The sequence below is a fragment of the Microcaecilia unicolor genome, chromosome 11 (genome assembly GCF_901765095.1).
Source record: "Microcaecilia unicolor chromosome 11, aMicUni1.1, whole genome shotgun sequence".
In the NCBI taxonomy this organism is placed as follows: Eukaryota; Metazoa; Chordata; class Amphibia; order Gymnophiona; family Siphonopidae; genus Microcaecilia; species Microcaecilia unicolor.
The window spans coordinates 171,724,811-171,796,899 of NC_044041.1; the positions used below are offsets into that span (position 1 = coordinate 171,724,811).

A 72,089-nucleotide genomic window follows, 5' to 3' on the forward strand; every position below is an offset into this window, starting at 1 on the left:
TTGTTGAATGAGTTAGTTTTCAATAATTTACGGAAATTATTTATGTCGTGTGTTGTTTTTATTGATTTAGATAGTTTGTTCCATATTTGCGTACTTATATAGGAGAAACGGGATGCATATGTTAATTTATATTTCACTCCTTTGCAGTTGGGGTAGTGAAGGTTCAGGAACGTGCGTGACATATAACCCGGAACTTCACCGTGTATGATCTTATGAACCAGAGTGCAGACCTTGAACGTAATTTGCTCTCTTAGTGGAAGCCAGTGTAGTTTTTCTTTTAAGGGTCTGGCGTTTTCATATTTCATTTCCATTTAAATGGCCAGGAGCCTCTCCTGGCTGTATAAATTACTTTAAATATCAGGTCCTTCCTACCCTACATGCACATAAACTTATGTGTGTTGTTCCATTACATGCACAAGTTTATGCTTACATAGAGGAGTTGCTCCTCTGTATGGGGTTTGGGATGGAGTTGGCTCTTATGCACATACCTTTGCAATTTCAAATTTATACACATAGATTTACATGGGAAAAGTGGATGCACAAATTGTAAGGGTAAATTTGTGTGTATACTTTTTCTGAGTTGATGTTCAAAGAAAAAAACACTTTTCCTTTGAAATCTGGTTTAAAATTTGCAGATAAGAAGTACCTGCAGACTTTATGCTTCCATGCAACGTCTAAAAAATGCCTGTTATCTGCAAGTAGAAGCCCATAAGCACTTTAGCTGAGCACTGGAAAACAAATCTCAGCCATGCTAGTATACCCAAGCTTTGAAAACAGTTCTCCCCAAGCCTCTAATGTCTTACTATTGCGCCTATTAAACATTGAAATCGTAGCATGGATTGGATACGAAGACCCAGTACTAGCAGCTGCTTAAACAGAGGTTAGAGCATCAACCCTTTCAGCGAGGAATCACACAAAATTGGTATGGGCGTGGAACGTTCCCTAAGCCAGAGCACTGTGGGGTGAGGTCGATTTCATCCTTGCTGATCACGGGCTTCATATCAAAGTTCTGTAGGAGAGTGGTGAAGTAGAGAAAGAGCTCCATCCGGGCCAGGCCTTCTCCAAGGCAGATCCGCTTCCCTAAAAGATGCAAAAGGTGTTTCAAGGACTCAGGAGTGCTATGGCTACAAAAGGATTTTTCATAATTTGTACAGTTAACTGGTTTCTGGAAAGAAGACATTTGGCTATTCTGGTTGCTTTGGGATCTTATACCCAGTCTTCTATATCACTTATTATTATTACTGGATATCAGGACCATTGATATCAAAATGAAAGAAGGCTACTTAGTAGTATTTAATTTCTCAGTATAACTTGAACAACATCTAAAAAGAAAAAAAAACTGGTTGTGTTTCTTAACTGAGATTTTCTCTGGCATTTTCTGCATTGACATTTTAGCCTTGAATGAAAGGAATTAGTTACTCCTTTAGGCGTCAAGCTCAGCTAGAAGCAGGTCTGGGATTTTGCAAGTGCCTAGACAATTTTTCTAGTATTTTATGTCTCCTTCCAACTCATTTAACCCAGTTTCCACAACAAAAGCCTCCCCAATTTGGCCACTAGATGTCACCATTACATGATAGCTATGATTTATTGTCCTAAGGACTGTAAACGCTGCCTCCTCAGCATTCCCAAGCCACAGCTGAACCAGAGAATGAAATGTCTCAAATGTAAATCAAAATCAGGATTCTCCACATGGTAGACCGTAGACCCAATAAGCACTGATTTTCTGCAGAATATTTTTTGCTTTCTTTCCAAAAAGAGCATCAAATTAATTCTTTACTCAGAATATCTACCATTTGAAAATCATAGAACCACTTGTTCCCCTCTATATTTGGTCTGACTTTTATTGAGACCTCACCTGAGGAGAATGGCATGAAGGCATCATTCTTCTTAAAGCAAGTGTTATCCAAGAAGTTGTTAGGGTCAAAGATTTTGGGGTTTTTGTATTGCGTTGGGTCATAGTGTACTGAACTCAATATAGTGATGACATTCGTGCCCTATGGGAATCAAAACAAGAACAGATGACAACATTTAGGCTGATGATTTTTAAATGGGTTCCATGCATAACGTACCCCACTGTGTCAAAAGGTACAGAACCGTGACTGTGCTGCCTCTTGCTTTTTGACTCTTTTGTTCCTTAAGATGTAGAGATACACATGCTCAGCTGATGCATGGATTGCTAACCTCTGACCACTGAAGAGGTTAGCGGTCCATGCTACTTGCCCTAAATGTGGATGATTGTAGGGGTGGATATAGGCATTATTAAGGATACACATTCATTTGTAATAACATGAGTCAAAAAGAGAAAGATAAGAAAAGAGGTGTCAGTGTACCTAGCTTGTTCACCACCCGGGGCAGATCACAGCTGTACCCTCCCTGGCCCATTTATCAAGGTTTTTGTTGATCTTGTGGGCACTGTGGTTAGGTGGGGAAGGAGAGAGAATTGGGTTGGAAAAGTTTGAGGGAGGGTTTTATTTGTGTGGGAAGGGAAAGAGGGAAAATTGGGTTGGGAGGAAGGAGGAAGAATTTTACTTTGTACCATACTTTGAGCTCCTCTGGTGAGGAATGTCATTGAATTATGTACAAGTCATTGAAAGCAGTGCATGCTCGTGTACACTATTTTAAAACAGTGCATATTTTTAATAGTATTGTCCATCAAATGATATAATAATGATAATAATAATGAAAAATCCTGTAAATGACACAGAATTAAACATAACAACATTTTTGAGCATCATACCCCTAGGCATTATAGTACAGCGAAGCTCCTTTTACACATGCTATACTCTTGTCTCCCAAAAACCTCATATTCATCAGTAGGACACAAGACCGATCACGCGGAGCTACAAACCTTGAGTTCCCAATGTTTTATAACAAAACTAGTAAAAAAGCCCCGTTTCTGATGCAAATGAAACGGGGGCTAGCAAGGTTTTCTTCAGAGTGTGCATGTGGGAGTGTGTGTTCCTGCCCTCTGCCCTCTCTCCCTCCCCCTCCCCCCTTGGAGTCTAGTCCTTCAGTGTTAAGTTTCCTGCTGTTCTGTGTTACAGAGAGAGTGAGGGCATCTCTCTCCCCTCCCCCTCTGAGTCCTTCACTGTTACAGAGAGAGGGATTTCGTGCTGTGCTGTTTTCCTTCACTCATGGGGAAACCGGATATCTCTGGTGCTTCACACTTCCGGCTGGAGGCTTCAGAACGTTGGTCTTGCCTTTTATATATATAGATATGCTCATATATACATATATACATTTTTTTGCTTTCTTGATGGTGTGTTTGTAGGTTGTGATAACTTTTAAAGGACCACTGATTTGTTTTCTAAAGGGCCCTTTTACTAAGCTATGGTAAAAAGGGCCCTGTGCTACTGGCGGGGATCGTTTTTGCCACATGCTGTGGCCCTTTTTACTGCATTGGGTAAAAAAGGCTGAAAATAGCTATGGCCATGTGGTAAGATTGCTCTTACCACGTGGCCGTGCGAGGGAGAGCACTTACTGCCAGTGGCATAGTTAAGTGGGGCCAGGGGGGCCTGGGCCCCCCTAGATTTGGCCCTGGCCCCCCCTGCCGATGACCCTCTTGACCCCCTCCCGCCGCCAACCCTCCCCCGCCGTCGCCTACCTTTGCTGGCGGGGGACCCCAATCCCCACCAGCTGAGGAGGTCCTCTTCTTCCCGCGAAGACTTCGTTCTGTTTCTGATGTCCTGCACATTGTACGTGCAGGACGTTAGAAACAGAACGAAGCCTTCGCGGAAAGAAGAGGAGCTCCTCAGCTGGTGGGGATTGGGGTCCCCCCCCCAGCAAAGGTAGCCCATGGTGACGGCGGGGGAGGGTTGGCAGCGGGAGGGGGTCTAGAGGGTCGTTGGCAGCGGTTGTCAAAGTTGGCGGCGGTGGCAGCGGCGGGGGGGGGGGGTCGGCGGCTGCAGGGGGTTGATAATAACTGGAGGGGGGTCAGTGGCGCCGGGGGGGGGGGGCTAAAATGTCCCCCTCACCTCAGGCTCTGGACCCCCCTTCCGCTGAAGTCTGGCTACGCCCCTGCTTACCGCCACCCATTGAGGCAGCAGTAAGAGCTCCCACGCTAACATGGCAGTAACTGGGTAGTGCGTGGCACTGCCCAATTACTGCCGGGTAACTGCCATGCTAGATAATAGTTCCCTATTTTTCCCTAGTGAGAAAAATGGTGTGCTGTAGGGCTGAAACTATCACCAGTGCCCGCGTTGGGCCTGTGGTAGCTCCAAATTGGTGTGCTTCCTGCCGCTTAGTGAAAGGGCCCCTAAGAGCTGACAGTTGGAGCCCAGTTGGGTTTTCATCTTTATGATGAATATTTTGAAGAATTTGACTACCTTACTCAAACTTTATTTTAAATTAAAGTTTGTGACAATTGTTTTTCAAACATTGATGCTTTATTTAGCCACATATTAGCCACGGCAGAAGCAGCACAATGGTTTACAATTTAAAAAGAAGCTCTGAGGGGAGAGAAGAAAAAAATAGGAGAAAAATAATAGAAAAAAGAGAGTGAGAGGTATAGTGCTAGGTAGGGCTAGAGGGAAAACAACTTCTGAGAAAAGATGAGTCTTAAGTATTTTTTGAATGAAGTGAGGGTTGGTTGGTTTCTGATATGGAGCAGCAGCTCATTCTAGAGTTTGGAACCAATATATCTGAAAGCAGGGTTCCTTGAGGTTTTCAGATGCAAAACTGAGGGTGGGGGGATGGTTCTGGTCAGCAGAGCGGAGACAGCAAAGAGGGGTGTAGGGAATCACAAGGGAACTGAGGTAGGAGGGGAAAACTGGAAGACGGGATTTATAAACAAGCAAGAGAAGTTTGTATTTGACATGAGCAGTTATGGGAAGCCAATGTTCATAGCTAAGGAGACGGGTGGCATGATCAAAATGGCTAGCATTCTGTTAAAGTCTAACAGTGGTAGACTAAACAAGTTGAACACGTTTGAAGAGGTAAAGAGGGAGACCCGAGTAAAGTGAATTACAGCAATCTACCTGGGATATGACAAGGGTAAGAATAAGGGGATACAGATTTTAAGAGGAGATAAGCAGGCAGATAGCATGTAGGCAATGAAGGGCAAAGAATGAGGAACAAATAACTGAATCTATTTGTAGTTTGAACGTGAGCTGTGAATCAAAGATGACACCCAGAATTTTGACAGAGGGGCCGATATTCAGATCGCAGAAGGTAGTCAGGCTGCCTCCTGCGGTCAGTGGTCAGCCCAGATATTCAATGCTGGTCTGTTTCCGGTGACTGGCATTGAATATCTGAATGTTCTTTAGCCAGTTTCAACTTAACCAGTCAAGCCAATATTCAACGCTAGCTGATTAAGTTGAAACCGGCCAAAGAAGATGACACCCAGAATTTTGACAGAGGGGCCGATATTCAGATCGCAGAAGGTAGTCAGGCTGCCTCCTGCGGTCAGTGGTTAGCCCAAATATTCAGTGCTGGTCTGTTTCCGGTCACTGGCATTGAATATCTGAATGTTTTTTAGCCAGTTTCAACTTAACCAGTCAAGCCAATATTCAACGCTAGCTGATTAAGTTGAAACCGGCCAAAGACGTGGTAAAATAACCTGTCTCAGTGGTAGCACACATTGATAACTTTCTCTTTAAGAGGATTTAGAGGATTTATGAATGTACCCTTGGAAGTGTGTATCCTCGGAACATGGTGTCTCGTATCACGCAATGCGGTAGGCTCAATGGAATGATATCGGTGAACCGCTGCACTTCATGGATCACGGCATCAGTATATGGCATTCTGTTCCGGTCCTCTATTGCTGGAGAGCGGTTTCGGCCAATGACTTGATCAATTTCCTCATGGACTTTTGCTGTAATGTAAAAGTTGACAGATATAAAACAAGACAGGGAGTTCTTTTTCGAGGAGAAGTCATGTCATGATTCAGAGCAATTGTTGGTAGCTAAGTGGTCCTTTTATTAAACTGTTCTAAGTGCTAATATATATATTTCTCAACAAAAAATGGTCTAATGCGGGACATGCTAAAGTGTCATGCAATAGTTTTGAAACTGCTGCGTGCTAACCTCACGGTAAATATTTTTTTTATAATTATTTTTTTGAGTGTCAGGGGCAGAGAGTAGACATTCCTGTGCTAATCAGTTAGTGCATCTACATTGCCACATGCTAACTGGTTAGCGTATGGATAGAACAAAAAACAAGGGGAAGATCTAGCTTTTGCATAAAATAAATGAAAACAACAACAGCAAAGGTGACAAAAAAAGTACCAAAGCAAATGGTGTGGTGCAGACATTTATTGGTAGGAATCAAAGACTCAACATGAGCCAAGTTTTGACCGTTAGGCCCGCTGATAGGTATCAAAGACTCAAGATGGGCTGTGCATCGGCCGTTAGGCCTTCTGATAGGTATCAAAGACTCAATATGAGCCATGTTTCGGCCTGGTAGGATAACACAGGAGCCCTTACCGCGTACAAAGGAGGGACAACATTAGTGCACAGCTATTAATGAAAAGAATTGGAAAATATGTATTTTTATGGCTATGGTAAAAATAGCATTAACATACAGGAAAGACTCAAGTAAGGGCACGCTAAGGCCATTTCTAACAACAAAACATCCTTACTCAATAAACTTTTATTCCCTTAGACATCGAATGGCAAAGTAAACCTTATGGCACGATATTCAGCTCGCAGCATTCAGTGATTATAAGGCTGCTGACAACCAAGCACAGACTGATCCAGATAGTCAATGCCTACCTGATCTGGACATTGGTATTGACTTTCTGGGTACTGCTTGGCTGCTGGAAGTTGTCTGGGTGTCAGCTAATATTCAGCACAATACATATATAACAATCTAGAAAAAGCTAGACCAGCCATTTTGCTGCCTTAATTTTATTCAATATTTATTACCATGTATTAACTGCCTTTATGAAAAGGTTAACCCAAGGCAGTGTACAGCAGGTACAGTTTAAAATAAAACTTACCCAGCTAATATTCAAAGTGATTCAGCTGACCACTGACCAGTTAAATCACTTGGTCGGGGCTAGCTGCAAATTTTCAGCGGCACTTAAACTGCTATGTACCGCTGAAATTCACGGTTAATGCCTTACTCAAAGCCTGGGTGGCGTTCAGGGGCTGGGGGGCTTTCCGGGGATGTAGTCAAAACTTGGCCCTTAAGTGGCCAGGTTTAGCACATAAATGGTACCACATAAAAGTCTGTCTTATCTTTGGGGTCCTTTTACAAAGGCGTGTAGTGTTTTTAGTGCACGCTAATGATTAGTACACGCTAAACGCTAGAGACACCCATAGGAATATAAGGGCATCTCTAGCATTTTATGCACACTTATTTTTACAAATACCTGGCAAGATCCCAAAAAAGTACAAAACATTCTATACTGCTTATCCCAGAAATAGTGGATTTTTCCCAAGTCCATTTAATAATGGTCTATGGACTTTTCCTTTAGGAAACTGTCCAAACCTTTTTTAAACTCCGCTAAGCTAACTGCCTTTACCACATTCTCTGGCAATGAATTCCATAGTTTAATTACACATTGAGTGAAGAAAACTTTCTCCGATTCATATTAAATTTACTACATTGTAGCTTCATCGCATGCCCCCTAGTCCTAGTATTTTTGGAAAGCGTAAACAGACGCTTCACATCTACCCATTCAACTCCACTCATTATTTTATAGACCTCTGTCATATCTCCTCTCAGCCGCCTTTTCTCCAAGCTGAAGAGCCCTAGCCGCTTTAGCATTTCCTCATAGGGAAGTCGTCCCATCCCCTTTATCATTTTCGTCGCCCTTCTCTGTACCTTTTCTAATTCCACTATATCATTTTTGAGATACGGTGACCAGAATTGAACATAATATTGCTGTGGGAAAAGATTTGTTAAGACCCATGCATTCATTTCATCTACCCAAGCACAAGGCAGTAGCTAAATGAAGCTCATCACACATTGCCAACTTCAAAGTAAACTTCCTGTTGGAAAGAGCGGGATCAGATAGGGCTTGAGTACCAAAAGGCCTTGTACCATGCTGAAAAGCAGCATTAAACCACTGTGCCATGCAAGCACCATGCCACCCCTCAAATTCAGCCTCCCTACATGAATGCCTAGTGGTACAAATAACCTTACATTGTGAGCCCAATAGGGATAGAAAATTACCTGCTAAAATAGTACATGTAAACCACTTTGACTGTATCTACAGAATGGCAGTATATCAAGTGAGGAATAAATATAAACATAAACATTTGAACATAAGAGAACCAGCCAGTCAATGAAGATCAGCAATAGCACAGATCACTAATACCTGGCCCTTTAATACAGGTTACTATAATTTCTGTATGTCAAATCCTTCTGCAGCTCCTTGTGATCTTGGGCAAGTCACTTAACCTTCCATTGCCTCAGGTACAAATCTACAGTCCTACACTGAACTGGCCAAAGATGTAAAACGATTTATGCATTTCCCCCCTTCCAAATTGTTAAATGAATGGTTATGAATGCATCAACAGGGTGGAATTTAATAATTTGAATAAGTGCCCTCCATGTGAGTATTTCAATAGTGTTTCATAGCACAGAGGCAGGAAGCGTTTTCTTGCAACTCAAACTGCCTGTTGTATCATTTCACCTTTTATTTCTGGGTATTTCATGAGAATCAGGAATCCATATCTCAAAGTTGTGCTAACTGTTTCCGTTCCACCGAAGAACAAGTTGTGTGTGGTCATTACCAAGGTCTCAGTATGGAAAGATGTTTCAGGGTTCTGTTCCTCCTGTAAGACATTAACACATATGATAAATACTAGGCACATAGAAAGGACTTGGTACTACCCATCATACCTTGGTCTCTTCTTGGGAGCCACTTATGAACATGTTGTGGTGGTCCATCTCTCCCAAACAGCTTTTTTAGTGTAACTGATTCAATAAGGGCAAATATTCAAACTGTCTGCAATGGTACAAAGTCTGCAGGTACTTTTGCTTTACTCTAGAGATCAACAAGAAAGGTATGCATATACTCTACCTTTTTAAAAATGCCCCAGGTATCAAACTTTTGATGAATGTTGCTCCTGCTTTTGGGTGCAAGTAGAATTTCTATAGAAAATTACATTTCTTGATTAGAAAATATAATCTATACGTGTACGTTTCTGATCCTGCCCAAAATGCATCATCAGAAATGTCCACTCCCAAAGGAAGGTGCAATTAGGCATGTTGTGGACTATTGTATCTTATGGATGTGCATTCTGGTTAGGAAAAAGGATAAAATACAACGAATTAGGGCATTTTTAGTTAAACAAATGGGCCTAACTCTTGAATGAACTTAAAATCAATTAATTTTCAGCACCATTAAAGTATATGGAGACAGTGAAGAAAACAGCACTTGTTTAATCTGTATTCTTGCTAGTATTTGGGATTCTGACAGGTACTTGTGATCTGAATTGGCTGCTGTTGGAAACAAGATACTGGGCTAGATGGACCATTGTTCAGACCCAGTATGGCTACTGTTATGTTCTTATCTTGGCCAGTATGATACTTACTGGGAATCAAACCTATGATTGTTGGCAGTAGAGGCTAGAGATTTACAGCTGAAGATGCAAGAACAACACAGTTAAGCTAGAAGCCAGTGAGGAGTTATCTTCTGGACAGCAGAAAGAAAGTCATGCCTTTGATGGAGCCCACTGGATTAGAATTTGGTCTCTAATTAAAGACATACCCCTTGCTGGCCTAATGGGCTCTTCCAAGGGCATGGCTCGTCTTCTGCTGCCCGGAGGATTACTATTCACTGGTTTCTATCTTGACTCTGCAGTTCCTGCGGCCTCTGTTATAAGTCTCTGCATCTGAAGATATATGTTTGATCCATGGTAAGTCAGAATGGAGCCACTTTAGGAGGGAATAAGGAAGAAAGAGGAATCAGTCAAACAATTCTGTCTTAGCCTCGCTTCTTCAATATTTGATGGCTAATGTTGTTTTATGAATCTGAGACCACAGTAACATTCTGATGTAACATAATAAATGACGGCAGATAAAGACCTTTATGGTCCATCCAGTCTGCCCAACAAGATAAACTCATAGCATAAGGCATGTGATACTTCATATGTATACCAGATCTTGAGTCATCCTTATCATTTTTAGGGCATAGACTATAGAGGTCTGCCTGTCACTGTCCTTGTTCTCCAACTTCTGAAGTTGTTATTGAAGCCCTATTCCAGCTCATCAAAATCTGTCCAGCCACGATCAGGACACAGACCACAGAAGCCTGCCCAGCACTGACTTTGCTTCCCAATTATTGGTGTTGCCATCTAATCATTGTTAAGCTTCTTTGAATTCATTCCTTATAAACAGAATTCCTTTGTGTTTATCCCACACATTTTTGAATTCCGTTACCGTTTTCATCTCCACCACCTCCCATGGGAGGGCATTTCAGGCATCTACCACCCTCTCTGTGAAAAATTTACGTCCTGACATTATTCCTGAGTCGGCCCCCCTGCAGCCTCAATTCATTTTCTCTAGTTCTACCACCTTTCAAATATTTGAAAGTCTGAATCATATCACCCCTGTCTCTCCTTTCCTCCATGATCAGGTCATCAAGTCTCTCCTCATACATCTTGCGTTGCAAAACCCATACCATTTTCATCACTTTTCTCTGAACTGCTTCAAGTCTTTTTACATCCTTAGCAAGATGCGGTCTCCAAAACTGAACACAATACTCCAACCACCATTTCCTAGCAATTTTTGTCTTGGATATCCGAAAGAAGCTTGTGCTAGGAAAGTGTAGACTTCAGAGGGAAAAGGGGCAGGGATGGCCCAGCCACTGGGTGAACTAGATGTAAAGGTGTTGGCCTATAGTGTGGAGGAGTAGCCTAGTGATTAGTGCAGTGCAGATCAGGGGCGTAGCCAGACTTCGGCGGGAGGGGAGTCCAGAGCCCGAGGTGAGGGGGCACATTTTAGCCCCCCCCCGGCGCCACTGACCCCCCCCCCCTTGCCATTGCCGACCCCACCACCAACAACAACTTTGCCCCCCCTGCCAACGACCCTCTCGACCCCCCTCCTGCCGCCAACCCGCCATCGCCTACCTTTGCTGGCGGGGGACCCCAACCCCCACCAGCCGAGGTCCTCTGCTTCCCACAAAAGGCTTCCTTTTGTTTCTGACATCCAGCCCCAGTAGCTTTGTAAAAGAAACCCTAATGATTTGAGGGGGAGACACATTGCGATGATGGTTATGTTTAACTAGTATATTTTTGCAAGAGAAAACCCAAAGCTGTGAAAAGGAGATGGTTTGCTGTGGTGTTCATGTTAAATAAAGCAGTAGCGAATTCAAGCACAGTACAATGCATGTCACTGTTTGATGCTGTTTATATTGAAGGATTGTGATAAGCCTGCACACAAACAGTTTGATCTAATCTACAAAGTAACTCTTTAAAGATTGGGAAGGTTTATTAAGCCAATGATGAAGAACAGAATATTGTGATCATCTTTAGCTCTGTAGATCAGTTGATCTGGAATTCTTTGAGGCTTTTCCTTCCTTTAATGCACAGTCCTGTCATTTATACATATTTCTGAAATTTGAGTGGGGCATTATTTTGATTTTTGGTTGAAATAAAGCAGTTGTACAGCAACTGGACATGTTGATCTTAGTCTATGAGATCCTGCCCAAGTATTCTGAAGTGAAAGTAGACTAAGGAAGCTTGAGGATTAAAGTGTCTCCATGGCCAGAGAGAGAGAGAGAGATGCCAAGGCCAGGGTGGCATGGCACCTCTCGCCTAGTGCCTTGGTGTTCCTGTCAATGATGGTGCTGCTTTACCCCTCTATTGTGCATTGTGGTCTTTATTCCACTGTTTGTGTTGAAGCAGTGGAAAGAAAAGCTACAAAAATGGTATGGGATTTACGTTGCAGGACATATGAGGACAGACTTGCTGACCTGGAGGAAAGGAGAAACAGGGGTGATATGATAAAGACGTTCAAATATTTGAAAGGTATTAATCGGCAAACAAACTTTTCCCAGAAACGAGAAGGCAGTAGAACTAGAGGACATGAATTGAGGTTGAAGGGGGGCAGACTCAGGAATAACGCCAAGAAGAATTTTTTCATGGAGAGGGTGGTAGATACTTGGAATGCCCTCCTGCAAGAGTTGGTAGAGATGAAAACGGTAATGCAATTCAAGAATGTGTGGGATAAACACAAAGGAATCCTGTTTAGAAGGAATGGATCCATAGATGCTTAGTGGAGATTGGGTGGCAACACTGAAAATTGGAAAGCAAAGCCAGTGCTGGGCAGAATTCTACTGTCTGTGCCCTGATTGTGACTGGATAGATGCAGCATTAGTAAACAGAGAACAAGGCAAATGCTGGGCAGACTTGTATGGTCTGTGCCCTGATCGTGGCTGAACAGATCTGGATGGGCTGGAGTGTAGCTTTTCATGGGGCTTCGATGTTAACTTCAGAAATTTTAGAACAGGGACAGTGCTGGGCAGACTTCTGCTGTCTGTGCCCTGGGGGTAGCAGGGACAGATCAGGGTCAGGTAAGCATATGAAGTATCACATACCATGTGTAATGAGTTTATCTTGTTGGGCAGACTGGATGTACCGCACAGGTCTTTATCTGCCGTCATCTACTATGTTATTATGTTGAAGTCTTTATACCAGTGTTAGGGCCCCTTGCTCTTCTTTTGGTGCTGTGGGATCTTTCTTGTCAGTCTTGATGTCTTGTAGTGCTGTTGCCCCTCTGGCAAATCCCTTCCAGTAAGTTTTAAGCAAGTTTCTTTGAAAATGGATGGAAAGCACCGTTGCTAGAGTGCACAGTTATTTTCCCCATTGACTTTAATGGAAACAAATGAAATAAATGAGTCAGGATCCATACTTGTAGGCTGGTTGAGGTAGGGTAATTTTAGTCAAGGCAATTTAGCTGCATAAATGTCTTTGAAAGTACCTTTGAAAGACTTCAAGATAATATGAGGTCTCTTTAGCAAAATCAATCCTAATACCAGGAACCTGTCCTTAATCTTTTAGTTGCTTTTGTTTGACAAACATGGCAATCCCATCTAAAGCTAGTGTGGAGACTGTATATTCTCAATGTAATAAGCAGTTCAGGTATGGAAGGATGAGTCACCTGGCCAGCTATTCATCTTCCAAAGGCAGTTGTATTTCCCTATCCTCGTGTGCATTACAGCCTCAGAGGTGAACTGCAAACATAAATTAGATTTATTCAGCCATTGCTCACCTGTGGTCATTCGTGGCACTCTCCTTTAGCATCACATTACTCTATTAATGAAGGATTTGGTTCCTTTAGGCTGTCTCTAGAGTTCCTGACCCCAGACAATTGTGCCCTTGTCAAAATGTTTTTTCAAATCATACCTGCTTCATCTTGGCCAGGAAACAGTCAATAAAATCCCTGGGACAATTGGCATCAAACAATTCATCATGCATCTTGATCCTTTCTAAAACAAAGAGCTTCAGCTTTTCAAAGTTTGCAAAAATTTTGTTGTGAGGTCCAGGGAGGTGCTTCATGACATTTGGATAAATATTGTACAGCTGTGCATGGAGAAAAAAAAATATAATTATTTTCTGGTTGATATTTAAACAAATATCAGGGATTAGTCTAAATAACACTCTGAAGCTTGTAGAATATCGCTTCGTTCCTGAACCAATCAAAAATATAAGATATCTACCATTGACGTTGTAGTATGATCTTCTATGGAGGAAAAGCCTCAAATAAATGTTGGGAAACTCTGTTGTTAATATGTTAATCAACTTTAGGAAGGCCCAAACATTCATCACCGGCGGAAAAACCTCCTATTTTTACTATCATAAACTCTTCAAAGAAGCTGTTAAATTTAGCATGCATCTCACTTCTAACGTTTGGCGTGAGGACTTATGCCAGCTAAAACCTGTCATAAATCCAGGTATACAATCTGATGGCCAAACTTTTGAAATGCCCTTGACTCACTCATGCTTCTTCCATGGCCATGCCCCCTTTCCAAATGCACACAAGACAATTTAGGTGCACAGTTTTTTAGAATAGTGTGCAGGCAGATCCACACATAAATCATGATTAGTGCCAATTAATATCAATAATTGACATTAATTGGCTCATTGACTAATTATTTTGCATGCAAATCTGGGATCCACGTCTAAATTTGAATGACCATTATAGATTTTTTAAGTACATGGATATCAAAGTTGAGTAGGATTTAACTGAGTAGGAAGGCTCCTACCCATTAAATCCTAATGACTGGCTGCCATTCTGATATTCAATGTCACTTAATCACTGAATATCAGCATAGACCGCTGTGGCACGATTCAGTTGGTACTGAGCTGACCTGGTGCTGAGCAGAGGCAGAGCTGGGAGTTATCCGGGCACTGTCAATATGCAACTGTGAGTTAAATATTATCTGGAATATGGATGCGATCAGGTTGAAAATTTGTCTGAATGCCCAAATAATATCTATAGAACAAAATGGTGGATGGAGGACAGAGCAATGGTAGGCCGAGAAGAAGTTATCTGCATAGCAGTAATATTCAGCCATTAGTTTGTTAATTGATCAATTTCTACTACTACTACTTATTTCTAAAGTGCTACTACACATATGCAGCACTGTTCTCTAAACATGTAAGGGACAGTCCCTGCTCGACAGAACTTACAATCTAATCAAGACAGACAAACAGGACAAATAAGGGATTAGGGAATTACTTATGGTGGGAATGATAAAACAAATATGGATGCTGAACATGTGACTAGGAGTTAAGAGTTAAAAGCAGCCTCAAAAAGGTGAGCTTTTAGCCTTGATTAGAATATGGCCAGAGATGGAGCTTGACATCCCAACTCAGGAAGTATATTCCAGGCATACAGTGCAGCAAGATGAAAGGAGCGGAGTCTGGAGTTGGTAGTGGAGGAGAAAGGTACAGATAAGAGAGATTTATCTGACGAACAGAGTTCCAGGGAAGGAGTGTAGGGAAATATAAGAGTGGAGAGATACTGAGGGGCTGCTGAATGAATGCACTTTTAAGTCAATAAGAAGAGTTTGAACTGTATACGGAAATGGATAGGGAGCCAATGAAATGAATTGAGGAGAGGGCTTATATGAGTGTAGCAACACTGGCAGGATGCAAGTTGTGCAGCAGAATTTTGAATGCATTGAAGAGGACATAGCTTAGCAGAATCCTGTGAAAATCAAGTTGCGTTAGTCTAAGTGTGAGGTGTAGTGTGCTCAGAAAGAAAGGGACAGATTTTTCCACAGTTCTATATTTACTTTAGTTCTGCTGTATAGTGTTGGCATTATGACTGTACTATTCAGATGGTCAGTGCTGCTCCTCATACATATGGTGGTGGTGGTGGGGGCGGGGGGGAGTAATTTTATAAGCTAGTGCTTCCTTTTAGATGCCTCAGTGCTGCATGGTGAAAGCTCATTCTATAACAGCATCTGAGCTCTGATTCCTCTATAGAATACTAGTGTAACCTTGCATTATTTCACCTAGGAGTCTTTTCACTAAGCTGCGGTAAAAAGTGGCCTGTGGCAGTGCAGGCGCATGGATTAGGTGCGCATCGGGCCAGTTTTTACCACGTCTGCAAAAAGGGGCTTTTTAAAAATGGGATGGAAAAAGGGCATGTGGTAAAACTGAAATCAGTGTGTGCCTAAAACCGGCCTGAGCCCTTAATGCCATCCATTGATCTAGTGGTAAGGGATCACACGCTACACGCACGGTGACTGGTCAGCAAGCGCCAACTGCTGATTACTGCCTTGAATGGCGTGTGTGGGATGAAATAAAGAAATCATCCAGGCATTATGGCATGTGCCAAATCTGAAATTACTGCCTGGGGGGCATGGTAGCCTGGTGATAGTCTCATTTGGGCATGCACTGTACGCAAGTAGCAACTAACGCGACTTTGTAAAAGGACCCCTTAATATTTACACATCTACAGTTACATCAGCCATAGATCAGATGTAACTGTTGCTGAGTAAGTGCGGCAAGGGCTTGTGCCTATATGGGAGACACACCTATGTCTCACCCATGATCCACCCATGTGTAAGTGTACACCTGACCTTGAAAGTGATAGTATGATCTACAATCATGCATGCAAAAGCATGTGCCCAATTACAGAATTGCTCATATGCACCCTAATTCTCAAAAATGCCCCCGAGACGCCTGCGTATCTTCATTGAATAATAAGCCAATTAGTGCGAATAATTTGCTTAACTGGCTATACTGTGCAACCTATCCAATTAGATGCCGATATTCAGCGCCTAATCGAATAAGTTTAGCGGTCAAATAGGACCACATAAATAGCTGTCCTATCTTTAACCACTAAAAAGTTAACTGGTTAGTGGCGGCTCCTGGCTGGTTAAATAGTGTTTTGGTGCCTAACCACAAATATTCAGCAGGAGATAACTGGTTATCTACCGATGACTATCTGTGCTTAGCGGCTAGCCACTAACCAGCTATATCACGTGGCACAGCCAGTTAGGTATGGATAGTTAGCGCCAAACCGGCTGTGTTTAGTGGTTAGAATAGGCCGCATAAATAGAAGGCCTATCTTTAACCGCTAAGGGCTTTATTCTACAAAGGTTATGCTCCTAAATTTATGCCCCTAAATTATGAGCATACTCTATGCTCCCAAATAGATTTTGCTAGTAATTTAGGAGCATAAATTTAAGAGTGTAAATTATGCTCATAAATTAGGAGCATAAATTTTAGGAGCATAACCTTTATAGAATAAGGCCCTTTTCTGTAAAGGTTATGCTCCTAAATTTATGAGCATAATTTATGCTCCTAAAATTATGAGCATTATTTATGCTTCAAAATTTAAGAGCATACTCTATGCTCCAAAATAGATTATGCTCCTAATTTAGGAGCATAAATTTAGGAGCATAACCTTTACAGAATAAGGCCCTAAGCACTGAATATCTGTTTAATTGGTTACATTGCCGAGTCTAAAATGAAACCAGGTATTCAATGCCGGTTGTTGGAAACGGCCTGGCATTGAAAATCCAGGTTGAACATTGGCAGGCAGTCAAAGCACTGCTCATTGCCAGCTAAATATCAGGGGAAGTGAGTTTTGGAAAAGTGCTCTTCAATTATGAAAACCTTTAGGATGGAATGGAAACCATTTACATTGTTACAGTACTGACTAGTCAAAAGTAGAATATTCATATCACAGTTAATCTTGACAGCCTTTAAATATGGTTAGCTAAAAGTCACTAACCAATGACAAGGCATATTTAGAGATGGCTAAAAATATGAAAATAGTAATGCAATGCACTTGGATAGATGAAAAACATTTGCATGAAACCCTACAGCAAATGTTTTCACAAAAATTGATGAAGCAGAAGCTGAAAATCTGGTTGGTGCATCTCCTTGGTACTCACCGTTCCCCAAATACTGCTCATGAGCTGGAAGTTTTCATTGATCAGGCCTAGCAAGGTCAGAAAGTTTTTATCATAGTAATCGAAGCGGTTCCCAAAGACAACAGAACAGATAACATTGGAGACAGCTTTACTCATGACAAAGGTTGGATCAAAGGGTTCTCCTGGAAACACAGAAATAGAAACATAGAATATGTTTATGGTTATTCATCCACTACATATATTCTCCCTGATATTCAGCTGGCAGCAGGCAGTGCGGTTAGCTTTTGCTGCCGGCGCTGACACTGGATAGTCAATGCCGGGCTGTATCTGGCAACCAGCATTGAATATCCAGTTTCAGTTTTGGTCAGGGCAACTTAACTGGCTAAAATGGGGCTCTTTTACAAAGGCACACCAAAAGGTGACCTGCGGTAGTGTGAGCGCGTGTATTGGATACGCGCTGGACTATTTCTCCACTGCGTCTTAAAAAAAAAGGGGGTTTTACTTTTGGGCCAGGAAATGGACAAGTGGCAAAATGAAAACCAGTACGCATCTATTTATGGCCTGAACCATTAATGCCACCCATTGACTTAGTAGTAAGGGCTCACACGTTACTCACACGGTAACTGTCCAGCGTGCACCAACTGCCAATTACCGCTGGGAATGTCCATGCAGTAGAAAATAGAAAACGATTTTCTACTGTGGGTTTTCGGCACGCACCAAATTCAGGATTACCACCAGGTGCATGTGCTAGCTGGGTGATAATGTAGATTTGATGAGAACTTCAAGAGCGTAGGCCCTTATGCACCTTTGTAAAAGGGCCCATCATATTCAGAATTAGCTGGTTAATAGTGGTTAAAGATAGGCCTGCTGTTTAATCAGATCACACGCCTAAATTTACACACTTACATGTTAATTGCTTTCAATTAATACAAATAATGACTTGTTAAAAATGGGCAGCTTTTGGAGTGGTTGAATCCAGAAATGGTCTGTAGTTTGCCGCTGGTGCTGATTCAGCTTGCGCCAGTCCAGAAGAGATTCAGCCTGCAACCATCATGGCGAGGTCTGGGGGCTGTGTCTCCTTGGACCAGTTCAGGATGTAGTGCTAGCTTACCCAAACAGCTGTACTGGATGGATCTGCCAGATCCACTTTTCAACTAGGCGGCCTGCTTGGATGAGCCTGCCAGGCCGGTGTAACCATGCGGCAAGAGCAGGTGACAGGTATGCATAAGTGACACAAAGCCTCCTACGGTTGGGACTTGCTCGATGCCCTAGCCTCAATTTTGTTGGGCCTTGTAGGTTGGGGATAGGCTGGCGCTTAAGGGACAGTTAGCCGTGATACAGTTACATGTTTTACGGGCTTTATTTAACGATGGGCAATCATATGGGTTCCAATTTCGCCCAGGTTGCTCAATCTAGTGAACGGGACACCAGTGACCAGCCTTAGAGGGCACATATGCACCGGATTCCCTATCCTGATAAAGGGGCATCTGGGCAGAGCCTTATAGTTCTATATCACAGGGATCGTGTGGAAAGTTAATTGAAAATGCCTGTGGAGGTATGGGTCTAGTTCAAAGGGGGGGGGGGGGGGGGGTTCCCTGCTAGCTTGCCAGTTTTCCTAACTAGACTGTTTTCTGCTGAGTCCTGCTTCAGTTAAAAGATGAGATACACCATTACAGGTTGGTGTAGCTACATAAGCTGAACTTCTGGTGACACCATTACACAAGCTTTTACAGCACAATACAGCACATGAATTTAACAATAGGTTCATCACCAATTACCCTGTCCTTAAATTCTCTTTAGTCTTTCTCTGATGACAGCCAACACATCACCCCTATCTGGATGCCGAAGCAGCAGGCCGCAAGTGTGAGAGAAGGCATGCTCAGTTGGACTGTCTTTACAGTTAGTGTGTTTTATGGGCTTTATGGCCTTATACTTGATATATGCTTTTGCAATGTCTTTTACCAATTAAGGGGTCCTTTTACTAAGCTGCAGTAAAAAGTGGCCTGCGGTAGTGTAGGCACATGTATTGGGCATGTGCCAGGCCAGTTTTTTATGACATATACAAAAAAATGGCTTTTTTTTAATGGGCTGAGAAAAGGTCCTGTAGTAAAAATGAAACCAGCGCACACCCAGAACTGTCCTGAGCCCTTAACGCCACCCATTGGGCATGTGCTGCACATGCGTAGAGCCTACCGCGGCTTAGTAAAAGGGCCCCTTAGGTTAATATGCTTTACTTATGTTATGTAGCATGTAAGTACATTTTGTTACACTATTTTGAAGCCTCCGACGCAGCCTTCTGGGGTAAAACACTGGCCAAGTCTGGCATAGTTTTTGCCCCTACATGTCTTGACTGTTGATCGGACTGCTTCTCATACTTTGCTGGTCAAGCCGCTGTGGACCATCTACCTCTCAGCTTGTTTTAATATTCTTGGGATTATTTAAATTTCACCTGCCATTTGGATGCCCAGTGTACTACAATTTCCTAAGGTCTTACTGCATGTTCACAATCCTTTTAAAGGGTGGAGCACTCACAGGAGCAGGAAATTGGTGACACAGGTACAAGCCGATCCAGAGTTCTTAATCTGGGTCTGGGATTTTCTTGCTTTATTTCTTGCTACTTGTTAAGGTTCACAGCACTTTAGTTTGTTCCCTGCTTCCTTCTGCTTTATTTACAATTTTAACTGTACTGGTACTTCTGGTCGATCGGTCCAGACATGATCATGACCAAGGTATTGTTATATGTGTTATCTTCCAGCTTAGTGAATGCCTATTCTCAATAAAGCAAGGGATGTCTGTACATGGGGGCTTGTGTAGTAGGGGCTATACAAACCCTATATATTATTCTGCAAACACATGGAGTAGGGCTTTTGTATTTAGATAGTTTCCCGAAAGGGGACCTCATATGCCAGTATTGGGATGACCTGTGGACTGTCCCAGGGTAGGACCCATATGTCATTATGTTCGCCTATGATTTGGTTATCCCTTTATGATTTTCCATCTTATATGCTTCGTAGATAGATAACGATATATGCTTTTCATAGTAGACTTGCTTAATACTTACTTGAGGAAGTTTGAACTTGAAAGGGATGGCCATTTATCTCGTGTTCTATGCAGAATGGATGGTGCACTACAAAGTTTCAGCTGGTTTCTCACCAAATTCCCCCCCACCCCATCCTTCTGTCTTAAGTTAATGGTATCTGATTCCTAACTCAACATAGTAGATGACGGCAGAAAAAGACCTGCATGGTCCATCCAGTCTGCCCAACAAGATAAATTCATATGTGTATACCTTACCTTGATTTGTACCTGTCTTTTTCAGGGCACAGACCGTATAAGTCTGCCCAGCAGGATTCCCCGCCTCCCAACCACCAGTCCCGCCTCCCATCACCGGCTCTGGCACAGACCGTATAACTCTGCCCTCCACTATCCTCGCCTCCCAACCATCAACCCCTCTTCCCCCCACCTGCTCTGCCACCTAATTTCGGCTAAGCTTCTGAGGATCCATTCCTTCTGCACAGGACTCCTTTATGTATATCCCACGCATGTTTGAATTCCGTTACCGTATTCATCTCCACCACCTCCCGCGGGAGGGCATTCCAAGCATCCACCACCCTCTCTGTGAAAAAATACTTCCTGACATCTTTCTTGAGTCTGCCCCCCCTTCAATCTCATTTCATGTCCTCTCGTTCTACCGCCTTCCCATCTCTGGAAAAGAGTTGTTTGCGGATTAATACCTTTCTAATATTTGAACGTCTGTATCATATCACCCCTGTTCCTCCTTTCCTCCAGGGTATACATGTTCAGGTCAGCAAGTCTTTGCTCATACGTCTTGGAACGCAAATCCCATACCATTCTCGTAGCTTTTCTTTGCACCGCTTCCATTTTTTTAACATCCTTCGCAAGGTACGGCCCTCCAAAACTGAACACAATACTCCAGGTGGGGCCTCACCAACGACTTGTACAGGGGCATCAACACTTCCTTTCTTCTGCTGATCACACCTCTCTCTATATAGCCTAGCAACCTTCTCGCTATGGCCACCGCCTTGTCACACTGTTTCGTCGCCTTCAGATCCTCTGATACTTTCACCCCAAGATCCCTCTCCCCCTCAGTACCTATCAGATTCTCACCTAACACATAAGTCTCTCGTGGGTTTCTACTCCCTAAGTGCATCACTTTGCATTTCTTCGCATTGAATTTTAATTGCCAAAGCTTAGACCATTCTTCTAGCTTCCTCAGATCCTTTCTCATATTTTCCATTCCCTCCCGGGTGTCCACTCTGTTGCAAATCTTAGTATCATCCGCAAATAGGCAAACTTTACCTTCTAACCCTTCGGCAATGTCACTCACAAATAACATAACATAAATCTCACTTATCCCTTCACACATGTATTTACTTTCGTTCTGGTTCACCTATAGCTTCTGTTAAGTTCATCCCTTTATTCTCTATCCAACTCCTGCTACTCTATCTTATCTGTCTATATGTTACACCTTGACTGCCACATCAAGCTACGTATCTACAGTATTCCAAAGTTTACATGTCTTATGCTGTGGTTGTCTGTTCTATTGCCCACTAAACGGTAGGCTTAATAACAGTGACTACCCTTCTGAAGGTTTGCTCTTTTCTGGTACACTTCACACTATTAGTGCTTGTCCCTAATGACACACCCAATGCTGTTGCAGATAGATAAGGAGCAATGCCTTTATGCATCTAGATATGGCATTAGAATACCAGTCTCATCCGCATCACTTGCCTTTTGCAGCAGATACAGGCTATTCATAGCATTGAATAATCCTAGCATTGAGGGTTTGGTTACCTACTGATTGGATGAAATGGATTTGGTTACCTATTTACTGAATGTAATGACTACTTTGTTCATGCTAGTACACATTGCTTTAATTTGGTTATCTTATTGCAGCACAGCAGAACTGCAGGTGTTATCCAACAATCATTTCTGATATTCATGAAAGGAATACACAGCATGATGTTTTAGAGGGGCATAATCAAACGCGGCTGGCCATCTCTAAGGTTGGCCATCTCAGAAGACGGTGCCGCGATGGGACAGGGCAAACCGTATTATCGAACGAGATGGGTGGCCATCTTTCGTTTCGATTATACAGTTGGGGCCGGCCAAATGTCAGAGATGGCCGGGTTTGAGATGGCCGGCATCGATTTTCAGTGATAATGGAAACCGAAACCGGTCATCTCAGACCCGGCCAAATCCAAGGCATTTGATCATGGGAGGAGCCAGGATTTGTAGTGCACTGGTCCCCCTCTCATGCCAGGAGACCAACCGCGCACCCTAGGGGGCACTGCAGTGGACTTCACAAATTGCTCCCAGGTACATAACTCCCTTTCCTTGGGTGCTGAGCCCCCCAACCCCCCCCAAACCCACTGCCCACAACTGTACATCACTACCATAGCACTAAGGGGTGAAAGGGGGCACCTACATGTGGGTACAGTGGGTTTCGGGTGGGTTTGGGAGGGCTCACATTTACCACCACAAGTGTAACAGGTAGGGGGGTATGTGCCTGGGTCCACCTGTCTGAAGTGCACTGCACCCACTAAAAACTGCTTCAGGGACCTGCATACTGCTGTCATGGAGCTGGGTATGACATTTGAGGCTGGCATAGAGGCTGGCAAAAAAAATGTTTTAAAGTTTTTTTTTAGGGTGGGAGGGGGTTGGTAACCACTGGGGGAATAAGGGGAGGTCATCCCCGATTCCCTGCGGTGGTCATCTGGTCAGTTGGGGTACCTTTTTGAGGCTTGGTCGTGAATAAAAAGGGACCAAGTGAAGCCGGCGAAATGCTCGTCATCACCGGTTTTGTTTTTTCCATTATCGGGCGAAGCTGGCCATCTCTTAAACATGTCCATGTCCCGCCTTCGGTACACTGCCGACATGCCCTCTTGAACTGTTGCCGGCTCCGCGATGGAAAGCAGTTGAACCCGGCCAAAATCGGCTTTCAATTATACCGATTTGGCTGGTTCTGATTTGTGTCGGAAGATGGTCAGCCTTCTCTTTTGAAAATGAGCTGGTTAGTCACACAGAAATCAGGACTGTGGGTGTCAGCCTTCATTCTTTCTGGAACACCCTGAAGGAAGACAATGCGTAGTTGTCTTTGAAGAAAGACCCTGCTTAGTTGTCTATTGGCATTGCTTCCGGACATTAATTTGTAGAACATACTGGTGAATTATTACACAAATATACATGGTTACAAATCAAAACTGCATAGTGCATTTGCCTCCATTTTAATCTACAGATTTAAGAAGCTTCAGGGCATTCAACTAATCCACAAAGTTTGATAATTGGGGTCGGACGTTGCTGCATTTATATATCCAGACGACATTCCCGAAGTTGATGTATTTTTATATCCAACCGGCATTCCCCTACTGGTTAGTAGCTTAACCTGTTTTGCAGTTAGGTATTTAGTTGTTATTTATTTATTATTTTATTTATTGCATTTGTATCCCACATTTTCCCACCTATTTGCGGGCTCAGTGTGGCTTACAATACATTGTGAGTGATGGAAATACAATTTGTTGCAGTACGATTATGGGTTACATTGTGAAGAGTTATGGGAAGACAAAGTCAAACTCAAGAAATCATTTGGGAATAGAGCAATGGAATGTAACAATGGGGATTTGATAGGGCGATAAGACAATAGCAAGAGAACATTATGGTATTACAATTTTATCTGTGGTGAAAATGCGGGGGAAGAGAATTCAGGAGAGCATTTCTATTAGTGTGTATGGACTTCGTGTGTTTTGATCCTTGCAATAAATTTTCTCAAAGAGATGAGTCTTCAATAGTTTGCGGAAGTCGGATAGTTCGTAGATCGTTTTCAGGTTGCGTGGTAGTGTATTCCAGAATTGCGTGCTCATATAAGAGAAGGTTGATGCGTGCAGTACTTTGTATTTTATGCCTTTGCACTTAGGGAAGTGGAGATTGAGGAAAGTTCGGGATGATCTTTTAGCGTTTCTGGGTGGCAAGTCTATTAAATCAGACATGTATGCAGGGGCTTCACCGTGAATGATTTTGTGGACTAAGGTGCATACTTTAAAAGTGATATGTTCCTTGAGTGGGAGCCAGTTTAGTTTCTCACGTAAGGGTTTTGCACTTTCGTATTTTAGTTCTTGTAATACACATGGAATTGGGGTTGTGTTGTATCAAATGAAGAGGAGGATGTTTTGAATATCTGGTGCTCCCTCACATGTTGCATAGGTTAAACAGATCACACAGATTTGCATAGGTTAGGCAGATACGTGTAGGAACTAGGGATAGTCTACAGCTCGTGCAGGGATGAGAAGATAGGATATGAAACCTGGAGGCTAGTACACAAAAGTGTCAGGATAAACCCTACCCAGCCCACGGATGAGGGGCAATGGGTAGTCACACATGTCTTCTCATCCTCCCTATTACTTATATGGTTCTATAAGGGAAAGTTGCCTATCACATCCTATGAATACTGGGGTGTTTTAGAGTGCACACCTAAGGGTCAGAAGTGGCTGCATCTAGGAGGAAGTTTGGTGGGGGGGGGGGGGGGCAGCGACAAGTGAAGTGTCACTGTTTAGGCTCATGCTGGAGGGTCCTAGCCTGATAGAGAGCACAGCAGTATGTCTCAGAACAAATCAAGGTCAAATGTGAAATGATTTTGTCCCATGCTAGCAGTGGCATGAATGATGTCTAGGTCCAGGGGCAGTTCACCTCTTGACATTTGGCCAGGGCCAGAGTAACTGATGATCAGCGGTGCCTACCACAGACTAAGATGGAATGGGGAGGCTAAAGGCTTCAAGAGAAGGGGAAGATGCATTTAAGGCAATCTCCAGATCAAAGCTAATATGTTAGCGCCTAGGCATGTCTGCGGTATTTGCCCCAGGCAGAGAAGACATCTGCCTGGTGAGTAAGGCAGTAGAGAGAGCTGTGTGACTCAAAAGGCTAGACACCTTGCCGTAAAATGCTCTAGATAGGAGATCAAGTCATATATTTAATTGCTTGTTACTGTAAATTGTATTCATGAATAAAATTGCTCAATAGTATGAATGTCTTTTCACATGTAGTACCTTCACTGGCTCCCTATCCGTTTTGCATCCTGTTCAAACTTCTTCTACTAACCTATAAATGTACTCACTCTGCTGCTCCCCAGTATCTCTCCACACTCGTCCTTCCCTACACCCCTTCCCGTGCACTCCGCTCCATGGATAAATCCTTCTTATCTGTTCCCTTCTCCACTACTGCCAACTCCAGACTTCGCGCCTTCTGTCTTGCTGCACCCTACGCCTGGAATAAACTTCCTGAGCCCCTACGTCTTGCCCCATCCTTGGCCACCTTTAAATCTAGACTGAAAGCCCACCTCTTTAACATTGCTTTTGACTCATAACCACTTGTAACCACTCGCCTCCACCTACCCTCCTCTCTTCCTTCCCGTTCACAATAATTGATTTGATTTGCTTACTTTATTTATTTTTTTGTCTATTAGATTGTAAGCTCTTTGAGCAGGGACTGTCTTTCTTCTATGTTTGTGCAGCGCTGCATACGCCTTGTAGCGCTATAGAAATGCTAAATAGTAGTAGTAGTAGTAGTAGTATATGTAAATTGTAGAATGCTGTGGCCATAATAAATTTTACTCTTCTTCTCGGATAGCTTGTCAAGTGTGATATATGTGGAGGGGCATAATCGAACGGAAACGCCTATCTCCATGGGCGTTTATCTCCGAGAACGGGTCCGTGAAGGGGCGGGCCGAACCGTATTTTCGAAAAAATGGACGTTTTTGAGCTGGGCGTTTGTTTTTTTTTTAGCGATAATGGAAACTAAAAACGCCCAGCTCAAAAACGTCCTAATCTGAGCCATTTGGTCGTGGGAGGGGCCACAATTCGTAGTACACTCGCCCCCCTGATATGCCAGGACACCAACTGGGCACCCTACGTCAGTGCAGTGGACTTCAGAAAAAGCTCCCACATGCATAGCTCCCTTACCAAGGGTGTTGAACACCCAACCCCCCTCCCCCCAAACCCACAAATGTACAACACTACCATAGCTCTTAGGGGTGAAGGGGGCACCTACATGTGGATACAGTGGGTTTTGGAGACCTCCCATTTACCAGCACAAGTGTTTCAGGTGGGGGGGATGGGCCTGGGGCCACCTGGCTGAAGTGCACTGCGGTACCCACTAAAAGTGCTCCAGGGACCTGCATACACGCAGACCTCTAGGACTGGTTGCTGCTATATAACATTGGCACACCAGTTTACACCTGAAGACTAATCTCTACGAAAACGTCCTTTATTGGAATAACCACCTTTACTCACAGTTAACTGCAGATCAGAGGTTGTGCCCCACTGGCAACGAGTCTCCCTGGTACTGAGATGAGCAGTAGGTCAGAACTGGCAGAATGCTGTACAATGCCCTCATTCAGCCACATTCAAGGGAAGAACTAAGTTGTCTAACGTGGCTAACACGGGAAAGGGAACTAAAACTGGCTTACAAAAATGGCCACTACCGCATGGACTACAACAGGAAACACAACAGGGCACACTCTGGCCTAGTAGGCAGGGGGAAAAGCACCATGGGAGAAGAGCCTACCAACTACCAACATTGTGAGACTGTAACACAAGGTAATGAAAGAACGGAGCCCAATACCCTACACCCACCACAATGCAATGCTGATGTGACCCTGTACTGCACCCGAGAGCCACATCTGACCCAGGGAAAGGCTGTGACAGGATCAAACACATTCTGCTGTCATGGAGGTGGGTACGGCATTTGAGGCTGGCATACAGGCTGGGAAAAAAGTTTTTAAAGTGTTTTTTTTTTGGTGGGAGGGGGTTAGTGACCACTGGGGGAGTCCGGGGAGGTCATCCCCGATTCCCTCCAGTGGTCATCTGGGCAGTTGGGGCACTTTTTTGGGACTTGTTCATGAAAAAAAGGGTCCAAAAAAGTGACCCCAAATCACGGTAAAAACGCTTTTTTTTCGATTATCAGCTAAAGACGCCCATCTCTCCTTGGCTGATAACCACGCCCTAGTTCCGCCTCCACCACGCCTCCAACACGCCCCCATCAACTTTATTCGTTTCCGCGATGGAGTGCAGTTGGAAACGCCCAAAATCGGCTTTCGATTATACCGATTTGGGCGCCTTTTCGAGACAAACGTCTATCTCCCGATTTAGGTCGCACTATAGGCGTTTTTCTCTTTCGAAAATAAGCTGGATAGTGTATGGTTTGGAGTGAAAGGAGTGCCGCCTGTCCAGTTTATTTATTTTATTTATTTATTTGTAGCATTTGTATCCCACATTTTCCCACCAATTTGCAGTCTCCATGTGGCTTACATTTGCCGTAGTGGCGGTTGCCATTTCCGGTTAACAGAATTACAAATGGTATTGCATTGAGGTGCATGGTAGAGAATAATACATTATGGTATTGCATATAGGTTCCTGAGTAATAGATTAGATTATAACATATGTTAGGTCATCAATTATAGAGAGATCGTTATCGACATAAGGATTAGAGTGGTATTGCATTGAGGTGCGTACATACATGGTAAAGAAGAATACGTTATGGTATTGCATATAAGTTCCTGAGTAATAGATTGGATTGTAACCTATCAATTATAGAGAAATCATTTTCGACATTAGGAATTAAAGTGTTAGTGCTTGTTCATTAATAGCAATTAGGTTATTCAGTCAGGTGATAAGAGTTCGGTTCTGTCTAGTTCATGATCACTCTTATTATTTAGTAATTAGGATGGTTGTTATGTTGAACAGGTCAGTTTTCAGTAGCCTTCGGAAGATAGCTACACTATATCCAGGAAGATAAAGATCAAGGTACAAGCTAAAACAATTCCCATCACTGTCATACTGGGTCAGACCAATGGTCTATCTAGCCTAATATCCTGCTTCCAGCAGTAGTTAATTCAGGTCACAAGTACCTGGCAGAATCCCAAAGAGTAGCATGGTTTTTCATGCTACCAATCACAGCTGGCTTCCCTTCCAGTATAATCTTCATTTGAACCCCTCTGTCTGGATTCCATTAGAAAAGAAATAAATTTTTTATGAGCCAGAAACAAGAAACAGAAATGTGAGGGACATTTGCACACTGATAATCTGGTTAAAAAGAATTTATGCATAAAGTCAGATTGAGGCTTCTCAAACATTTAATGTCCATTCAAAACACACCCATATCAGGCCCCTTGAAATCTTTGTATGCCAAGGATCTCGATGTGTAAACAGTGTGTATCTGACATTGGCATTTATATGCATATTAAAAATATCCTCTAGCTGAGAGACAGAAAAGTCGAACAGAGAAATGAGATAACTGGCATGAGAAAGGTTTAGCTCCAGATGAAGAAGTTACGAAACAGAAGCGCACTGTAGAGCAAACCAGAGAGAAAGCCTGGAAGATAAGATAAGTGTAAAACTGAGTGATATTAAAAAGGAATGAATAAGAGAAAAAAAAGTGAATAAGTAAAAACCATTAATCTTGACTAATGAGGATTCCCACTGTTATAACAAAGCTAAAGCGGAGAGGTTTGTTTGTTTGTTTTGTTACATTTGTACCCCGTGCTTTCCCACTCATGGCAGGCTCAATGCGGCTTACATGGGGCAATGGAGGGTTAAGTGACTTGCCCAGAGTCACAAGCAGCTGCCTGTGCCAGGAATCAAACTCAGTTCCTCAGTTCCCCAGGACCAAAGTCCACCACCCTAACCACTAGGCCACTCCTCCACTCCATTTGAAGTTTATGAAGCAAATAATTAATAAACACACCGGAAATCTGAAGTCAAGGTTATTATATTCTTTAAAACGACTGTGTTGAAAAATTTTAAGTGCCATAGAGGTATTAATGTATATGCCTATGCAATCTACATGTGTAAATGCTACAATTTACGTGGCAATGCTTTTAAAATGGTCTCCTAAGTACACCAACCGTTTGTTTTTTTGAATTCTTTGACTAGGAAATAGGCTTCTTCTTTGATTCGCTCCTCAACGCTCTTTTTTCCCACCCCGAAGTTCCTCAAAGTCTGGAGAGCAAACCGGCGAAGATTTTTCCATTTCTCTCCATTGGTGAAGGCGATACCTGGATAGGATAAGAAATATCACAGAATGAGAAAGGAGGATGACAAGGAGATGTGGATACATTGATTAATGTATTCCCATTGTAAGGTATGTGCCATTTTGAAACACCAGCCCAGCAGTGGCTCCATAAAATACAACTTCTACTATCCACGGACAATTAACCCATTCAACAATTGTACTGCTATGGATTTGCAACCTGTCTCACTGACACAGACTACTCAATAATTACTGTGGATTCTTTTGGATTCGTATTAGGTAAATGAGACCTTTTTTAGAGGTTCTAAAATCTACAATGATTAACATATTTATTTATTACATTTGTATATACAATGATTAAATCATCTAACTAAAAGAAAGCTATAAGACAGATATATACATATTATACATACAACATCACTGGTCAGGAATTTCAGGCCCTTATCTCATCAGCCGAGAGGCCCGTTGCAGTGAAAGCCGAAAATCTCCTTATGACCAGGAACAAGTCTTTTCTGCACGATGCGTCCACCCACAGATGAGCCTCAAAGCTCTGCTGCAACAAGCCCCCCCCCTTTTTTTTTTAATTTCTTTATTTATCAATTTTAACATTCATAATATTTACTTATGAGTGATAATACACAAATATGAAAATTACAAAAAATCAAATAGAGTCTGCAAATTAACATTGCGAAATAATATTCTATTCTAACGCCCACAATTTAGGTAATCGATCCAAGACTTTAGGAAATACAATATAACACCAAACATTTTATATCAAAAAGAACAGCTTTATTCCCAAGCGGCTAACTCAGCTCTGCCATACAGTGTTGCATATGTGACTAAACTTGTACATTAACCTCTTCTCTGCTTAATAAGAAATCTTCCAGCTGTTTTGGGTCAAAAAATTGATATTGCTTAGACTGAAATTTTATCCTACATATACATGGAAATCTTAGAAGAAAATCTGCGCCTATAGCATTAACTCTAGGGCGTAAAGATAAAAAAATCTTACGTCTCTGTTGAGTATCTCTAGCTAAATCAGGGAAAACTCTAATTTTTGAAACCCAAAACAGGGAGTCTAAATGCCTCAAAGAAAGCTTAAGGACAGCGTCCCTATCCATTTCCATCGCAAAAGTTACCAATAATGTGGTTCGTTGAGTGATGACCTCTAGAGAAGATTCTAGGAATGCCGTAAGGTTCATTGCATCTTGTTGTAAATTTTCTGGTGGATTCCCACCAGTTTGAATATAATAAGCACGTGTTATAGGTGGCAACGAAGTCTCCGGCATTCCCAGAGTTTCCATAAAGTATTTTCTAGCCATTTGAATTGGTACCACTATAGGAGACCGAGGAAAATTTATAAAGCGCAAAGTCAGTCTTTTAGATTGATTTTCCAAAAACTCCAGGCGTCATGAGGTATAGTTCTTGTCTTTAACTAAGGATTGACCCAAAAGTTCAAATTTTTCAGTTTTTTCTACCAACTTTTTAACCTCAGAGGCTTGGAGTGTATTAGTTTGTATCTGGTTTAATGCTGTCTCTGAAAGAACTTTTATAGTCTCCATATTTTTCAGAATTAAGTTCTGTAAAGCTGATTGAGTAGATGAAGTTAAGTCCCACAGTGACTCTAAAGTCACTACAGCAGGTTTTTTAATCTTCCCCACCAAAAAATCCGGAAGAGGGGCCTTAGAAGCTTGCTCCAAAGTACTCACTGTTTTTTCCAAAACTTGAGCAGCTGTTAACCTTGGACAAACTTGGGCTCCAGTTGTCAGCTTGTGCAGGCTCCCTCCCTGTTCGCCTGGTTCTCTTACTGAGGCCATGGCTCCAGGACTTGCATCCAAAGCTTCACTTCCGGGTTGCGGGGGTGCTGCATGCTCGACGGGGCTCAGGGAAGCCCCGTCTACGCTGTTGTCTAGCGTCGAAGCGCCAGCTCTGGCAGCAGGAGTCGATGCCGACGCGGGACCGGACCCAACACAGAACTGTTCCAGCGTCGTCTGGCATGGTTGGGGCATTCCGCCCGATACATGGGGAGCCTCTCGGACTCTGCCTCTCCTCTTACCCATCTGCAAGCGGGTAAGGTCCGCTACCAGGGTTGGCTCGTGAGCAGGTCTGAAATGCGTCCGTTTAGGCTGTTCAACAAGACGCCATCTTGGCAAGCCCCCCTTTTTATTAAGCTAAAGCTTATTTTCAGAGCCAAGGCAAATTACAGAATGCTTGAGAATAGGTAAACAAGCCATACTGTGGGAATGTGGTCACATGTTTCCAAGTCCAGGTGGCCAGACTGAACTTCGAAAACAAGCGCCATCCTCCTCTTCACATACCAAATTAATTAGAGCTGTGTCTTATCTTCTGCATTACAAGTTATTTCCGTACAATGAAAGTTAAACAATCATTTTTAAACAGAATTACTTCTAATCAACAATACAGACCCCAAGTGCACTTGTTAGTCAAGACAGATAGAGTTGAAAAGCAATCTCTAAAATCCTTTTCATTACATTAAAGCCATAGAGAGATGCAACCCAAAACCTTTTTCACTGCTGTGACAGTGAGACTCTCTGTTTCAGGCTCTTGAACCTTGGCAATGTTTTTTCAACAGTTTGAAAGGAGAGGCTACATTGCTCTCACTTTTTCATGTGGTGATATTGCCCGTTGACACATAACAAACAGAGGACACCACCCTGACTGTATTACTGAGATTGATGACCCCTGATGCAGGTGCTCCACTGAAACACAGGTCCCTCATTAAAGTTTGGCTACAAACCCTCTCTTGGAGGCCCATTGTGCTTTGGTGTTTGGCTTTGATTTTGAAATATCAGCCCAGAAGTGTCATTGACTATTATCCAGATTGGTAGCATCCTCTCTCATCGAACATTATGGTCGATGAAAGAGGATGCTACCAATCTGGCTAATGATTTTTTCTGCTGAGGCGATTTTTTACATTTTGTATTGAAGAATCTGAAGACCTCCTGATGCAGGCAATGTTGCTGAAACTTAGCAGGTCCTTCTTCAGTAGTTTGGTTTGATGTACTCTTGGCTGTTCCTCCTTCCTTGGACCACCCTTGCTGTTTGTGTTGCTTCATTTGGTTCTGCAGAGGTTCATTCCTCTGTGATCTTAAGGTAGCCAAATAGGTAGAAAAAGTGATGGCAAAAGCTTGGAAGGATGCTTAGGTGCATAAGGAGAGGAATTGCCAGTAGGAAAAAGTAGGTGATGATGCCCTGCATAAGACTCTGGTGACACTATCGCCTATATTTACTAAGGTGCGCCAAGGGTGCATTAGCGTTTTTAACGCAAGTAAATGGTTTGCAGGCGTTAAATGCTAACGCACCCATAGAAATGTGTAGGTGCGTTAGTGTTTAATGCACCTTAAATTTAAGGGAGTGTTAGAAACGCTAACACATCTTAGTAAACATACCCTTATGAATGGGAAGTGGATGGGAATCTGTCTGTTGTGGTGAATATGAGCTTGGTTTGCATGTAGAGGAGAGTGGGTTGTTTGTTTTGTTTTGCTTCAATGGCAATAAAAAATAGTTCAATAGCAGGAGGCAGAAACTTGTTGTAACTCATACCTGATATACCCTTTATGGTTTATTTTTTTTTCTTTTTGGGAGGGGTTGTTTTTGTTCTTGTTCTCTTTGGAATTGTTAATCCTGATTACCCTGTGGCTCTGATGTGTATTGTTTTGACACTAATTGTTTCTGCACTTGACCATTGCAATACAATTAAAAAAAAAAGAATATTGTGTACAATACTGGTGACTGTGCTTTCAACAAGATATAAACAGAATGGAGTTGGTAGAGAGGGTAGCTACTACCATGGTCAGTACTCTTCATCTTAGTAACATAGTAAGTGATGGCAGATAAAGACCTGAATGGTCAATCAAGTCTGCCCAACAGTCACATTCATTATCAATTCAAGATTTAAATCAACAATGAATGTGATATAAACTGTATAGAGACAGACTTAAAGTCATATATACTTTGGAGGAAAGGCAGGAGACTGGAGATATGATAGAGATGTTTAAATACCTGCGTGGCTTAAATGCACAGGAAGTGAGTCTCTTTCAATTGAAAGGAAGCTCTGGAATGAGAGGGCATAGGATGGAGGTGAAAGGGGATAGATTCACAAGCAACCTGAGGATATTCTTCTTCATGGAAAGGTGGTGAATTCATGGACCGGCCTCCCAGTGGAGGTGATGGAGATGAAAACTGTATATGAATTCAAGTGAGCTTGGGACAAGTACATAGGATCTCTAAGGGAGTAAAAGGGAGAGTGGATGTCATGGATGGGCAAACTGAATTGGCCATAAGGTTTTTATCTGCCTTCATTTTTCTCTATGTTGATAAAATATGTAAGGTTTTACAAATTATTGGAGTTTTGTTAGGGTTAGTTATAATGAGCCTAGATGATAACTGGTTCTGTTAGCTAATTGTAGGTGTCTACCTAGAAATGACAATAAAATGTTTACATTCTAGATAATGTACTTTTTAAAAGATTAAATTAATTAAATTGTGCTTTTTTCCCCCCACTCCTTTTCAATAAGTAGGAAAGCAACTAGCCAGAGAATAGGGGAAAGATAATCAGGGGTAGCAATCTTAAAAGCTTTAAAAGTCAGTCGTGCTAATTTATATGTTATCTGGTACTCAATGGTGTTACTTCAAAAGAAGGGTGATATGATATAAGCAGTAGGCTTGGCAGAGCAGTCGAATGGCCGTGTTTTGTAGGGTCCGTAATTTTTTCAATGAGAAGCATGGTAAACCTGCATAGATGACGTTTTACAGTAATCGAGGTGGGAGGAGAAAGAGGAAAGGGTGAGGGAGTGGAAGTCATTGTGATTAAAATAGTTGTGAATGGCCCGCAAATAACAGAATGAGAAAAAGAGTTTAGACAGATGGGAAATATGGGGCAGGAAGGAGAGAGAGGAATCTAGGAGGACCACTAAATAACGGAAATATGAAACTGGCTTAATTAAGGAACCAAAAAGGGAAATGGAGAAGAAAGAAGGGGCAGAGTCAGAGAACCAGCATGCAATAGTTTTGTCAATAACCAATGTGCAGAGGAGTAATAAAGGGGGAGAGTGGATTAGTGGGGTTGAGACGAAGATTGTCATCTGCATAGAAATAAGTTGAAATGCCAAAAGATTGGATTAGAGCTGCCAGGAGGCTCGAAAATAAATTAAAGAGAAGTGGAGAGAGGATTGACCCTTGAGGGACACCACGGAAGAGCACCCTTTTTTTGGAAACAGAGGTGGGGGTAATAACTTGAAAGGACCGATTGAAAGAAGAGAACCAGGAGAGGACATCACCAGAGATCCCAAGGGCTGACAGATGAGAAAGAAGTAAGGAATGATTGACCAGGTCAAAAGCAGTCGAGAGATCAAGGGAAATGGCTAGGACAATTTTGTGTTGGGCAAAGTAAGAGTGAAGTTAGCAATGCAGCCAAAACCATTTCTATGCTGAAATATGCTCTGAAGCCAGATTGATGAGAGTGCAATGCAAGTACTTTCTCAGAGAAATCAGAAAGCTGTTTATAAACAACTTTTTTGAGGACTTTAAACATGTAAGAAAGATTAGAGACAGGACCACAGTTACCAGGAACTGATGGATTTAGATTTGGCTTCTTCAAAATTGGACGGACTATAACTATCTTCCACAAGTCTGGAAATTGATCAGTGGACAGACTTTGAGTACCATTTGGACAAGGGGAGTTAGTATCTCCCCTTGCTTCTGACATCTCTCTAAGCCCGCAGGAGCAGCAACAGCCATTTAACCACAATGGGAAGACTATCATGTGTCTCGGATCAGAGGTCCCAGGATGATGTTCTGGATACCAAAGGCGCAGCGTTTAGCACTGTGGCTGCAGCGGGAGATGGACGTTCTTCCATAGATACTTGTTGATAGGGTCTAGTGTCTGGTGACCAGGTGTAGAAGGGTGAAAGAAACAACAGTCTGCCTGAATTCAATTTGCAGCAGCCTAAGTTGACTTCTCTTGAATCTCTTTGGATAGCCATCAAAAGTTTGCATGCGATTTCCTTCATGCATGCCCATTCCTTTCTGAATCGCTAAGGTATCGGTAAGGGAAAGGCTTTTTCCATTCAGTTAGTGCACCTGGCTGAAGGTAAGGGAGCTATGTACCTGGGAGCAATTTGTGAAGTCCACTGCAGTGCCCCCTAGGGTGCCCGGTTGGGGTCCTGGCATGTCAGGGGGACCAGTGCACTACGAATGCTGGCTCCTCCCACGACCAAATGGCTTGGATTTGGTCATTTCTGAGATGGGCGTCCTCGCTTTCCATTATCGCTGAAAATCAGAAACGACCAAGTCCTGGAGACGACCATCTCTGCTGGGGATGACCATCTCTAAGGTTGACCTAAATTTGCTGATTTGGGCGTCCCCAACCGTATTATCGAAACGAAAGATGGACGTCCATCTTGTTTCAATAATATGGGTTTCCCCGCCCCTTGCTGGAACCGTCCTGCGAGGACGTCCCCAGGAAAACTTGGGCATCTCTTTTGATTATGCCCCTCCACGGGTCTCCTTTACTAAGCCATGGTAGGCACTAGCACATGTCTACCACGCGATAAAATGCACGGCTGTGGGACGCACTGAGGCATCTCACTGTAGTTTGCCAAAAAATCATTTTTATTTTTGGCCATGGGAGGTGTGTCTGTGAGTGGAGAGTAGGAATGTCCTGTGCTAATCAGGTAGTGCAGGTACATTACTGCATAGTGCCCGATCAGTTTGTGGTTAGCGCGGGAGCCCTTACCGCCTTGTAAAGAGGTGGTGGTAAGGGCTCCCATGGTAATGGCTACACCCCCATTACAAATATCTGCTCTGTAAGTTAAGTGAGTATTTACTGTATAGCATAGGGCTTAGATGAGCTGCTAGCACTTATGCAGGTCTATGCACACATTTAGACGGAAATATTAGTATTCTAACATGCGTGTAAACGTGAGCGCCGAGGTTACAGAATTGTGTTTTATTAATATTATTCCTTTCTGTGATTGTGTACTGCCCTCTGATTTCGAGCAAAAGTTATTCTTGAGCATGTAAATGAAATGTTTGGGTTTAAAAAAAAAAAAAGCTTTTTGAGCCTGTGGGGTGTGCAAGAAATATAGCCAAATTTATGCAAAAGATACACCTGATGTTCTAGGCAACCAGCAGCACAGTTTTGAACTGTTCTCACCGTTTCCTTGGGTGAACCTGAACACCACAGGGTATTCTCCTCTTCCGCTGAATTCTTCTCCTTGATCAATTAGGGCTTCTTTCACAGCCTTATAACCATGTAGCACTACGGAAGGCTCAGTCCCCAGGTAGACTGTGTACACCGAGCCATACTTTTCACTTAGCTTAAAAAAAAAATGAATATGAATTATATGTAATTATAGGAAACCAATGTACATAGCATAGCCAAGAAGTATTTCTCATGAATCAGATAAGGTCAATGCAGCCTTAGGAACATGTAGCTCTAATCAAGCAAGAACAATTCCTACCAGCATTTGGAAGAAGATGTTTTCGTTATATAAATTAGAAAAGTAATTCCAGGCAGAGGTGAACACATGGCCGAAGGCCACAGCAGTAAGATGTTGCTTTTAAAACATTGCATTTTTCTTATTTGTAAAGGTAACATAACTGGCTGAGTACAGAAGGCATAAGGTAGATGGTTCAGCTAATGAGAAATGCGTGACAGGTTCTGACAAGGAACCCTGAGCTAAGCAATACAAAACCTTTTTTGGGGTGTTTTGCTCAAGCGATACTGCCTATGTCTGTCTGTACAAGTTTGTTTGTTCACATGCACAAACAGATGCATGTGAACAAACAAATTGCTATAATGGGAGCTAATAGCACCTAGTAGGGATTCCCACGCCCAACTTTGGGCATGAGGTCCTCTGCCAGCTGGTGTAAATCTTGCTACGCAAGATGGGCGTGGATCTCTGGGATTCTATAACATTGGGTTCATCTTGGACAATGCCCCTGACATCCATGCCTCTCCCTTGGTCACACACCCTTTTGGGTTGCATGCAGGGCTACCGAGAGGGGGGGGCAAGGGGGGCCAAATTCTCCAGGCCCATCCTCCAAGGGGGGCCCGGTGCCGGGGTCTGTCTCTCCCCTGCTCCTTTTGGGACTTGGGTGATTGCATTAACACGATAACCTGGTCCCAGCTCACAAGAGCAGGAGAGAGACAGATCCTGGTGCTAGGGCCCCCTTGGAGACCGGGGACGGACAGACACAGTGATGCAGGGAGGTAGGGGGTGGGGGAGCAGTGGTGGCCTGAGTGAGCGATGGACAACAGCTGTGGCTGTGTCCCAGGTGGGGTGGCAACAGCTGCATCACAAGCATGGGGGGGAGGGGGTGGTGGCTGTGTCTGCATTCCAAGTAGGGGGCAGCTGAGCCTGCATCCCGAGTGGTGGGGTGGCTGCTATTGAGACAGATATGGGAAGTAACTGCTTGCCCTGGGATTTGTAGTATGGAGTGTTGCCACAATTTGGGTTTCTGCCAGGTACTTATGACCTGGCTTGGCCACTGTTTGGAAAACAGGGTACTGGGCTAGATGGACCACTGGTCTGAACCAGTATGGCTACTCTTATGTTCTTATATCGAAAACAGAAAAAAGGCAGGCCTCATAAGAAACAGATACCCCCTGATATTCAAAAGCATTTGCTCGGCCAGGATCAACACCATAACCAGCTATCTGGTGATATTCAGCCCCACATCAGCGGCTATATGTGGCCACGTGAATATGTGGGATATCTTTGCTCAGTTAGAAGATAACCGGCTAGGTCTGAATATCAACATTAGCCGGTTATCTTCTAACTAGCCAAAAATAAACCGGATATTCAATGCCTGTCACCAGAAACTGCCCAGCATTGAATATATGAGTTTAGCAGTGACCGTGGGAGTTAGCTGGGCTAACTCCCGTGGTCTGAATATCAGCCCCATAATCTTTATCAGTATTCAAAGGCTTGCAGGGATTCAATCATCTGCGCTCGACATGGCCATGTTTCACCTAAAAAAATGGCTACGTCGAGGCAGAGTTACTAAAATCTGCACACTCTTACTCCTGGTAGAAGACAGACAGTGTGAGTTTGCAAGAGTGTGCAGATTTCAGTAACTCTGCCCCTGACGTACACATTTTTCAGGCGAAACAAGGCCATATCGGGCACAGATGTTTGAGTCCATGGGAGCCTTTAAATATCAATAATGACTGTCTGTTTCTTATAAGGTCTTCCACATTAGATTTGGTGGACCATTTGCCTTGTTGCTTTCTCACTCCGACATGGTAAATTCCATCTGCCCAGTAAGGCAGTTGAGGTTGCAATGGCAGGTCCGTACAAGTTGCCTCCTTTATGCCTTTTTCTTGGGTTGTAACTGCTGTTCTGTGTGGGCTACCTATCCTCATTTCACAATTTTGTTTTGTGCTGAAATCCACCCTAAGGCATCCACTGTATATATCTCACTCCTTTTGGAATCCCATCACCACTTTAACCTCCACCACCTCTTCTAGGAGGACATTCCAGACCTCAACCACCCTTTCGTTGGAAAAATGGTTCTCCGATGTTGGTGTTCAGTCTACCTCAATATTCATTTTTAGTTGAATAGGATTTTCTATAGTTGCTAGTTGCTGAACTGTATATGCAGATGCTCAGGTGACAACAATGGCCAATAAGATTGCTGCATTCTACTTCAGGTCCAAACACAAGGCACTGGGCCCTTCATCACCAAGCAGCTGTGAAGTGACTTTTGCGCATGTAAGAAAGCATGGGGGAGAGGTAACCTACATGGAGCAACAGGTAGAACTCTAAGTGAAAGCATGGGGGCCGCGCTTGTGGCTGTCATGCGCTAATGCTGACACAGCCCATTCACGTTAACCAATTAGATGTCTTATTGGGCCAATTAGATGGACCACTTTGGTCATTATCTGCCATCATTTATTATGCTACTAGGCTGGGCTATTTTGCAAAGATGTGGTGATGTAAGAATTTTAATAAGTGATATTGGATATGACCATAAAAACATAAGAGCTTCTGTTTTGAAGCAACCTGGGCAGAAACTATGACTGTACCTAATCTGCTAATGATACTGAGTTATGTTGTCAATCCAAGACTCACCGTGGTGAGCGATTTGACCATGTCATTCATATTCAACTGCAGAAGGTTGCCTATCAGCGGCAGAGGTGTTGGGCCTGGAGGAAGCTGTCTTTCTTTCTTCCAGCCCTTTCCATTTCGAAACAGCATCAGGCAAGACAGGAAAATGATCATGAAAACAAGCAGAGCCCCGCTGGCATCCATTCTGAGAAAATATTTCTTTGAGTCTGGAATGCATAAATCAAGAAACAGAAAGGTCATATGTTGTGCAAACACACTTTGTCAAGATAGTGGCAATAATAACTAAGGGTTGGGAAATGATTAAAAATGTTAATCAAAATTAATTGAGGTATTAAACATTTTTGTCACACGATTAATCGCACTAGTGGACTTGATAGCTTGGTAATAGGAAATTCCCATTGCATGGAACATTTTTAAACCTGCTAAATATAATGAAAAGTTGCATACACGTACTTCCTTCCCACAGCACATTGCTTCCCCTCCCTCCATACAGGTACCTACCTACAGTACCTTTCTCCTCTTCTGCTGCATCCTTCCACCGTACATACACCCAAGTATCTTCCCTTCTGCTGCTAAACCTATTATCCCTGACACACAGACACCCATTTCTCTCCTTTCCTGCTACTACCCCCGCCCTTCCCGGCAGCACACAGGTCCAACATCTCTCTTCCCCCCCCCCCCCCCCACCCCGCATTTATCTTAACATTTTTCTGCCCTAGGCAGGGGAGAGACAGCAGTGCTGGACAACAGAGGGAAGTTAAAAATGTTGATCAGGATTAAAAAAATGTAATCCTAGTTATAAATTTAAAAATATTAATTCAATTAATAGTACACTAAAGCCCCTTTTACCGAGTTGCGAAAAAAAGGGGCATTTCAGTAGCGTCGGCATGTGGATTTGCTGTGTGCTGAGGCCTCTTTTACTGTAGTGGGTAAAAAGCCCGAAAAAGGAAATGGCTGTGCAGTAAGTAAATACTTGCTGCGTGGCCATTTCTGGGGGATCCTAACTGCCACCCATTGAGGTGGTGGTAAGGCATCCCATGTTAACCCGATAGTAACCAGGCAGCACGTGGCACTGTATGATTGCCATGGTAAAATAAAAATCCAGTTACACCGGAAATGGCGATTGCTGGAGGTGTCACCACCACCAGCCTCCGTGTTAGGCTGGATGTTGTGCCAGATTGCCGCCTGGCAAGCTCATTGCCACACCATAACTCTTTTGTAAAAGAACCTCTAAATGCCCACCCTTAACAATAACTGTTATATCACAACTGAGAAATGTTTACAGGGTGAGAAAGTGCCCCACAACACTGCAAAAGTCCTAGTGGTTATAAGCTTGTATATGTTGTTGCCAGAGAAGATCACAGCTTAGAAGCAATTATATGATTAAACCAATTACAGGTACACTTTATGCCAACCTACACCATAAGACTTTGCTGAGTCATATATATTAGTTACATCCTGATGATCTCAGGATGATAAACCTGCAGGGCTGATCTTAGGCAGGAGCGACAGGGGCAGTCGCACAGGGCCTCCCGCATCTCTGGCACATCTGTCCTCCTGTCTTGGAACACCTCCCTGCTCCGTACCTTAATGTGCATCCACATTTCAGTAGAGAACATCAGGCAGTGGCAGCGATTTTCATATCCTGTCAGCTGCCGAGCCCAGAGTCTCCTTGCTGCTGCGTTCCACCCCATTTTGATGTCATTTCCTGCTTCTGCAAGAACGGGATGCAGCAGTGAGGAGGCTCTGGGCTCGGCAGCTGACGGGATATGAAAATTGCTGTTGCTGTCTGCCACTCTCCACTGAAACATGGTGGATGCATATCAAGGTATGAGGCGAGGTGGGGTTTCAAGAGCTCTAAACCTCCTTTTAAACTGAAATGAACTGGTCTGCACAGGGCCCCGCAATTGTTAAGATCAGCCGTGTAAAACTGTATAATAAGTCAGTCATCAGAGTCAAAGTCAAAGTGATTCTAGGCTGCTTAGAGAGAGGTTAATGAAAAGCAGAAAAGACGAAGCGGTCATGTTTCTGTGTAGATCATTGGTGAAGTCTCACCCAGCATACCATGTTTAGCTTGGGAGGCCATTTAGCAGAAAAAGTAGAGATAAACTTATTCAGAGACAGGAAGATAAAATGAAGCTGGGTCTGCACAAAAAGCCATATGAGATAAGGGTGAAGGAGCTAAATATGTATACCATAGAGGAGAGGATAGACAGGGGGCCCCATAGAGATACTGGGAACTGCAGACAAAAAGGTTTTTTTTAAAAATATTTCTGGGGAAAAAAATTACAAAATTGATGAAAGGAATAAGGGGCCCTTTTCCAAAGGTGCACTGAAAATGGCCTGCAGTAGTGTAGATACGTGTTATGGTATCAGTGCACCTGTAAAAAAATGCTTTTTAAAAATGTTGGCCGAAAATGGACATGCAGCAAAATGAAAATTGCCATGTGTCCATTTTGGGTCTAAGACCTTACCACCAGCCATTGACCTAGCGGTAAAGTCTCACCCGGTAAATGGGCGGTAATGACCTATGCGCATCTAATGCCTCTTGGCGTGTGCCCAATATGTGTGTCCAAAATAATTTTTCGGATGCGCATATCAGACGCGCACCAAAAATGAAATTACCGCAAGAGCCAGGCGGTAACTCCATTTTTTGCACGCGTTGGGTGCGCGTAGACGCTGATGCGGCTTAGTAAAAGGGCCCCTAATATAAAAAAAATCTAAAAACCCAATAAAACCCACAGAAACATAAAACATTGCAAACAATGGATTTTTGGAGCAACAGACACTGCCTCTCCAAATATAGCCTGTTGCTCTGAGAATGTACGATATGAATGATATTATGACACATGAAGCAAAACCTTTTCAGCGGAAAAGATGGTATACAATACAGGGTCATGGTTAGTTCCAGGGAAGTAATTACAGGAACCAGAGCATGAGCACCTTTTTTTCACAGAAAGGCAGGTAGGCACCAGTAACTTCCTTCTGGAAGAAGTGATGGAGACAAAAATCAGTGCCATTCCATTTAATTGCTTATTACATAGCAATTATGTGGTGCACATTCAAAAAAGATAGTCATACAGTCATTACAATCAATGCAACAGAAGTTCAAAAAAGCGTGGGATAAACACAGGTGATCCCTGGAGTCACAGCGAAGGGAATGAAGCAACAGCTAACTTGCATGGAGCAGTGAAATACCATCCATAATAGCACAGCCACACTGTGCTTCTAGGGAGGCATTAGGGTGACCATACAGAGTTGTATTTACAGTCAGAGGCGTAGCTAGCATACTTGACACCTGGGGCCAACCTATTTTTAACACCCCCCCCCCCCCCATGAAAAAATTATTTTTAGCAATAATCATGAAATGAGATAAATGGTCAGAAAAGAAATAGACAGTAAACTTAACTAGCAGCAGCAGTAGCAGAAAATTAAATAAAATGTTTAAAAAAAAGTCAAGGCAGCACAATTTAAATAAATATTACATCATGCCGCGGGGCCCAATTACCTAGGCTCTGCTCCTCCAACTGCAAGATTCTTCTCTTCTGCCGACGATACCGGTGGCTCGGCTGGGGTGGGTTGTAGTGCAGCACTGCAGCTGGAAGCAGGAGGCTCACAGCTGCACTGAAGAAAGCGGGTGGCCACGAGCTGGGATGAAGAGAAGAACCAGGCACTGGGCAGCCACCCAGAGGAGACGTCACAGCTGCAGGAAGGGTGCACTGGCATGATTGACGCACATGGTGCCGCAGAGGGAGGAAGACGTTTAGTCCAGATGGGCTGGAGGCGGAACAAACTTCCTTGGGCGGGAGAGAGGAGCCATACGGTGGGAGGAGATGATGCAGTGAGGGAGGCAGCGAACAGCAGCACATGGCGGAAGTGGAAGGTACGCGCAGGCGCCACGGAATAAGTGAGGGGAAGGGAACTCAACTTCGGGTAGGCAGGCCGCTCCAAACAAGAACTGACGGCGGGACGAAGATAGGACACTGCGTGCGACACCTCTCTACCGGTTGCACCCGGGGCGGACCGCCCCCACCGCCCCGCCCTTGCTATGCCACTGTTTATAGTCCAAAAGAGAGACAGCGCAGATTGTAAGCTAACTCGTGGTAGAAAGCAAATACTTGCTCGAGTGTATAGTTTTCAGTGAGATTCTTATAAATTCTTTCAAGACAGAGAAGCCGTGCAGTGTCCCAATAGAGAGGTTTTGTTAAGGGCTGAGGTAGCTCAGATAGATTTAAATGCAGAGATAATGCAAACATTTCCAAATTATCTGTATCAGTTGCAATAAGTATGTTGTGAGTAGAAATAAAAAGCTCATTTTTTCTTTCCAACCCAACTGAAGTTAGAAAGAATTATGTAAACAGGGGTCAAGGAGGTCTGTCTGTCTGTCTGAATGTTCATCTGTCTGTCTGTCTGTGGGCAAAATAACACTCTGAAATTTTAATAGAATATGATGGAAGTTGCCATGAGAGGAAAACTAGTATAAAGGCACAATAAGTTAAAAAAAATGGGCCAAATCAAACCGGGGGTTCCAGAGAAATAAGTTCCCCGCCCAAAACAAAATCCCAGTGCATTTCTGTGGGGGAAAGCGAAAAACAATCAACAGAATGAAATGAAACTTGGCATGTGGGAAAAACCACTTTAAAAGAACATACATTGAATGGGCCAAATCAAACTGGGAGTTCCACAGAACAGCCCAATGCATTTTTAAAGGAGAAGGAATTCCAGTTTTTGTAGTATAGAAACTTCTATACAGTAGTACCTCAGTTTTCGTTGACGTCGGTTTTCGTCGGTTTCGGATTTCATTGATTTTTTCGACGAGAAATTTGTCTCGGTTTTCGTTTGGTCGGATTTTATCGAAAAAGAAGGACGTCCATCTCCCAATTTGTATCGGAAGATGGACGTCCTTCTCCCGATTTTGGCCGTCCTCGTTAATTGCCTTGGTTTTCATCGGGTTTGGATTTCGCCGATTGTTTTCGGATGGATTATCGACGAAAACCGAGGTTTCACTGTACAGTGAAGCATAATAAGTGAATTCCTACTTTCAAATTACCCTCTGTAGGAGCAAATCAGATATACACTGCATCCTATGGGACAGAACACACGTCTAATATGATAAAAAGGCTCTATTAGGTGTGTGTTCTGCTCTTCTTTGGACTGCTTTTTGCCCTACAGAACATTTTGCTCCTCTTCTGGTGTTTCCTATGGGACAGTGCACATAGGACATTATGAGGTCCTTTTACCAAGCTGCAGGAAAAAGGGCCCTTCGCTAACGGCAGGGGCCATTATTCCTGTGTGCCAGGGCCCTTTTTACTGCAGCAGGTAGAAAGCCACCAGACAAACATGGCCATGCGGTAACAGTTCTCTTACCGCATGGCCATGCAGAGGGGAGCCCTTATCGCCACCCATTGGATATGCCGGATGCTCGGATTAGCGAAGGTTGGATAATCGAGACAGTTCTGTATTTTCAGCAACACTATCCATATAATGTCAACGCTGAAAATCCAACTATGGATAATATGTTTAGCAACTGATTTTGTTCACTGACCCCCAGATTCCATGTATTGCGCCCAATTTCATGTCCAATTTTGTGCGCATCAGAGAGTCTCAGACAGGGCAAGAGCTGTTAGGCCTTGAGCATGCTCAGATGATCAAGGCCTTGCACTGGCTATTTGGGTGATGGAGGAAAACATACTGGCAACCGCAAGGTGGGGGGGGGGGGGGAGTGAGGATGAAAAGAGACTTGAATATAAACCAAAATACACATTTTTGGGCCATATTTTTGTCTCCAAAATCTTGGTTTATATTTGAGTATATATGGTATTGCCATTAATTGGCAGTCTTAAACATTTGCACATGCATCTCACTGCGTGTTATTCTATAAAGCACAGCACCTAACTTCAATCATGCGTATCTGAAAAGGGGTCGTGGCTAGGGGTGTGTCGGGGGCATTCCGAAAAGTTGCATGCAGATTTACAGAATTCACCCGAAGTGCACCTAACTCGGGTGCCAGCATTTACACTTGCTTTCAGCAGGCGTAAGTACAGTACCCAAAACTTAGGCTTTACTTACGCACCAATGCTATTCTATTTATTTATTTATCATATTTATACCCCACATTTTCCCACATGTTTGCAGGCTCAATGTGGCTTACAATAAACCGAAAAGGCTATCGCCAATCCAGTAGTGAAACAAATACAATAGATTGTAGTAGTCTGTGAGGATAGAAAGAATAGGGTGTAAAAGGGAAGCGGATAAAGGTAAGAGAGTCCATAGTGGTCCATTTATGTGCTATTTTGCAGTACTTTAGGTTTTACGTTGGATCCAGGGGGTAGGCCTTCCGGAATAGGTTGGTCTTAAGTAATTTCCTAAAGTTGAGATGGTTTTGAGTAGTTTTGACAAATTTTGGCAACGCATTCCATAATTGGGTGCTGATAAATGAAAAAGAGGAAGCGTAAGTAGATTTATATTTGAGGCCGTTACAGGTAGGGTAATGGAGATTTAGGAATGAACAGCATGTGCTTGATGTATTCCTGGGTGGAAGATTGATTAGGTTATTCATGTAACCTGGGGCTTCTCCATGAAAGATTTTGTGGATTAGGGTGCAGATCTTGAAGGGCACAATCCTTTTAGAGAATAGTGCTAAATTCTTAATTTTTTCGGTGACAAATTTTCGACGCCATTTATTGAATTCCTTCCTGAGTTTATGTATTTTCCTCACTCTCAGTCTCCCCATGCCACTTCCCCTTTCCAGATGTATTACTTTGACTATTTTATAAATGCAATGGCCAAAGTTACTCATTGATGTGGTTGCTGCTGCTACCTACCACATATCAACTTTTTAATATCTGTTGTCTGTCTTCTAATAATATACTTGTTCAAGGAATAATCCTTGACCACAGGGCAGTTCTAACCATTAAGCAAGGCTGTGCAATTGCCTAGGGAGGCAGCTTTGAATGGGTTGGCAAAACAATAGTCTTCACAGACATACAAAGAACATCAGTACTTTAAAGGGTGGATAATTTAAATAATTAAATGCAATCATTATGATTGTCTCAAATCCACCCCTCCCAGAACAATCTGCAAAAATGCATAATTGGTTATCAACTTTATTTTATATATAATGGTGACTTTAAGGTAATCATGATTGTTACATTTAATTAACATTTTCCATCCTTAAAAGTACATACTATACTGATGTTCTTTAAGTTTGTGTGGCTTTCCGGACTATTGTTTTGCTTTGACTACAGCCATCCCATTCAAAGCTGCCTCCCTAGGTGACCAATTAATCTTGCCTAATGATTAGGCCTGCCCCTGTGGTCAAGGATCATTTTTATATGAAATAAAGTTGAATATGTATGTTTAAATATGATGGCTAATGGAGGAGTGGCCTAGTGGTTAGAGCACCACTCTTAACATCCAGAGGTGCCCAGTTCAAATCCCACTGCTACTGCTTGTGATCTTGGGCAAGTCACTTAACCCTTCATTGTCTCAGATACAAACTTAGGGCCCCTTTTACAAAATGGCAGTAAGCCTAACACAGGCTTACCACTTTCTCAGCAGCTAGGTGGCAGGGCCGCCGAGAGACTGGGCCGGGCCCAGGGCAAGGCCGCCCCTGGGCCCCCCCCCCCCCCCCCGAGGTCGTCGCTGGTCCCCCTCCGTCCACCACCAGGCCGGGCCCCCCTGAATTCAAATCATAGCGCCTCACCTCAACCTCGCTCCGTGTGAAAGAAGCGCAGCAGCGGCAGTATGCAGATCGCCTCCCTTTGGGCCTTCCCTCCGTGTGTCCCGCACTCGCGCAAGTTGCGCTTCTGCTTTTAGCACATTTTCTGGCAACAAAAAAAGTTGAGTGAAGAAATATTTTCTCTGCTTTGTTTGAAATTTACTACTTAGTAGCTTCATTGCGTGACCCCTAGTCCTAGTATTTTTGGAAAGACTAAACAAGCGATTCGCGTCTACCCATTCCACTCCACTCATTATTTTATAGAACCAAAAGATATGTGAGACAGCAGTGTGTTTGCTGTCCACTTCTCAAAGATTAATGATGGAGAGAGTGAAATATTCCTTAAAATCCTGCACTATGGGACTGACGGCAGATATGCGACTTAACAGCACTCTATCAAAACAAAAATTGATTTTAATACTGCCCCTGGGGCTTGCAGTCCTGTGGATAGTTGCACCTACTGGAGTTCAAATTCAAACTCCTCCCTTTAAAAATAAGAATAGGCCTACACAAAGGGGGTTGGGAGGATGCAAATTATTTCTTGCCATTATCACTTTGAGCTGCTATTGACTATTTGATGTTTCATAAGAGTTTAAAAACGTGGCTATTTAGTAAGAATTTACTATTTAGTAATTGAATATATTAGTCCAGTGGTTCCCAAACCGTGAACCGTGGCACCTAGGTACGCCACTGCAAACTGTTACAGGTGCTGCAGCATAGTTTCCTGCTGAGCCATAACTATGACCTTTCCGTCTCCTGTTCTCAATCTAACCTATTTGGAAAGGTCGGTTGTTCTTCGAGGTCGGCAACAGGCTGCAGCACTAAGCAACAAGACCACAAGACCAGTTTCCTGCACACACTGCCATTAACTCTGACAGTCACACCTCCTCTGATGCAAATTTTCTGTGTCGGAGGGGTGTGACCAGCAGTGCAAGTGATGAGGAGTGCAGGAAACTGGTCCCATGGTCTTCAAATTAATTAACTGTTCTGGCCTGCTGCCAATCAGGAAAATCTGCAGAAAGTGAGCTGGGGGGGGGGGGGGGGAGGGAGGTAGAGAGAAAGTCACGATTGATGCTGGCTTGAGGAGAGTGGCAGAGAAACCAAACCAGAGACAGAGAGAAAGAGATGGAAAGTAGTGAAGGATAAGAGAGAAGAGAAAAAGAGAACAGGGTAATGCTCGATGGAGTAGAAGAAACAGAGAGAGAGAGAGGAGGAAAAGCTGGATAAAGAAGAAGAAACAGAGAGAGAAGGGAAAAGGCTGGATAAGGGAGAAGAAACAGAGAGGGGGGGAGGTAATTCTGAATGGGGTTTATAGGATGGGCTTAGGCTGTTTGGAAGGGGAACAGGAGAGAGGGCAGAGGCTGGTTGAAAGTGGAGAGAGAGGGAGTGCACAGGTTGGAAAGGGGATGAGGAGGTAGACTGAATGGAAAGGGGGAAGAGGAGGAGGGCATGTGTAGAAATGCAGGTATTGGTGGTTGAAGCAAGTCATGAATTTGCTTGGAGCTTGGGCCTCAGGCAGTAGACCTCTTCAGCTGGCAGGGCTTGGGCATCCCCACCAGCAAAGGTAGGACCCAATGCCATTGGGGGTGGAGGCCAGACGGGTGAGACTTGAGAGGAAATGCGTAGCCTAGGGACACCATGACCAGAGAACGTTTGGGAACCACTGAGTCTATATATTGCAATTCCTGGATTTTTTTTTTTGTCCAGCTTCTTGGTTGTTGTAATCCACATAGAAGGAGGTGATTGCAGAGTAGAAACTATGTATAACATAACATTTAAAAAGAACATCCCCATACTATGCACCTGCATTGACATAGGTGTCAGCTAGGTGCTAGCAAGTAAATATAGCGATATGAAAATCCAATCATCGTGCATACTCTCCCTTCCCCAGCCCACCTGCCCACTATTACCCACAGTAAAAGGGGCATTAATCAAACCCCATATTTATCTGCCTAATTTTTAAATTATTGTTGACTATTTCAATATTACCACTTTTTAAAAACATTTTGAAAACGCGGTAGTGGCAGTAGTTGTATATTTATTCTCATGTGTCCAGTTTGACAGTGCTTTGAATGCATCCGATAGCATTATATCATGTTTTGTATTTACTTTCTTTTTCTTAACTTTCCAGCTAGCATTGCCTAGATAGAATGAGTTATTAATGGTTAAAATAAAATAAATAAATAAATAAACCATCAGTTCATTTTGGTTGATTTTATATAGTTTTATTTTCTCCCAGTTTCTAAACACCTGCAAAATAAACATTTCTGAGGCTGTTGAACTTGATTTGCAGCACATCCGCATACGTAAACCCTCCTACTTGCTCCCTTGTACTATCACCAGTCACAGTCTAGACCAGCAAGCCTTGAGGGTACACTTGGAGTGAAGGAGTAGCCTAGTAGTTAGTGCAATGGGCTTTGATTCTGGTTAACTGGGTACAATTCCCACTACAGCTGTTTGTGACTCTGCATAAGTCACTTCCTTCCTTTGCCCCAGGTGCAAATGATACCTGTATACTATGCAAACTGCTTCGAATGAGGTTGCAAAACTACAGAAAGGCAGTATATGAAGTTTCCTTTCCCTACATGTCATATGTCCTGAAAAGCACACAATAGGATTTATCCAATAAATAGCTGTGATCCCATTTCAATTGAAAAGATACTCTGCATTGACTTGCTTTCATTCAACAGGTACAGCTTAACAGTAATTTACTTATTATATAGCAGCTTCAGAAAAAAGACAGAAAAACACTGATGATCTTGCTGCAGTAACAAAGCAATGTATAACATCTCATTTTTGTAGTCAAGCGATTACAGTACAACTCCTTACCTGTAAGGGCAGGCGGTTAGTCTGATAGACTGCAGCAGAACAGATCCTGAGTGATGCTGCAAATTACTGTACAGCACTGTTATAGCTTCTTGTCAGTGTTTTGAGGTCCTGTGTGCACGTATGTATCTGAATGGAATCGGTGGGAGAGTCTGCTACCCAGTGCTACCTTGCTAACTGTACCATAGCATCGAGCATCTCTATAATCCTTCTCAATACCTCCTTTTTAACATTTTGTAACCTAAACAGAAAGGAGTGTCAGAAATGTAACACCCACTAGGGAAATGAAAATTATCCCTCTGTCTCCACCCTTTCTCTCACATCACCATCAACACACTACCAACAGCAGCCACTCATTTTAGGTGAAAAATCTACAGTTTTGATGCGGCTGACAACAGAACTGTTGGGAAAACATGGCAGAAATTTCTGAATAATTCAATAGATTTTTGTTTTGGTGGTGGAGTGGGATAGTTTCAAGTTGGCGGTGCTTTATATATAAATTCTTAGCAAAATAGAAGTGAGAAAGTGACGTGGAGGGGCATAATCATACGGAAATGCCTATCTCCATGGGCGTTTATCTCCGAGAACGGGTCCGTGAAGGAGCGGGCCGAACCGTATTTTCAAAAAAATGGACATTTTTGAGCTGGTCGTTTGTTTTTTTAGCGATAATGGAAACTAAAAACACCCAGCTCAAAAACGTCCTAATCCGAGCCATTTGGTCATGGGAGGGGCCACGATTCGTAGTACACTGGCCCCCCTGATATGCCAGGACACCAACTGGACACCCTAGGTCACTGCGGTGGACTTCAGAAAAAGCTCCCACATGCATAGCTCCCTTACCACGGGTGCTGAGCTCCCAACCCCCCTCCCCCAAAACCCACTACCCACAAATGTACAACACTACCATAGCTCTTAGGTGTGAAGGGGGCACCTACATGTGGGTACAGTGGGTTTTGGAGGCCTCCCATTTACCAGCACAAGTGTTACAGGTGGGGGGGGATGGGCCTGGGGCCACCTGGCTGAAGTGCACTGCGGTACCCACTAAAAGTGCTCCAGGGACCTGCATACACGCAGGCCTCTAGGACTGGTTGCTGCTATATAACATTGGCACACCAGTTTACACCTGAAGACTAATCTCTCTGAAAACGTCCTTTATTGGAATAACCGCGTTTACTCATAGTTAACTGCAGATCAGAGGTTGTGCCACACTGGCAACGAATCTCCCTGGTACTGAGATGAGCAGTAGGTCAGAGCTGGCAGAATACTGTACAATGCCCTCTTTCAGCCACATTCAAGGGAAGAACTAAGTTCTGTAACGTGGCTAACACAGGAAAGGGAACTAAAACTGGCTTACAAAAATGGCCACTACCGCATGGACTACAACAGGAAACACAACAGGGCACACTCTGACCCAGTAGTCAGGGGGAAAAGCACCATGGGAGAAGAGCCTACCAACTACCAACATCGTGAGACTGTAACACAAGCTAATGAAATCACGGAGTCCAATACCCTACACCCACCACAATGCAATGCTGATGTGACCCTGTACTGCACCCGAGAGCCACATCTGACCCAGGGAAAGGCTGTGACAGGATCGAACACATTCTGCTGCCATGGAGGTGGGTACGGCATTTGAGGCTGGCATACAGGTTGGAAAAAAAATTTTTAAAGTGGGTTTTTTTTTGGTGGGAGGGGGTTAGTGACCACTGGGGGAGTCCGGGGAGGTCATCCCTGATTCCCTCCAGTGGTTATCTGGGCAGTTGGAGCACTTTTTTGGGACTTGTTCATGAAAAAAAAGGGTACAATAAAGTGACCCAAAATCGCTGTAAAAACGCCTTTTTTTCCGATTATCAGCTAAAGACGCCCATCTCTCCTCGGCTGATAACCACGTCCCAGTTCCGCCTCCACCACGCCTCCGACACGCCCCCGTCAACTTTATTCATTTCTGCGACGGAGTGCAGTTGGAAACGCCCAAAATCGGCTTTCGATTATACCGATTTGGGCGCCCACGGGAGAAAGACGCCCATCTCACGATTTGGGTTGCAATATAGGCGTTTTTCTCTTTCAATTATAAGCAGGATATTCACCCCCCCTCAACACAGAGAATCTCTAATGAAACATGGGAAGTTTTAAGAGGCTGATGACTCTAATATGCCATTAAGAGTTAAACAGATTCTACTTCATAGAGGTTGATGTGAAATCGCTTTAATATCCATTTTTTATTTTGTAATATTGAGTTTTTTTGTGGGACGTGCTGATAACTGAAGTTCTCTAGTTATCTGTAGAAAAAGTACACATTGGTAACCACAGGACAAATTTCAACAGACATGCAGATACAGCTTAATCCCCTATAGAACAGGTACATCACAGGCTGCAGCAGTGCAAGTTTCCCTTATGTAAATAAGAACGCTGGGCTGCACTGCTATAACCCACTAAATAACCTTATGTGATGAGTTTGTCGTGCAATGGACATTTGTCCACTAGGAACTGGGTGGAGAGAACCAGATCATTCCACATCAGGGCTGCAGACAACTTACAGATTCTAGGGGCCGTTTTACTAAGTCGCATAGGTGCTTACGCACACCAAACGTATGCCAATTTTGAGTTACCGCCTGGCCCTTGCTGTAATTTCATTTTTGACACACGTCCGCTACATACGCCGGAAAATATTTATATTTTCTGGCGTGCAGGTGGTAATCAGGTGGTAAACAACATTACCACCTGTTTACCGCATGAGACCTTACCGCTAGGTCAATGCTGGCGGTAAGGTCTCAGACCCAAAATGGACATACGGCAATTTTCATTTCGCCACGCGTCCATTTTCGGCAAAAATTTAAAAAAGGTATTTTTTACAGGTGTGCTGAAAAATGATTCTGCGTGTGCCGAAAACACATGTCTACACTACCGCAGGCCATTTTTCAGCGCACCTTAGTAAAAGGGTCCCATAATGACTTTCAGATGTCATTTGAATCATTGATTTAGAAGTCTAATCTAATCTAAATTGATATTTCTAACCCGCTTATTCCCTTTATATGTTCGAACCGGCTAACAATTTTCTATCTATATATTAACAAACAAAATATAACACATACATACAGTGGTGGAAATAAGTATTTGATCCCTTGCTGATTTTGTAAGTTTGCCCACTGACAAAGACATGAGCAGCCCATAATTGAAGGGTAGGTTATTGGTAACAGTGAGAGATAGCACATCACAAATTAAATCCGGAAAATCACATTGTGGAAAGTATATGAATTTATTTGCATTCTGCAGAGGGAAATAAGTATTTGATCCCCCACCAACCAGTAAGAGATCTGGCCCCTACAGACCAGGTAGATGCTCCAAATCAACTCGTTACCTGCATGACAGACAGCTGTCGGCAATGGTCACCTGTATGAAAGACACCTGTCCACAGACTCAGTGAATCAGTCAGACTCTAACCTCTACAAAATGGCCAAGAGCAAGGAGCTGTCTAAGGATGTCAGGGACAAGATCATACACCTGCACAAGGCTGGAATGGGCTACAAAACCATCAGTAAGACGCTGGGCGAGAAGGAGACAACTGTTGGTGCCATAGTAAGAAAATGGAAGAAGTACAAAATGACTGTCAATCGACAAAGATCTGGGGCTCCACGCAAAATCTCACCTCGTGGGGTATCCTTGATCATGAGGAAGGTTAGAAATCAGCCTACAACTACAAGGGGGGAACTTGTCAATGATCTCAAGGCAGCTGGGACCACTGTCACCACGAAAACCATTGGTAACACATTACGACATAACGGATTGCAATCCTGCAGTGCCCGCAAGGTCCCCCTGCTCCGGAAGGCACATGTGATGGCCCGTCTGAAGTTTGCCAGTGAACACCTGGATGATGCCGAGAGTGATTGGGAGAAGGTGCTGTGGTCAGATGAGACAAAAATTGAGCTCTTTGGCATGAACTAAACTCGCCGTGTTTGGAGGAAGAGAAATGCTGCCTATGACCCAAAGAACACCGTCCCCACTGTCAAGCATGGAGGTGGAAATGTTATGTTTTGGGGGTGTTTCTCTGCTAAGGGCACAGGACTACTTCACCGCATCAATGGGAGAATGGATGGGGCCATGTACCGTACAATTCTGAGTGACAACCTCCTTCCCTCCGCCAGGGCCTTAAAAATGGGTCGTGGCTGGGTCTTCCAGCACGACAATGACCCAAAACATACAGCCAAGGCAACAAAGGAGTGGCTCAGGAAGAAGCACATTAGGGTTATGGAGTGGCCTAGCCAGTCACCAGACCTTAATCCCATTGAAAACTTATGGAGGGAGCTGAAGCTGCGAGTTGCCAAGCGACAGCCCAGAACTCTTAATGATTTAGAGATGATCTGCAAAGAGGAGTGGACCAAAATTCCTCCTGACATGTGTGCAAACCTCATCATCAACTACAGAAGACGTCTGACCGCTGTGCTTGCCAACAAGGGTTTTGCCACCAAGTATTAGGTCTTGTTTGCCAGAGGGATTAAATACTTATTTCCCTCTGCAGAATGCAAATAATTTCATATACTTTCCACAATGTGATTTTCCGGATTTAATTTGTGATGTGCTATCTCTCACTGTTACCAATAACCTACCCTTCAATTATGGGCTGCTCATGTCTTTGTCAGTGGGCAAACTTACAAAATCAGCAAGGGATCAAATACTTATTTCCACCACTGTAAATGGGGCAGTTAAAATATCTTAATTCATAAATTTCTTAAATAGGAAAGTGTTCAAATCCTTCCAAAACAGGTCATAGGAAGGTTGATGTTTAAGACCTAATGGTAGATCATTCCATACATGAGCAGTCTGATGTAAAAAAGAGGTCTCCAGAGCTTTTTAAAAAAAATTTAATGAACTAGAGTCTATCTATGGTGCCTGAAAAATGGCACTGAAAATATTTCTACCTAGGTATATTCTGTAAACAGTGCACTTTATAGAATATATTAGACAGGTTTATAGAATACTAGTAAAAAAGGCCCGTTTCTGACACAAATGAAACGGGTGCTAGCAAGGTTTTCTTCGGCTCCCCTGCAGCCTCCCATGTCCAGCGACCCTCCTCTCCCCCTGCGCCCACTGCAGCCACCCATGTCCAACAAACCTCCTCTTTCCCCTGCCCCCTCCAGCCACCCATGTCCAGCGACCCCCTGCCCTCCCTGCAGCCACCCATGTCCAGCGACCCTCCTCTCTCCCCTGCCCCCCCTGCAGCCACCCATGTCCAGGGACCCTCCTCTCTCCCCTGCCCCCCCTGCAGCCACCCATGTCCAGCGACCCTCCTCTGGACATGGATCAGCTGTGAGGCATGTTTTTTTTTCTCAGGTTCTGAAGTTGACATCATAATGGCTACAGTGATGTCAGCCTGATCTACGGAGCCTAGCAGACCAACTCGGAAGGAGCCAAGGTCCCAGGCAGCAAGACAGAACGTTGGAGGTGAGAATTATTATATAGGATGCTTAGCGGCCATGCCTGCTCTTAACTCTAGGTACATCCATTTATGCCAAGTAAACCTTGGAGTAAATACTAACGCCTAAGTTAGGAGTAAAGCAGGTATATTCTATAATCCTGTACGTAATTTTTTTAAACACGGCCTGCCCATTCCATGTCCATAGCCATGCCCCCCTTTTGGCAGCACGCATTAGAATTTACACGCACCATTTTACAGAATATGCCTAGCAAGTTGTGCACGTAAATTCTCATTAATGCCAATTAGTGTCAATAATTGCTTGATAAGTGGCAATTATCAATGCTGATTGGCTTGTTAAGTAATTAATTTGTGCATGCAAATCCAGAACACAACCAGATTTGCACGTGCAATATCAGTTGTGCTATATAGAATCCGGGTGAATACCTTTAAATGATGGACTTATAAGGGCCATCTGATGTAACGACCAACTGGAACTTAACCTGGGTGAACACAAAGCCAGTTGGGGAAACTTGAATAGTAATTAAACCAGATCAAATTTTAAAAAAATTAGTCAGCAGCTAGACTATTGTAATTCAGGGTCCTTTTACTAAGCCACGTTAGGGTCTATGTGTGTCCAGTGCGTACCAGTTCTGAGTTACCGCCCGGCTACCGCGTGCACCAGGCGGTAATTTTAGGAAGAGCGCTAAGCGCGCGGCACTACCAGGCAGTAAAAGGTATAGACCTTACTGCTAAGTCAATGGCTGGAGGTAAGGTCTCAGACCCAAAATGGACGCGCATCAAATTTCATTTTGCTGCATTCCCATTTTCGGTCAAAATTTTAAAAAGGCATTTTTACAGGTGCGCTGAAAAATGAATCTGCGCGCGTCCACAACACATACCTACACTGCAGCAGCCCATTTTTTCAGCGCACCTTAGTAAAAGGACCCCTGAATTCTAAGATTACTTCTAAATTGAAGTGTCATTTACAGCTATTACAGACTACGGCAGCCAATTTGATTTCTGGTTTGGGTTGGTTTGATAGTGTAATCCCCATTCTTAAGGAATTACACCGGCTACCTATATGTATCATATGTTTATTGTAAGCCACATTGAAACCGAACTTGTTTGGGGAAATGTGGGATACAAATGTCATAAATAAATAAATAACTAAATAAATAAAATGTTATGCTTAATTTTGAAACCACTTGCTGGGATAAATGCAGAGGGGTTGGTAGATCTGCGTGTTATTTCTTCTTCAAGGACAAATCTTTGCTACCATTGGACACATATTAGGTTATTCTACGATGAAAAATATTAGGTTAAAATCAATTTTTCAGAATTCATTTCCTTTCCAGGGGGCACATTACTGCAGGGTCGGTGCTTGGGTCTCTGGCGCCCCCCCTGCAAACTACTGGAATGCATTACCTGTGAATATGAAAACTGCCTTATTATTTGTTTATTAGGAAGAGGTTAAAGACTTATCTGTATGAATGCTGGCCTCATGAGATTGTGTTAGCGAGCTAATCATGAATTAGTTTTGTGCTTTTGTAATTTTTCTATCCATTGTTGGACTGCTGTGAATCCTTTAAGGAACAATGGTCAGTATACAAGACTCAGAATAGAATAGAAAAAAAATAAGTTTCAAGTTTATTCAGGATTTATTATTATTATTATTGTTATTATTATTTCTGCATTTATATCCCACATTTTCCAATACTATCCCACCCATCAAAAAGCATGTCTAAGTGGCTTACAATCTAATAATTATAGGGAACAAAGACAATAATAAAACAAGAAAAAGGAAGGGCAGGTAGAACTACAATTTTAATAGGATAGAAGAGGGAGGGGTATTTCTAGTCAGGTCCAACAGGCTTAACTTCCATGGATTGCAATGGAGAGACTAAAAGTATGTATCAGAGAAAAGAAACGTTTTGAGTTCTGTTTTAAAATCTTGGAGAAATGTCTGATGCCGAAGAGACTGAGTTAGTTTATTCCAGTGTTCAAGACTCTGTGCTGAAAAAGATTGCTTTCCTAGTGTGTTGGTGAATTATTTCTTGAAATGATGGCACTATCAATAAGTTTTGAAATGATGATTGCAGTGTTCTTGAATTTGAGTATGGAGTTAACATATGAGAGAGATATAGAAGGGCATTTTCGAAAGAAACGTCCAAGTTGCGATTTGGACGTCTTTGCAAAACGTCCAAATCCAGGGGCGGGGAAAACCGTATTTTGGAAAAAAGATGGACATCCATCTTTTGTTTCGAAAATACCGTCAGAGATGTCCAAATCCTTAAATTTGGACATCCCTAGATTTGGACGTCCTTGGATTTGGACGTTTCTGACTTTCGGCGATTTTCAAAACCAAAGACATCCATGTAAAAAATGTCCAAATGCAAGCCATTTGGACGTGGGAGGAGCCAGCATTTGTAGTGCACTGGTCCCACTGACATGCCAGGACACCAACCGGGCACCCTAGGGGGCACTGCAATGGACTTCATAAAATGCTCCCAGGAACATAGTTCCCTTCCCTTGTGTGCTAAGCCCCCGCCCCAAACCCACCCCAAACCCACTACCCCAAACTGTACACCACTACCATAGCCCTTACGAGTGAAGGGGGGTACATATATATGGGTAAAGTGGGTTTGTGGTGGGTTTTGGAGAGTTCACTGTTTCCTCCGTAAATGTAACAGGTAGGGGGGGGGGGGTATGGGCCTGGGTCCGCCTGTCTGAAGTGCACTGCAATACCCACTAAAACTGCTCCTGGGACCTTCATGCGCTGTCATGGACCTGAGTATGACATCTGAGGCTAGCATAGAGGCTGGCGCGACATATTTTTAAAGATGCTTTTTGAGGGTGAGAGGGGGTTAGTGACCACTGGGGGAGTAAGGGGAGGTCATCCCGGATTCTCTTCGGTGGTCATATGGTCATTTCGGGCACCTTTTTGTGCCTTATTTGTAAAAAAAACAGGTCCGGGTGAAAACATCCAAGTGTTCGTCAGGGACGTCCTTGCTTTTTTCGATTATGGGTCAAAGATTTCCAAGCATTAGGCAAGCCCAAGTCCCGCCTTTGCTACGCCTCTGACACAACCCCTTGAAATTTGGACGTCCTTGCAACGGACTGCAGTTGGAGACATTCAAAATCGGGTTTAGATTATACCAATTTGGATGTTTCTGTGAGAAGGACGTCCATCTTCCGATTTGTGTCGAAGGATGGATGTCCTTCTCTTTTGAAAATGAGCCCAAAAGTGATTCACCAAACAAATGAGTTTTATAGATGGACCAAAAGTAAAATCTTATAGACAATGCAGTGGGGCAGAGGGAGCAAATGGGCCGCTTTCAATAGTGAGGTAACATGATTGAATTTCTTTTGTTCCAGTAATACGTTTGATGATATTTTGAACTATTAAAAGGCAACTGTCATTTGTTCTGAGACCATGTAAAGTGAGTTACAGTAGTCCAGTTTACTAATGACAAAGGAGTGAATAAGTATATTTAAAACTGGTGGATCAATGAGAGAATGAATTGAGCAAATTTGTCACAGTATATAGAAACAGTGATTAATTACATTAATTTGTGACTGAAAGGAAAGTGATTCCTCTAGAATGACACCTAGAATTTTTATACTTGGTAATTGAGGTATAACAGTTGCACCATGAAGGATTGGCTGAGATAGACATGCATTAAGACCGTTTAAAAAGAGAATACAGCTAGATTTATTTGGATTAAGAATTAATTTGGATATCTGTATCAGATCACAGTTAATGTTCTGGATCATGTGAGCGTCAGTATAGTCTATAGTTTGTAGTAACTGAATGTCATCTGCATAAACAAAGGCAAGAGTAAGGAGTGGAGCCAAGAAAATGTTGAACAATATAGGTGATAAAACTCCAGAAGTTAATGAGAATTGTTTTGAAACCATATTTTGGAAATTAACTATATTTGAGCGATCAGAGAGGTATGAATAGAACCAAGTGAGTGCTAAGTATTGCATACACATTTGGTGCAGTCTGTCCAGAAGTAAAACATGAATGACCAAGTCGAAAGCTGATGAAAGGTCTAGTGATAATAGTATAATTGAGCTATTTTGGTCCAGGCTATGATGTATGTATGTGGTAATGCCAAGCAAAGTGGTCTCAGGTATGGCCTAAATCCAATTTGATTTAGATGAAGTGTTTTTGTTATTTTTTTTGTCAAGAAATCTTGAAGCTTAAAATGAATAATAGTCTCCGCAATCTTGTTAAGGAATGGGAGGTTGGCTATAACGGCAGCCAGTGTAATTCCTTCAGCAAGGGAGACACATGATAAAACTTGTAAAAGTAAAGGATGTACATTCATTTTGAAATAAAATGAAAACAGCAACTTCCCTCATATACAAAATGTTGCTCAATGAGATATATTAAGGAGGCCTATCAAGGAAGTAGTAAGCATGCCTATAGAGAGTTTACCTCCACTTACCTTTGTATATTATCTACCCCAAGCTGGGAAAATGGACTCTTCTGTGCAAGGAGGAATCACTCCAGAGATGGATATTTTGAAAGTACTAGCAATTTTGGAAAGTTTGGTTTTCAAGATGGCTGTCCTGACTACCTTTGTGGCATCTCTACTGTTTTCTTTAGATAAGGAATGGCTTATCAAGCTTTGTTTTAAACATCATCAGAAGGTTTTTTTTAATTGTACAATTTCTGTTTTCCAGGATTTGTCCAGAAAGATTCAGAAGAGGCATAGACTATTGCTTCTCTTGCTTCCAGGGGTATTACAACTGGTCATTGCTTTTCTATTAAGATTTCCGTGTAAATGTGTTATGAAGTTCCAAACAGTAAAATATGTGTATTTTGAATATTCATATCTTCCAGCTTTTCTAGCTTCCAAACAGCTTTCATCAGGTGCTCGAAGTATTGATTTTGATCTCTCTAGTTAAATTTTGAGCTCAAGAATGCAAATTTTGCCGCCTGTATTTCTTTATTGTTTTTATTTTCATAGAACTCTGTGTAAATTCGAACCCTCCCTTGAGTATTCACAGCATCTTTCTTGTTTTTCTTTTCGTAATTTGTTATTTTTATTTATTTATTTATTAGGATTCATTTACCATCTTTTTGAAGGACTTCACTCACGGTGGTGTACAGCAAGACAAAGTCAAACATAAGCTATAGACAGTTACAGCAGTGAAAATATTCAAATAACAGTACAATGCACTTAATTTTGAATGATTATGTTGCTGACATCTCCAACATAATTTTGGCCACATTTGACATTGAGGCATTGTATATGAATATCGCTCAAGATGAATCCCTTACTGTGATTGAGAATACTCAGCCAGAGAACCACTGATGAGTAATTGTGTAGTACTTTTCTAATTGAATTGGCCTAGCTTGCCTTTAAAGAAAATTATCTCTTTTTACGGGAAGTTTTTATAACAAATTAAGTGCATTGCAATAGGGCACTGCAATGGGTGCAACAATGGCACCAGAGATTGCACTATTTTTAGGGTTATTTTTGAAAGAGAAGGACACCCATCAGTCGACACAAATCAGAAGATGGGCGTCCTTCTCAAAGGGTCGCCCAAATTCGGAATAATTGAAAGCCGATTTTGGGCGTCCCCAAATGCTTTGCATTGCAGGGACGACCAAAGTTCATGGGGCGTGTCGGAGGCTTGCCTAACACATGGGCGTCCTCGACCCATAATGGAAAAAAAGGGTGTCCTTGACGAGCATTTGGACGAATTTACCTGGTCCAGTTTTTCTTACAACCAAGGCACAAAAAGGTGCCCGAACTGACCAGATGACCACTGGAGGGAATCGGGGATCACCTCCCCTTACTCCCCCAGTGGTCACTAACCCCCTCCTACCCTCAAAAAACAACTTAAAAATATTTTGTGCCAGCCTCTATGCCAGCCTCAAATGTCATACTCAGGTCCATCGCAGCAGTATGCAGGTCCCTGGAGCAGTTTTAGTGGGTGCAGTGCACTTCAGGCAGGTGGACCCAGGCCCACCCACCCTACCTGTTACGTTTGTGGTGGTAAATGTGAGCCCTCCAAACCCCACCATAAACCCACTGTACCCACATCTAGGTACCCCCCTTCACCTGTAAGGGCTGTGGTAGTAGTGTACAATTGTGGGTAGTGGGTTTGGGGGGGAGGTTGGGTGGGGCTCAGCACACAAGATAAGGGAGCTATGTACCTGGGAGCTTTTTATGAAGTCCACTGCAGTGCCCCCTAGGGTGCCTAGTTGGTGTCCTGGCATGTCAGGGGGACCAGGGCTGGTTCCTCCCACAACCAAAGGGCTTGCATTTGGTCGTTTCTGAGATGGGCGTCCTTGGTTTCCATTATTGCCGAAAATCAGAAACGACCAAGTCTAAGGACGACCATCTCTAGGGAAGACCTAAATGTCAAGATTTGGGCATCCCCGACCGTATTATCGAAACAAAAGATGGACACCCATCTTTTTTCGATAATACGGGTTTCCCCGTCCCTTCGCCGGGACATCCTGTGAGGACGTTCTCAGGAATACTTAGGCGTCCCTTTCCATTATGCCCCTCCATGTGTGGCACATTTTGAAGATCATTTTTTGATATCACATCCTTTTAATGAAGAAGTATGCCTATGATGTCAGTATACTGATAACATACTGGTATTGTGGAAAGGCAGTGTGGAAAGATTACAACAATTCCATGTCTGGTTAAACTTTTTAGATTACAATTTGAAATTCACTGTGTGTTCAATTCTGGTCACTGCATCTCAAAAAAGAATTATAAAAGGTACAGAGAAGGGCGATGAAAATGATAATGGAGATGGGATGACTTCCCTATGAGGAAAGGCTAAAGCAGCTAGGGCTCTTCAGCTTGGAGAAGAGACGACTGAGGAGAGATATGATAGAGGTCTATAAAATAATGAGTGGAGTGGAACAGATAGACATGAATCGCTTGTTTACTCTTTCCAAAAATACTAGAACTAGGGGGCACGCAATGGAGCTACAAAGTAGGAAATTTAAAATAAATCTTCACTCAACATGTAATTAAACTTTGGAATTTGTAGTCAGAGAATGTAGTAAAAACATTTAGCTTAGCGGGGTTAAAAAAGGTTTGGATGGCTTCCTAAAGGAAAAGTCCATAGACCATTATTAAAATGGATTTGGGGAAAATCCACTGCTTATTTCTAGGATAAGCAGCATAAAATGTATTGTACTTTTTTGGGATCTTGCCAGGTACTTGTGACCTGGATTGCTCACTGTTGGAAACAGGATCCTGGGCTTGATGGACCTTTGGTCTGTCCTAGTATGGCATTACTTATGTACTTCTGTACTGATAAAAATAATTTTTTTTGCACTTCTGTTTTTCATTTTTTATATTTTATGTACTTATATACTTATGCACTGATAAAAACAATTCTTTTTACACTTTAATAGTTATCACAACAGGGGCCTGAAAGAAAATTTGCCTTTCTCACAATTTTTGAGACTAATGAGATTATGCAGTTCGTTTGACAAATTTGAGAAACAGTCAGCTGAAATGACAAAGATTTTCCAACAAAGGTTATCCACATAATTGTATTGAGAAGGAGCTAAATAGAGCATGATCCTCACATCATGAAGACCTTCTTATTTCCAGAGATACCAGAGCCCATCCTGATTTTGTTTTTACTGTTAGATAAAACAGATCATGAGAAAGCACTGGCAAGTTTTGGCTGGTAACCAGAGTTTCAGGGAGAAACATCTAGTAATTGCACATAACAGAGGCCAAAATATTAAAGAATTAATTGCACCATCTGCCTTTCCTGATCATAAAGATGTTTACAATGCAAATAGAAGACATACACCCTGTGGGGAATATTGTATGCAAATTGACATTATCTCTGTTGGAATTTAAACACCCACACAGTGGAATACGTTTTCGCTTACAACGCAAAACTGATTGCTGCACACAAAATGTTATATATATTATCATGTGTCCATGCTCCTTGATGTGTATTGGAAAAACAATCAGACAAGTCAAAAATAGGATCATTGAACATGATTACATTAGAAGATGTAATCAGGAAGCCCCACTTGAGCAACACTGAAATGTCTTAGGGCATTCTTTAAATGAAGTGAAATTTTCAGAACTATTGGACTCTCGTGGCAAGGAGGTGATTATGAACGCATTTTATTACAAGAAGAACAATGTCTCATATTTGAATCTGATACAGTTGCTCCAGCAGGTCTAAACAATGAACTAGACCTCACTGTTTTCTAATAGATAGATTTCCCCTTTATTGTACTTATTCAATTTTCATGATTCATTCTGTATTCGGGAAACACTGTCTGTTTTTGTACAACATTATTCTTTTATACATTTTTTTTGCATTGGTGCAACTATCTTTGGCAGAAAAAAAAGGAGGCAATCTACTGCAGAAGAAGAACAGACAACCTAACAGCAGCAGCAATCCAAGGAAGGACAAACAGAGAAAGAGTATAATCAAATGTCAACTTTAGTGGAAATGGGACCCAACCTGTCCAAGTTTCGGAAAAATCTTCATCAGGGGTCACATAAGTTTCCACGATACATTCACAGATTCATAGCATGACCTGCAATACCTGCACTTGAAAGAAAAATGAGTTCCAATATCAAAAGTAAAAGAATGCAGTCAACAGCATCTGCATACAAAAAGCTCTGGTCCAATGTCAAATCAGGCCATCTGTAACTGTGTTTTTTGAATTTGGGCTGTAGACTTGGTGGTTACTCATCTTTGAAACTGGACCCCCCCCCCCCCCCCCAAACACACACACACACACACTCCTCTTAGGTCAGTTAGTTACATCTGCTGATCTTTCTTTCAGCCTTTAGGCTATCTTGGATGGGAGAACATCCTTGGCTCTGGGGTAACATGCAAATTATACTCTACTCCATCATCATCCTTATGCAAATTCCACCAGTGATCAGACTCTTACAAGCTCAAGTATGGGATTTGCCACACCTCTTACCTAGTTCTCATTTCAACGTGTGTTATGGGATTGAGCCCCCTTAGTAGAGCATTGGGGTCCCAGTCCAACAGCCTCCTCTTCTTGGATAGGACTTTCATCCACCATAACCTTACAGTCCTGTTCTCCACCCCACAGAAGGCCAGAGAGAGAGGACGTGTCATGTAATGCTGTTCCACTATATGACTGCCTGAACTGCTAGTACTACATTTGGGTAAGATATCAATGTCAATAAACTATATTTCTTTATCTACTAAATACTGGGTTCCTTTCTAATTACATAGGTTTATACTGCCTTGACTGTGTAACACTGTCATGTGCAGATACAAGGTTGGGGTAATAAGTATCTAGAGGGGACAGGCAATTCTGTCTAGGATAGTGAAATGGCCATGGCTCCGCTGCCCAAATGGAGATGGCAGACCTGATAAATAAACACTATACAAAGTCAATGTTCTTGTACACCACTACTCTCATTAAACAAACAACTTACAGGAAACTAGTCTACATAGCATGGCCAAGGAGAAGTATTTCTCATGAACCAAAAAAGGTCAATGCATCCTTAGGAACATGTAGTTGCAAACAAACAAGAACTATTGCTGTCAGTCTTTTGAAAGAGATGTTTTCCTTATACATACTAGACAAGTCAAAAGATGTTCTCCATGCTAATGCATCAGATCCAACATTTCCTCTAGCTTTAGCCTCCCTTATTTATACACATGTCCATTATTCTAAAAAAGCAAGGCCCCTAAAGGTAGGCTCTTAAGTAAGACCTCTAAATTTGTGCCTTATTTTCAGTCAAACTTAGGAGACTATTTTAGAAGCTCTATTTGAATGTCTGCAAACCAACATTTAGACATTCATATTACATGGATATCTAAATCCCGATTTTATAAAGCAGTGATATGCATATCTACAACTGCTGTATGCAGAGCTGCCAAGGGGTCCCAATTTTTGAGAGGGAGATTTTAGTACACGCTCGCAGCCCTGTCCCACTTTGCCTTGGCTCCACCCACTCTGCATGGCTCCGCCCCCTGGCACACCTCAAACCCACAGCCATTTCAGAAAATAATTTATTTAATAGCCTAAAACCCTTTTCAATTAGCTTTCAGATGCCAAAACCTCCTGCCTCAGGTCAGTATAATGCTGTTATGGTATCCTCTCCTGACCGGAGGAAGGAAGTATTGGTCTCTGAAGCTTTATTAACACAACTACCATATTACTTTATCCTAAATTAAAAATAAAATTATTTTCTTTACCTTGTTGTATGGCCATTTACTTTTCCTGGTAGTGACGATCCTAGGTCGGCTGCCACCCGGGGCGGATCGCCGATGCACACCCCCACCCCCAGGTGCAGCACGACCCCCCCCCCCCCCCCGGTGCAATGACACTCCCCCAGCTCATCAACCCCCCCCCCCTCCCGGGTACATTCTTGGCTGCTGGGAGCAGCCACGCGGCTCCCCCGGCACATTCTTATGCTGCCACATAGATGTCCATGTTCCTTGTTTTGCCCTGTTCATAGTTTGGATGTTTCAGTTTGTAAAATGGATGTTCATGCTGAATGTCTCTAGCACATGAATGTCCATTTCTCTGTATTGTAGAACAGGCTGCATGTCAGTAGATCCTATTCTAAATTAGATGAGAAAATGGACATTCAGATTTGACATACAAACATGGACGTCCATATTCTGAGTTAAACGTCATATCTAAAATTTCACTCTACGTTTTAAGAGGTATGCTTATAAATTTAGGCCTAGATAAACTTCTTCAGCTATGGCAACTGATTATTCCCAACCCTAGTGATAGTATCATAACATAGAAATAAGTACTAAACTGCTCTTCCACAAATACAGTATATTACAAATCTTTACAAGACCTCAGCGGTTCAACTCAAAGCTGAACATTCTAACTTCAAGAATCAAGCACTCAAATCATCACCAGTCTTTTGAAATGATAGTTTTTTCTTTAAAACTTTTTAGTAATTCAAAATATTAATTTGCTTGCCTGCTCTCTCTCAATGAAGTGTATTACTTAACTTTTCAACTATATACTTAACTTTGTCGGCTCAGAGGCAGCAGTCTGACATGGCACATGTTTCGCATGAAGTTGTTTCAAAGACATGCCCTCAATAAAGCTGTACTCCTTCTCTTGCCAACCTACTTTTGCAGTGTGTGATTTTATTATTCAAATCATTGTTCAAAATCTTTGGTTCTGCTTTCCTCTGTCTGTCCTCTTAACTCTGTTTCCAGGGCTTCCTTTCCAATTGCTATTTCTTTTCTCACCTCATGCCCTATGTTTGTTTGGCACTGATCTTTCATGTTCAGTTTTTTTCAATTTCTATGCCTCCTTCTCAGATCTATCTTGTTTTCCTTTTCTCTTCCCTTCATGTGCAGCCTATCTCCCCTCTTTCCTTCTCTTTATGTGTAACATGTCTCCCCTCTTTCCTTCCCTTTATGTGCAGCATGTCTTCCCTCTTCCATTCTCTTCCCTTCCCTTCCCCTTACGTTCAGCTTGTCTCCCCTCCCCTTTCCTTCATGTGCAGCATGTCTCTCTTCTTCCCTTTATGTGTATCATGCCTTCCCTTTATGTGTTTAACATACGCTCTGCTTCATCATATTCAAATTCACCTAATTATTCAAAGGTCAATTGAGTCAAGGAATAATAGTAGGATCTATCAGATCAGCGTACATTCCCCTAATTTGGCTAGAATGAGCCATGCATATGTCTTTCAAGGGTAGTAACGCAATCCTCATCAATCCCAAGATATATATATATATATCACTTTCAAGATAGTACTTAGCTTTTACTGGGTTCTTAATACTGGAGACCCGATGTTACCGACATAGATCCATGTTTCGCGTTACAACGTTGTTTGAAGCTAGTCTCCTATAAAAAAAATGGTTTTCAATGGAAACCGAGGGCGTCAATCTCAAAAACGACCAAATCCAAGGCATTTGGTCATGAGAGGCGCCAGCATTCGTAGTGCACTGGTCCCCCTCACATGCCAGGACACCAACCGGGCACCCTAGGGGGCATTGCAGTGGACTTCAAAAATTGCTCCCTGGTGCATAGCTCCCTTACCTTGGGTACTAAGCCCCTTAAACCGCTCCCCCAAAAACCCAATCCCCACAACTGTATACCACTACCATAGCCCTTTGGGATGAAGGGGGGGGTACCTACATGTGGGTACAGTGGGTTTCTTTTGGGTTTTGGAGGGCTCACATTTACCACCACAAGTGTAACAGGTGAGGGGGATGGGCCTGGGTCCACCTGCCTGAAGTGCACTGCACTCACTAAAAATTGCTCCAGGGACCTGCATACTGCTGTGATGGAGCTGGGTATGAAATTTGAGGCTGGCATACAGGCTGCTAAAAATGTATTTTAATTTATTTTTTGGGTGGGAGGGGGTTGGTGACCACTGGGGGAGTAAAGGGAGGTCATCCTCAATTCCGTCCGGTGGTCATCTGGTCAGTTCGGGCACCTTTTTGAGGCTTGGTCGTGAAAAAAAGAGGACCAGGTAAAATCGGCCAAATTCTCGTCAGGGACGCCCTTCTTTTTTCTTTTAATGGCCGTGGACGCCCATCTCTTAACCACGCCCCCATCCCGCCTTCGCTATGCTGCCAACACGCTGCCATGAACTTTGGTCGTCCTCGCGTTGGAAAGCAGTTGAGAACGCCCAAAATCGGCTTTCGATTATGCCGATTTGGACGACCCATGGAGAACAATGCCCATCTCCCGATTTGTGTCGAAAGATGGGTGCCCTTCTCTTTCAATTATGCCCCTGATAGTATACTACTTACAATGTCAACACAACAAGTAATAGAAACATTTTAATTGAGAGTGAACGGTATATGCAAAAATGGAACATATAGATAGGTAAGATGGTAAGAAGAGTTAGAAAGTAAGGCAACTAATTTAAAGAAAGGTGCATATGAGGTCAGAGAGATGGTTAAATATTATCTCAGCTAGGGTAGGAGTGGATAAACATGCAGTATGTGCAGCCTGTGTCACTCTTTGGGGGTGTGAGTGAGATTAACACAAGTTTGTTAAAATGTGGTATAACTGTGGTTGCATAAGTGCAGCAAAAATGGTATAAGCTACATAATGTGCATTTCACTTGCCTTTATGTTCTCTGCCACTTTTATGTACTATTATATAGAATAATACTCAGGTACCCTTCTGGCACTTCTGTACTTACTATAATTCATTTTTCAAGTTTATTACAATTTACTAGTCCGCCAGCCGGGAGTAACATCTAGGAGGCTTACAATGTATGCAAAAACATATGAGAGAGAACTAGTGTGTACGCTCAAACAGACAAACAGAAAATGAGGTAAAAAGGGAAGAATGCCATATATTGAGAGATATTAGGTATATTCTTATCTTTTCCAGAATGATCATCGGTTGCTCTATAAAAAAAAAAGAGGAGTATAATGAAATGCGTTCTTGAATACAAAAGTCTTAAGTTCAAACTTGAAAGCCAATAAAGAAGTTTGATGTCGTAAGGCGGTGGGTAGGAGTTTCCAAAACTGGGGACCTTGAACATAGAAAATGGAGACACGAGTATGCTCATGAAGAATTTGTTTATAAATCGGGAGAATAAGCAGGTTGTGGTCCTAGGAGCAGAAAGAATGTGAAGGGACATATGGAAAGTAGTAGATGACAAAGATACAGAGATTCTTTTGAGACCAGGGTTTTGAAAACCAGAAATTTGTTTGTAATTTGATGAGTCACTGGGAACCAAAGGGAATTATTTACCAGTGGCGTAATATGGTCTATTTTTTTTTTGCTTTATGGATTAATCGAACAGCAGTGTTCTATGCAAGTTGTAAACAATGTTGGTCCTTAAGTCGAAGGAGTTTGAAGAGCGAATTACAGTAGTCAATTTGAAATATGACGAGTGAGTAAACCAAGACAGCAAGAGCTGAGGAATGCAAGAAAGATTGAATAGAATGAATTAGTCTCAATCTGAAACATGAACGCTTTACTACTTATCCTATTTGTATCTGGAATTTAAGGTTGTTATTGAAGGTAACACCCAGGTTATGAGCGATTGAGTGTTGCAGAATATGGGTGTTACAAAGGCAAATGGGTAAACTAGGATTTTGAATTATGTGGTTAGCAAAAAGTAGAAGTTTAGACTTGTCAGGGTTAAGAATTAGCTGATGTTCTCAAAGCCAATTTGCTATTTTAAGTAGATTCTCATAGAAAAACCTGCAGGGTTAAAGTCATCTATTAATGAAAGTAATTGGATGTCATCAGCATATACATATAAAGTAAAACTGAGAGATTGTGCTAAAGTAAGTAGAGAAAAAAAGGAAAATATGAAATAAAATATAAATATAATATAAATAAAATAGGAGATAGCATGGAGCCCTGAGGAACACCAGATGTTGGAGTGTAAGGTGTAGTGACAGAGTTATTATAATGAATACAACTCTAATGGTCTGTAAGATAAGATTGAAAACAATCTAGAACAACTACTGAGAGACCGCTAGCATGTAGATGCTGAAGTAATAGTGAATGGTCAATTAGATCAAAAGCAGCCCTGAGATTTAAAGAGAGAAGGAAAACTGAGCGTGATTTATCTAGGTTAATTTTGATATGTGTGGTGATGCCTAGAAGAGTGGTTTCAGTGCTATGGTGTTTGCGAAAACCAGGTTGATGTGGGTGAAGTGTATTAGTTTTTTTGATAAAATCTGTGAGCTGATTGTGCATCACAGGTTCCACCACTTTAGCAAGAAATGGAAGGTTTGCAACTGGGCAAAAATTATTGGGATCAGAAGAAGACTGTGAAGTATTCTTAATTTTGAGATAATGATTGAGGATTTCCAGGGTCTTGGGAGTTCTCCTGATTTAAGGCTAAGTTGAACCATAATGTGAATAAATGGAAGGAATGTGTCTAGAAATCGTTTAATAAAGTTTGATGGAAGAGGATCGGCTGGAGATGTTTGTGGTGTTAAGTGACATTATACTACGTTGAAGTTCGTAACAGGAAAGAAGATGAAAGTTGTCATAGTACTGCAGTGGGTTGAATTGATTTGTGTGGTAGGTGAGAATAACTATGAAGAATCTGGATTACTGATAATACTAGGGCATTAGAAAGGGGCTGACCTGTAATATCATTTTGTTTCCCTTTCCTAGTTGTACTGCATCCTTTTTTTTTGAGATGGAGCAACTAGAATTGCACACAGTACTCAGGGAGAGGATACACCAAGGATTTATATATAGACATAATGATACTCTCAGTTTTGGTCTCCATTCCTCATCAGATAATCCCTAACATTCTAATTGCTTTTCTTTTCTTTTTTTAGCAGCTGGGGTACACCAGGCTGAAAATTGCAAAAATTATCTACAATGACTGCACAATATTTTTTCTTGGGTGGTGACTTGTGGAACATAACGTTTTGTTTCTGAAATTGGGATTATTTTTCCCTATTTACATCACCTTGCACTTCTCTGCATTATCTTTTATCGTTTATTGTTTACTAAAATGTTTCCTTTTAATTTTCTTTTAGTATTCATCCAATTTAAAGTAACTCTTCAATTTATACTCACTCTAGGAATTGCAGGTAAAAGGCAATAGGCGTTAAACAAAAAAGTGGAATCACTTATCTGTATGCTCTGTCAGCTCATCAGACCCTGACAGGCACCTGTTTCACAAATGCTTTCTCAAGGGATCTGAGCTGGTGCAGACCTGACAAGAAAAACTGACAATGGAGTTCTGTATCAAGTGCTGAACTGAATTAATGCTAAAAGCTAGCTCCAACTTACGTAATTCTGATCCACTGTCAATGTATGCTGCCGTGTTCTTAAAAACTATTGCAGCGGCATCTTTTATCAGCATGCTAACCAGAAGTTCGATGATAGGAACTGATGGCTCGGCGGCGGCAACATCAATTAGCTCACATTTAACATCCCCAATGCATTCTTGTGTTATGACCAATGGGTTCTACCGATTGTAGTTGATATATCCAGAACAGTTCTCTTTTCAATAGTATCCTATTAAGGTTACCTTCACGTCGGAAAAGGACTATGTGGTCGATCGCCATACACATCAGGTCCTCAAACTCGTGTGAGTGTTGAACACAGTGTTGTATTAATGGAGCTCCTGTGAGCCGTTGGGTAATATGGGAGCAATGTTCAGTCATCCGTAAATGTAAAGACCTACTGGTTTTCCTGATATAGACCTTATTGTAAGGACATCTTATCATGTAAATAATGTTTGTGGTCAAACAGGTTGTATGGTGTTTTAGGTGATATACCTTATTGTCTGCACTGTTTAAAAAACTGCAGGCTTGTACGGTTATTGGACAAGTCTTGCAATTGAATTTGTTACATTTGAAATGACTAACAGGCTGTTGATCGTCAGCTATTTCATGCTTCTCAGGTAATAAAGCTGGACTTAATAGTTCTTTAAGATTTTTAGAACGGGAAAATGCTATACATAAATGTTGGTCGGCAAAAAACAGATGTGTTTTCATAAAATCCCAAAGCTTCTTTATCACACTGACTACTGCATCACCTCCTGATATAAATCTCATGACAAAAGTAATCGTGGAATTAATAGATGTTGGTTGATGTCTACCTTGTAACAAAAGGTCTCTGTTATTGTACTTGGCACGCTGGTATGAACTTCATAGCACTTGCTGGGGGTAATTCCTCACACTGAGATTCTGATGAAATCTCCCAGCCTCCACCTTAAAGTCTTGATCTAGAGTACAGATGTGGTGAAACCGCAAAAATTGAAAAAAGGGTAG

At 42.6% G+C, this 72,089-nt stretch overlaps 1 protein-coding gene across 1 annotated transcript; it reads right to left on the minus strand.

The window, feature by feature from the left end:
* Positions 1 to 274: 274 nt before the first annotated feature.
* Positions 275 to 50,131, minus strand: LOC115480206 (cytochrome P450 2F3-like). The gene is made up of 10 exons (XM_030218714.1): positions 49,973 to 50,131; positions 39,427 to 39,629; positions 36,504 to 36,666; positions 29,202 to 29,351; positions 17,309 to 17,469; positions 13,299 to 13,475; positions 8,582 to 8,723; positions 5,625 to 5,812; positions 1,856 to 1,994; positions 275 to 1,080 (listed from the first exon to the last, which is right to left on the minus strand). The coding sequence occupies exons 2-10, from the start codon at positions 39,604 to 39,606 to the stop codon at positions 899 to 901; spliced, it is 1,482 nt and encodes a 493-aa protein (XP_030074574.1). The 5' UTR covers positions 39,607 to 39,629; positions 49,973 to 50,131; the 3' UTR covers positions 275 to 898.
* Positions 50,132 to 72,089: the final 21,958 nt, after the last annotated feature.

Excerpts from the sequence above, each read along its gene's own strand:
- LOC115480206 (XM_030218714.1), bottom strand. The coding sequence starts at position 39,606 with ATGGATGCCAGCGGGGCTCTGCTTGTTTTCATGATCATTTTCCTGTCT. Across the intron at positions 29,352-36,503 it reads CAGGTTCACCCAAGGAAACG|GTATCGCCTTCACCAATGGA; the intron begins GTGAGAACAGTT and ends TATCCTATCCAG. Across the intron at positions 8,724-13,298 it reads TCCTGGCCAAGATGAAGCAG|GAGGAACAGAACCCTGAAAC; the intron begins GTATGATTTGAA and ends AATGTCTTACAG.